General features: G+C 42.4%; 4 protein-coding genes and 1 pseudogene across 4 annotated transcripts in view; 2 read left to right on the top strand and 3 right to left on the bottom strand.

Annotated features, from left to right (window-relative positions):
• Positions 1-15,951: 15,951 nt before the first annotated feature.
• On the bottom strand, positions 15,952-18,101 carry LOC114700669 (histone H2B type 1-F/J/L-like). The gene has a single exon (XM_028880343.2). The coding sequence runs from the start codon at positions 17,361-17,363 to the stop codon at positions 17,028-17,030; it is 336 nt and encodes a 111-aa protein (XP_028736176.1). The 5' UTR covers positions 17,364-18,101; the 3' UTR covers positions 15,952-17,027.
• Positions 18,097-18,896, bottom strand: H1-4 (H1.4 linker histone, cluster member). The gene has a single exon (XM_028880064.2). It carries the CDS (start codon positions 18,819-18,821, stop codon positions 18,162-18,164), a length of 660 nt encoding a protein of 219 aa, XP_028735897.1. The 5' UTR covers positions 18,822-18,896; the 3' UTR covers positions 18,097-18,161.
• A 28,720-nt stretch (positions 18,897-47,616) lies between these two features.
• LOC114702250 lies at positions 47,617-47,712 on the top strand (annotated as a pseudogene).
• Positions 47,713-66,902: 19,190 nt separating this feature from the next.
• Positions 66,903-67,389, bottom strand: LOC114700556 (histone H2A type 1-B). The gene has a single exon (XM_028880231.2). The coding sequence runs from the start codon at positions 67,356-67,358 to the stop codon at positions 66,966-66,968; it is 393 nt and encodes a 130-aa protein (XP_028736064.1). The 5' UTR covers positions 67,359-67,389; the 3' UTR covers positions 66,903-66,965.
• Positions 67,390-67,609: 220 nt separating this feature from the next.
• LOC114700585 (histone H2B type 1-C/E/F/G/I) overlaps positions 67,610-71,394 on the top strand; it is an 11,127-nt gene continuing 7,342 nt past the window's right edge. Inside the window, exon 1 of the mRNA XM_028880258.2 lies at positions 67,610-68,054. Within this exon, the coding sequence (XP_028736091.1) occupies positions 67,660-68,040 (381 nt within the window). The 5' untranslated portion in view covers positions 67,610-67,659 and the 3' untranslated portion in view covers positions 68,041-68,054. The remainder of the gene's footprint in view (positions 68,055-71,394) is intronic.

Genomic DNA, 71,394 nt, shown 5'->3' with positions numbered 1-71,394 from the left:
ATGCCTGGGCCCACCCATTTCTTCACCTCCTTCCAAAATGTTAGTGCAGGAGCCCAGGAGGAAGGCCTTTGCAGAAGCCCACACCTGGTTTTTCTTTCTGCCTGCTAAGGTGCCTTTCCTCTGACGGCCACATGCGCGGTCACACACATACATAAAACAAAACAAAAGAAATGTTAAAAAGCGATTTCATACTTTCAACTATGGGGTGACCTTTCAACATACACCTCTTAGAAATTCATATACCAAGCAAAGCACTCTGTCTATAATTAGAGAAGATGGAACACAATAGACAAGCTATGATTCAAGAGAATAATTGTTTTTGAAGCACACATTGCATAACTTGAATAATTCAATCTTGATTTCAGAAAAATATCATGGAAGATAGTAAAGAATTACCTTCACACACACTGTACTGTTCTTACAATCTAATTAAAGAGCAGCGTCAGCAGAGACAAACAAGCTAAAAGAGAAATATGAAACAAAGTAGAAAGAAATCTTATTTATGTAATTATTTTTTTGATGCTGGGGTTTGAACCCAGGGCCTCAGACATTCTAGACAAATGGACTCCCACTGAGCTGTTTTCTTAGCCTTATTTCCCTTTTTAATTTTGGAACAAGAACTCACTAAATCACCCAAGCTGGCCTTGAACTCACTCTGTTGGCTGGCCAGTCTTGACCTTATGATCTTCCTAGCTCAGTCTCTAGGTAGCTAGGATTACTGGTCTGTACCACTAGGCCTAGCCCAGCGAGAAATAAATTTTAAAAGGACATGAATTAATTAAATAAATAAATAGAGATGACTCACAAGTCAAAACCTTATCTTTTGAGAAAGATTGAAAGGTGTGTGTGTGTGTGTGTGTGTGTGTGTGTGTGTGTGTGTGTGTGTGTGTAAAACATTAAGAGGGAAAATAACTACCAGAAAGGAGCTTTAGGGAGTCAAAAGACACAAAGTGTCATCTTAGCACTTGGGAGGTTGAATTAGAGAGATGGGTTTTTCAAGTCCAGCCTGGGCTACATATTGACAATCCTGTTCCAAGTAACAATAACAACCCCTCCCCCAAGCCCAAACAAAGTACAAAAACACGAGAGAATGCTATGGGTACCTGTGGGGGAAAAAAAATAGAACATGATGATTTTTAAGAAAAGAAGAAAATCATTAAACGACATGAATAAAAAATATTTGAAATTAGGATGTATAGTTAGGGTACCCCACCAACCATGGCAATGCAAAACCTCACTGGATCTGACAAATTCTGGTAAATTTCAAAGTCTTGATTCTCATTTTGTAGAATTTGCTTCCATAGAATATAGTGCTCATTTCTTTTTTAAATTGTGTAATATTATTGCCCAAACTAAAGAAACGTGTGTGTGTGTGTGTGTGTGTGTGTGTGTGTGTGTGACACTAAAATAAAAACCAGGAAAAAAAAGAGACAGGAAAGAGAATACACATTATTTCATGGCTGATGTGTTAAAGCAGATCTACTTAAAATAAGAGAAAACAGAAATGAACAGATCACACCATTGAAAAATATCATGCAGGATTTGTTCTAAGGAAAACAAAAACAAAACAAAATCCCTCACATCATAAAGCTGCCAATGTGAGGAGCTGATGGAGAAGAACTGCGGCCGTTTCTGGGAAGACAGAGGAGGAGGAGGGCTCCCAGGACATGGTAAGGAACAGCAGTGCAGCGTGGGGAGAGTTCCCAGAGTGACACATCGGACAAGAGGCCCTTGACACCGTTCCTACTGCACACGGCCCAGCCGAGTCTGGCTAGCACCACGAGACCGGAGAGGATGGGAGGGGTTATCTGAATGGAGAAAGCCGATCTTTTAGTTGTTCCGGGATTGTACTCAGGACTGCACACATGTTAGGCAGGTGCTCTACCACTAAGCTATATTGCGCCCATATTTGAAAACAATACACTTGTTAATGTTAGCAAATAAAAATATGTAAACAACTAAGTCTCACGAAACATCAACTGAGTTCATGGGTACAAGGATGGCCATTAGAATGGAAGGCAGGCAGCATGAAGATTCCAGTCCCCAGAATAAGCTTCCAGATGCACATGAGGCACACTGAAAACGTGTTAGTGCAATGACTTAAGGGCCACTGACATACATAGGTGTACTCTGCTGTGTTTATAGTTTGTGATGACTATGTTATGTCTACACCTTCCAAAATAACCTAAGGGTCAATATTGTGCTAATCTATAATGGGTTTTTTTTCTTTTCTTTTTTCTATAATGGGTCTTTAGTAGAGCATCTAAACAGTAAAATTTCTACTGATGAACCAAAATGGTTAAGATGATCATAAAAAAGAAAAGCCTTAAAGAAAGAGAAAAGTAGAGGAAAAGGAAGAAGGGGCCTGAAGAGAGGGCTTAGCAGTTAAGAGCATTGTTCTTGCAGAGGTACTGTGTTCAGTTCCCAGGACCCACACGGAGGCTCACAGCCCTCCAAAATTCTAGTTCCGGGAGATCCAATACCCTTTTATGGCCTGCAGAACTCTGCATGCAAGTGCCAGGCAAGTACAGATACACGTAAAATTAAGAAAGAAAAAGCAAGAAGGTGGGGTGTGTCTTGGCTTGGTTTATGTGACTCTATCTCTGTTCATAAGTGAGGTGGGCACTTGCAACTACATACGTTTGTGGTAACCCACCTCCAGTGCCCTAACTTTTATTTTCAGCTAAAACTTTATGGTACAAAAAAGCATGCCAAGAAGAAACATTCTTGTCCATCGCTTCAACTGCTCTGTCCTTAAATCAAGCATCCCCAAGGTGGATGGTTGACTCAAAAATAGCTGCACCACGGAGAAATCCCACACCACCATGGTGAATGACCTCACTGGGAGCTGTACCATAGAGTCCCTTCCATCTCCTATGGACTCTGGGAAGCAGGTGGGAGGGGCCGCTGGATTCTCAGATGAGGGCCTCATCATCCCCACGAGCCCCTCCTCCTAGGGAGTTCACACACTCTCATTGCTGTAGACGCAGTTATGACTGTGGTGTTTACATTGGCACCGTGACTTCCGGGTCAAGGTGGCCTGTGCTCCTCAATGGATGGGGTGGTCATCGAGATGCTCGGAGGGAAAAGCTGAACTACAACATCCCTGATGAGGGTGGCGCAGTTGAGTGGGTGTGGACCTGCCCTACAGGGTGAGGAACACATGCACATCCTGCTAGTGGGTGCCTGCAGGGACAAAAGTGGAAAAGAAGTGGGAGTTTCACCATCTTCGGAGAAGCAAGTCTTTTTTTTTTTTTCTTTTTAAACTAACTAGTTTATTATGTTTGGAGGATAACTTTCAGCTGTTCGTTCTCTCTTTCCACGGTGTGGGTCCCAGAGTCTGAACTTCAGTCATCAGGCTTGGTGGGAAACCATTTTTATCTGTTGAGTCATCTTTCCAGCTCAAGAGTTTTTGGTTTGTTTGTTTTAACCTGTTATTTGGATTAATCCCTCAGGCCCTAAGGTTCTCAACCTGTGAATTGGGACCTCTTTGGGGGTCACGTATCAGATATCCTGCATATCAGAGATTTCCATTATGATTTATAACAGTAGCAGAATTACAGTTATGAAGTAGCAACAAAATTAACTTTATGGTTGGGCTCACCACAACACGAGGAGCTGCGTTAAAGGGTCGCAGCCTTAGGAAGGCTGAGAAGCAGTGCCTTAGGGTTACCAAGTGATGATGTATGTCTTCAGTGTAATGATTACAATAAGGCCTCTAGAGCTAATCAGGGTGGATCAGCACGACCCTTGTTTAGGTCAGGCAGGGCCTGGCTCTGCATTTTGTGTAGAACCATGACTTTCAGGATGTGCCTTGCACTGACTGACTCCATTCTGAGTGCAGATACAGAGACCGGATGACGGCACCTTGCTGGGCACACAAGGAAATGAACGACACAGCCTGTTCAGCAGCACCCAGGAGGCACAGCCTGATGGCCAGCTTATTCCTGAGAGGGAACAGCTTCTACCTGTAAACCTAGCACATGAGCCCATGGGACTATTAAACTATATCAGAAAAGTCAGATCCCAAGACTCATTTAACACAACATACCTAAGATAGGTGCAGTGCCCTCCCCTGGACCCTGCAGGAGGGGAACACCTAACTCTGTGATGGTGACAGCTTCCACCAATCTGTCACCTTGATGTGGGCACTGCACATTCTATAAGAACATATCTGTACTTTGTTCTCCAGGCAAGGGACTACATGAACACATGGCAGGTGGCTTGTTTGTCCCAGGTTCTAATTCTATCTGGATGTCATCCAAAGGATGTACTCAAGAGGAATGGAGGACTCAGAGCCTCGGTTGTGTGACTGCCCCCCTTGCTACCGGAGAGGAGAAAAGCACCCACACATGACACTCAGAGTCAGCAACGACCACCTGAGCAGAGGGCCAAGACTAGAGCTGGAAATGATTGACTGGCGTTTTTCTCCTCCCTAAACGGTCTTCCGGGTCACCATAAGACATAACGCACGCACTGTCTTCTCAATTCGCTAGTTCCCCGAACACAACACACTGGAGAGATTCAGTCCTGGTTTTGCCCAGATTGTAGGCCACACAGCACAGACCCAGTGAGGGGTAGTATGTGTGCTTTGAGAGTTAATATTGATAAGTAAGACTGGAATTAAGGAACCAGTGTTTGCAAATGGCCAGCCATCAAAGGAAATGGGGAATTCTGGGCAAATTGTAGTGGATGAAACCAACATAGCGTATGAATTTGTTTTTTAATAAATTTTGAAAGTATGGAAATACATAAGGAAGGCATTATTTCTCAGACACCGTCCAGCCGTGCACTTTCGTTTTTCAGACAGGGTCTCTCATTTGGCCTAGAATTCACCAAGTAGGCCAGGTGGTCTGCTGGGGAGTCCTGGGATCTGCCTGTTTTGGACTACTGCATGGGCCACCACACCCAGGGTTTTGCAGAGTTCTGGGGATCTAACAGCTTACACTGTTAGCCTACCTGCTGGGCTGTATCCTGAGGCCTTTGCCCTCTTTTTAGGTGTAAATGACTTCAGTGGAGTGTTTAGACTTCTGAAGTTTATGTTCCTGACCCAGTTTGTCCCCAGTCAGTGGAAACATGAGGAGCAGCTGCTGGGACCATAAGCACAGGCTGTCTAAAGGGGTCCTGAGTGAGTGCTGAATTGTGGTGAGAATGGAAAGCAAAATCCTCAAATCAGGTCTTCACTGACCGTGGTGTGGACACAGGCCTGTGAGAGAGACCCACCTGAGAGGAAACAGAGGTTTTCTGCCGCCCTTGCAGAGCGGCTCCAGCAGGGCAGCCTATGGGGATTAAATCACTTGCAATCCATGGAACCTGGGTAATGAGTAGAGGAATTTTTTTGGGTTAACTCACAAGACAGAATGAAGGAATTTGTCACAGGATCCTGGAAGGATGAGGCATGGTCCGATGCAGTTCTCTGCGGAGCTCTGTCCTGGAGGTAGCGAAGAGGGACCTTGTAGTGCTTCCCAGGTCTTAAGGGTCCCTCAGTAGCCATGCCCCAGGGGCATGTACCTCAAGGTCACAGGCAGGTATAACAGCTACCTGCTACCTCACTAGGGGCGGTGCTTCAGGGCATGGCTCAAACAACCACCCACTACATCTCTCCCTTTTGTCTAAATAAAAAAGTTCTAACCTAACACAAATCTATATACAATAGGAATGATTATTAAGTATTGTCCAGGAGAAATAATGGATAATGACCTAAGCAAAATGGAATCACAACCAACAAGAACAACATCAATCAAGAGACACATAGTAGTAAAACACAGAGCTGTCCAGAACATAGGTAAATGGCATGTTACAGAGATTATTCCAAAAGCTGTCCTATCCTGAAGAATCTGAATTTAGTACTTAGTATGTTCTAGCTAAGATATAAAAAGATTGTAATTGGAATTATTAGTTTTCAACCCCATCAAAGAACTGATAAGGAATATAATAATACCTGAGAAAATGGGAAAGGCACACAAGTAGCTTTCAGAAATCTTTCAAGAATAGACAGAGAAAGCTGGCAGCCTGGACAGTCACCTAAAGTTTCTCAGCACCGTTGGGGCATCCAATTTGGCTGCAGGCCTAAAATATCTGACAAACCATTTTTAGAAGCAGGAATTTTGAAAGACCATCTTACCCTGTCTTGGCAGAGTTCAGTAGTCTCTTTTCCTTGTGTCCTGATCGTCCAGAAAGGACAGCATTTGTACTGTCAGCAGTTGAGGCAAGGGCAGTTCTTTGCTCAGCAGGCCGTTATGCCAGGAAGAAGACAAACTTTCAAATGGAGTGTCTTAGAAGCCCAACATTCTCTCGGGATCAGATCAGTGCTGCCAGGAACAATCGTGTCTCATGTCAACAGCATTCCAAGTTATTTAAATGCCATATTTTCTAGGTTTATAAAGTGTTTGAAGATTACCTGTCCATCTGACATATGTTTCTGTAAATCTGGACAACCTAACATAACTATAGAGATGACAAGCGTGAGTGACTATAAATCTGTAAGTCTTATCTACCCAAATAACCTAAGGACTAAGGCTTCACATTAACAAGGTGAACAGTCTGTAAGCAAATGTACAGTAAAAGGAAAATGACCTCAAAATTGTGACAATACACAAAATATCTTAAACAGAGGCAGAAATGTATAGTGCAATATGCAATATGACAACAATATGTATCAATATACTAAATATCTTAAACAGAGGTAGAATATACATATAGTATGGCAAATATAATTTTACATTTGTATCAATATACAAGATATTTCAAACAGAAGTAAAATATATGTACAATACAAGAAATACAGTTTTATATTTATATCGATATACAAATTATCTTAAATAGGAATATAATTAGTTTACATTTGTATCAATATACAAGAATGCATAACCGTGCACATTATCTAAGGCTGATATTTTACTAAATTAGTTTACTAGTATATACAATAATCTACCGTAGTATCTTATACCTATCCATTCCTCTTTTTCTTTTATTAAGGAGAATACTGAGTCTAATTTTTTGTTTCACCCCCAACCCAATAACCATCATCCACAACCCTGAGAAACAAACCTTTGGGAGAGGTGTCGTCGTCCACTACAACAGCCTCTGTCATTTTTGGAACCTCCCACATCTAGCTTAAAACTGGATTTGTTATTTGGTAATAGTGTTTCAGGGCAATTAAAACAAAGTAATCAAGCAGTGTGGTCCCCAAACTGAGAGCACCACCATTATACTTCAGGAGTAGAAACCCCGTCAGGTCCAGATGGTATTCACTAGCAATTTGTTTTAAAAATACGTTAGATGCCTTAGGGGGCACAAACAAGTCTGAGGATGCTTCAACTGCTTTGGATAAGAATGCCACATCTCAAAAGACTCTCAGACTAAAGCAGTCTTACCTTCAGAGTTGTTCCCCACAGACAAGACAGTACTTAATGACTTAGTCCACTCGCTCATGAAAATGTGAAGGTAGGTAGGTAGGTGGATGAATGGACAGATGTGCACATGATAGATGGTCTAGAAAGGGGGTGGGTGGATGGGTAAGTGGGCAAGTGCGTGTGGAGCCCTGAAGTTCAGGTGTCTTCTTTGTTTTATATATTGGCACAGGGGCTCTCACTGAACCCAGAGCGTGATGATGCCTAGTCTAGTTATTCAACTGGTCTTGGGGATCCCTTGGGTCTGCTGGAATTACAGGAGGGTTATCATGCCTGCTGAACTTTTATATGGGTTCTGGGTGTCTGAACTCCAGTGCTCAGGCTTGGACCATTAGCTTTGTATCCATTGAGCTATTGCCTGAGCTTCTAGTATGTTCTTAGTCTCCTACATGAAAGAATTAAAAAAGGCATGGAGAAGGGAACTCCAGGGTGATTTTGTTAGAGAAAACTGTTGTGCCCAGATCATAACCCCAGAGAGACCACCAAGGACTAGCATACCAGAATGCAAAAGCAAGGTTTACTTCTGTTGCAAGTCATGACAGGGAACTCATCTCAAGCCATCTCAAGTGAGGCAAGGAAGAGTTCCTCTTTCTTGGGGAAGTTAGTTTTTATAGGCAAAACCCATAAAATTTCTTCGAGGGGAGGGGGTTAGTACGGTTCCATTCTTGATTGGTCCAGTTTTTCCCAGGCCTGGAATTTATCTTATTCTAGCTTATCTGTTTGCCCTGTCAGGAGTTTTACAACTCATCTCCGGGGTCTGGTCATGTTATCTCCGGAGAGGGGCATCTCGTGGTTAATCAGTTACCATCAGACATCCTGACTTTGTTCTTTTGAGTTCCTGGGGCTGGTGCCATCATTTCTGGGGACTTGAAACTGGCCTGGGTCTATCTATATTGAGATATCTTTGTCTAAGACCCCTTTTTTGAGACAATAGAGTGAGAGTCTTGTTGTGCCTAGATTGCTTCCCCAAAGCCTCCACTGGAGACTTTAGGTACAGAATGCAAAAGTAAGGTGTATTCTAAGTTTGCAAGCCTCCAGGGAGGCTCTTCCAAATCTCTCACTCACAGCAGGGAGGTTGGAAGGAGCGCTCCCCTTTCTTTGTGAGGCTAGTTCTTAAAGGCACAGACCATATAATTTATTTTCACCCGCCTCCCTTTTTTAGTCTTTTGGTCGAATATCCTCTGTGTTTTCCAAAGTCCCTGTAGCAGATACAGCCACCTGGGGAAAAGGGGTCCAAGTTCTTATCTACACTTACGAATCCTGGTTTAAGCTTCTCTTTGTCTGTAGGGGATAGAGTGGGGGGTTTTACTGAGGTATCACACAAACAATAGGTCAGGCAAGCTGGAGAACTAGCAGCTGCCCAGAGGAGTGAGATGGAGAGGAGAAAGTTGTGTTTTCTGAGCTAGGAAGCCGGCAGGCTCAGTGTGCTAAAGTGGGGCATCCCCTGCCTCCTGAGTGCTAGGATTACAGGCGGTCACCATGCCTGACTCTAAGCACGTATCTCGGTGAGGGGACGGTTATTCCTCACATCTTGTCTTCACGTGTATTATTTTTCTCATCTTTCTAGTTCAGTCTGCTCTTCCTTGGCTTGTAAAACAGGAGAGCATGTGCTATCTTATCTTACATCATAAGGTACCACTGTCCACTGAGCAGACTTTGTAAAGATGGGTCACCGAGTTGTCAACGGTGCTGTTGTGTCAGAGGTTGTAAACATGCTATGGCTCATGTGCCCCAAAGGGACTGTTTGTTGTGGCAGATCTGCTGTCTGTAGCATAAAAGTTGTCATGTCCTTTGTGTCAGAGGAAGCTGATGCAGACACTCCCATGTCCCAGCGGTGCCCAGACAGCCTTCACATTGCCTTCTTCCTGTCCCCACATCTTCCGTTGGAAGAACGATGTCGGCCACCAGTGAATGTCGAATTTCATTTCTCCACAGATGTTATTATTCCTAACATTCCATTTACAGACTTTCTCCATCACTTATTCTGAGTTCTCTTTCAAAGGCTCCCTGGCGTAAACTGACTTCCTAGCAGGTAAGCCCTGTAACAGAAGCAAATTCTAGTTTGACAAATCAAACAAACAACAACAGCAAATCAAACAGAAAAGCTCTAACAACTTGCTTACTGTCTTTTCCTCAGGCTGCGGTCTCCTTTTGAAGGATCAGCTTGTGCCTAAGCAGAACGCACTGGGTTACGGTGGGATCTGCCAGGCAGCTCTGACACTTTACACTTCAGAATGTCCAGGACAGATTTGTGTTTTCAGTTACTTTATGCATGTTCTTCTTCTCTGCATTCACCGCTCTCCTCACTAAAGAAAGCAAAAGGGTGCATTTGTTAGGTGTCACCTTTGTCACCAGATTATTAGTTCTTCTAAGGAACGAGGGTTATTTTGATGTGTGCTTGTGCAATGATCCATCAGGGATCCCGGCTTCAGTGTCCCTCCAACACCTGCAGACAGCGGCTCCAGTCACCAGACATTACCAAACAGGCATGAATGATGTGACTTGATGACAGCTCCCTCAGTTGACCTGCTTGGGTTGGATTCAAATAGCTTAAAACCTCTTTCTTTTTCTCTCCCTCTCCCCTCTCCTTTCTTCTCCTCCCTCTCTCCCTTCCTTCCTTCCTTTCTTTCTTTTTTTTTTTTTTTTTTTTTTTTTTTGGTTTTTCGAGACAGGGTTTCTCTGTGTAGCTTTGTGCCTTTCCTGGAACTCACTTGGTAGCCCAGGCTGGCCTCGAACTCACAGAGATCTGCCTGCCTCTGCCTCCCGAGTGCTGGGATTAAAGGCGTGTGCCACCACTGCCTGGCCCTTCCTTTCTTTTTACAGGCAGTTTCACGTAGCCCAGGTAGCCTTGAATTCACTACACAGCTGAAGCTAACTTTGAACTCTTGATCTTCCTGTTTCTCTGTTTAACATGCTAGGGACACAGATATGCACCATCACCTCCCGCCCCTTTTTGTTATTGTTGTTCTTGAGACAAGATATTGCTTTGTAGCCCAGGATGACATGGAATTCACTATGCTGATCAATTGGCCTTGAACTTGCAGCCTTCTTCCTTGCTCTGACTCACAAATGTTACAGAGGTGATTCTCCTTGCCTAATCTAATTATTTGTGATCTGAAAGGATTTCTCCATCTTCATTTTAACTCAGTGGGATGAAAAATATAAAGATTGCTAATTTTCTCTGACTAGTAGATAAGTAGCCATCACTAATTTCAGAGATTTATATGAGTTATCTCAATTTTTAAAATAACTGTAGCTGAATAGTTTGGACTTCTCTTACAATGAAACCATTTTAACAGCTTATCTTGACCAGTGGCCACAAGCATGTGTGCACTTTAAATGAATTAATTAATGAAGTCATCCTACAAATATTTGATTCTATATAGATAGAAGAGCCTTAGCTATTAAAAGGACAGGATGAGCTGGGCAGTGGTAGCACATACCTTTAATCTCAGCACTCGGGAGGCAGAGGCAGGTGGATCTCTATGAGTTCGAGGCCAGCCTGGTCTACAGAGTGAGTTCCAGAACAGCTGAGGCTACTAAGTGAAACCCTGTCTCTAAAAACAAAACAGAAAGGATGAAAAAATGTTCTTTCCCCTGTGGCTTCTTTTGTCCTATGTAGTCTTGGTGATGGGAAATGGGGACAACCAGTCACCATGCATTGGTACCAACTGTAATGAATGAGTAGAGGGAGAGGAAAACAGGGACACAAGAGGACATGTTAGTGTGGAGACATTTTAACTAGTCAACTTAACTCAAAACTCCACAGGGTTACAGAGTCCATGATGGTGGAGTAAAGGCATGGTGGCAGGAATAGCTGAGAGCTCCCATATTGGCCACCAGCAAGAGGCAGAGAGAGGGAACTAGGCACGGCTGGAGTGTTTTGAAACCTCAAATTCTACCTCCAGTGACATGCTTCTTCCAAAGAGGCCACACTTCCCAATCCTTCCCAAACAGTTCTACCAGCTAGGGACCAAATGAGACTATGGAGGGCATTCTCCTTCAAACCATCATATCTTTAAAGAATATTTTGTTTCCCAGTGACCCTGAGCTTTTCCGGACAGTCTACTGGAGTCATTTGTAGTGGAAACATTGACAAAGCCACATCTGTGTCAGGACAGAAAGAAACTCAAAGTTCATCAGTATAAGCAGTCACTCGTGTGCATGGGATTGAACTCTAGAAACAAATCTCACTGTCAAGGTTCTGGGGGTTTTCCTGGGTTGTCAATATGTATCTTTGTAGTGGGAATCTAGTAGAGTCATTGTATCTAGGATAAACGTTAGGATGTAACAGTTGTTTCTCACTATATCGAGGGTAACAGTTGAATGTATTAGTGTTTGGTGAAGGTACCTAGACCTTGAAGAAATCATAGTAGAGAACAGTGATTGTTTTCTGTGATTTGTAGTTGTTTTTCTGAAGGAGTTTTCCATCTGTTGTATGACTTTGGCCACAAGACTATCCAGGCACAACTGGAGGTCTTGCATTATTGGGCACTACAAACAGTATACAATAAGTACTAAAGGTTGCATTTCCTTTAGAGAATATATAGACTAGATCAAAGGGGCTTTGGTATGAGGAACTTATTGTGCCCCAAATGCAGTCTTTGTGTACAATCAATAAATATGAACGGAAGTTCAGGATTCAGTTAAGAGAAACTGTTTTTCCCTGCTGCCAGAGAGCCTAAAATTAGATTCTGGGGTGACTCTCCTAATTTGAGCACATGACATATCTTTATTTATTTATAATGCATTTCACATTCAGTAGCTTATTTAATTAATCGCTGCTTTGCCTTGTATGGTTCAGCCACAAAGATTTGAGTCTGAACTGAGGGTGTGAACTGTCTCTCCAGCTGAATGAGGGCGCTGCTGTGTATCTCAGTGCATAGGAGATAAATGTCTCTATGGCAAACACGTGCTGCTCTTCCATGGAGAACAGTAGTGGGACATCAAAGTTCTCAGGCTAAGTATACCATGGAGTCTCATTGACAGCATTCACTTCTATCTCAAGCATGCCTACTTTTCTCAGAACAGCATATCATGTTGTCTTATATCATTACTCAGAGAAGACAGTGCTTGAATCATCTGCCATTCTGGACTTTGTCTTGGATGATTTTAATACATGTTATTTTGTTATAATGGTCTATAACTTTGTGTACAATGGCTTATTTATTTATTTATTTGAGATAGGATCTTGCTATGTACTCACTATGTAGTCCAAGCTCTCCATGAATCCTAACTTTTGATGTATTTCAGTGTGACCCTGAGTTCCTGATTCTCCTGCCTCCACCTCCCAAATGTGGAGATCATAGGTTCACTGCTTTGTAATTCTTCAAGACTTCTATTTGGTTTCTTCTTTTATATATTTTTCTAATTCTTAATATAGTATTTTATGCTTTCAATATTATACTTAAAAATCTGTCAATCAGTAGTCTTAGACTTTACATATTAATTAGTTTTAACTTTGTGTCTAGCTTTGTTTTGTTTTCCTTGGCTGTCCTGGAACTCCCTATGCAGACCACGGCCGGCCTCAAACTCACATTTGTCTGCCTGCCTCTATAAATGCTGAGAGTGAAGGCATGCACCACCATGTCAGAAATTTGTGCCTAACTTTAAGACCCTTTAGTTTGTTAATCCAGAATACTTTCATATTTCATCATCTCTTACTCTATAGTACTGAGATTTAATTGTCTTATAAGCATGTATTTTCATGCTTTAATTCCTCTTTCTTTCTTTCTTTCTTTTTTTTTTTTTTTGAGACAGGGTTTCTCTGTGTAACTTTGCGCCCTGCCTGGAACTCACTTGGTAACCCAGGCTGGCCTCGAACTCACAGAGATCCACCTGGCTCTGCCTCCCCCGAGTGCTGGGATTAAAGGCGTGTGCCACCATGCCCGGCTACCATTTCTTTTTCTGAGACCAGGAATTATTATGTAGATCAGGCTGTCCTGGGATTACCAGCAATTTTCTTGTTTCAGTCTTCTATGCTGGGATTCTTTGTTTTGAAGATGGTCACTGAGGTTTCATAAGAGCTCTGTATAGTAAATGCTGAAGCTGGTTAGAACATTCAAGAATTTCAAAGCTCATGTATGATCACAGCCATGATTTCATCTTAATTTAACCTCAGGAAAGATCCCTGAGTTTTAATCCCCCACTTAATTTTTGACCCAGAGAGATAATAAATGTTAGATACTCAGTGATTTAAGTACTGTGTTTTTTTTTTTTTGGGGGGGGTTGTTTTTGTTTTTGTTTTTGTTTTTTTGAGACAGGGTTTCTCTGTGTAGCTTTGTGCCTTTCCTGGATCTTGCTCTGTAGCCCAGGCTGGCCTCGAACTCACAGAGATCCTCCTGGCTCTGCCTCCCGAGTGCTGGGATTAAAGGTGTGCGTCACCACCATCCGGCAAGTACTGTTTTTTTATTTCTTTTTCTTTTCTTTTTTAAAACACAGCAACAGATAAACCCAATTATGAAGCCACCATAATCTTAATGGCAAAAACCTAGGGAAGGTAAGCCTCAAAGAGAAAGTAACACAATGAGTCATATGTGAAAATAAGTTGGAAAAAATCATGTAAAATATCACTAAAATGTATCTGACATATTTTTATTTAATAGTACATCATGAATGAGAAAATATCTGTCTTATGAATGCGAGCATGAACCACCAATAGGAACTCTACCTATCCTTCTTTAAACAGGTTAAAAGAGGGAAGGGTGCGATTTCACAAGATGCCCAAACAGAATGGATGAGATCTATAAATAATTACTAACTGAAAATTAAGAGTTGGAAAGAAACTACAACTCAGTAGATAGTACACACACACACAAATGTTATACTTCATAAGCTCCCAAGTGATCATTTTGGAAAGGAACTTCAAAGACAATGATGACTATTTGCCTTTCTTTTCTTTCCTTCTTATCTTTTCTTTTTTTGAGGCGTGGTCTCATGTGTAGTCATTGCCTGGAACTAGATATGTAGACCAGGCTGACCACAAGCTCACAGATATCTGCTTCCTTCTGCCTCATGAAGGTGCATGCCACTACACTCATTTCTTTCTTTCTTTCTTTCTTTCTTTCTTTCTTTCTTTCTTTCTTTCTTTCTTTCTTTCTTTCTTTCTTTCTTCCTTCCTTCCTTCCTTCCTTCCTTCCTTTCTTTCTTTCTTTCTTTCTTTCTTTCTTTCTTTCTTTCTTTCTTTCTTTCTAAGACATCTATTTGTCTTTATTTTATGTGTATGAATGTTTTGCCTGCATTTATATATGTGCATTGTATGTGTGCCTGGTACCCAAGGAGGCCAGAAGAAGTCCTCTGGACCATGAGAATTGTATTGTTAAGAGCTTATAGTTTGACTCAACATTACATGATGACCATTTTGTAATATTTTTTCATTTATTTATTTCTAGTATTGAAAAATCCATCAACCCTAGAAAATTCTCAGCCACGATTTCTGCAACATTCTAAGACTGCACAGTAATAATTATTACCAGATCTACCTGGTGCTCCACGACACAAACCACTTTAACAAAACCTTAATTGGATGCTCAGTTTAGCAGCTTGCATCTCTTAGTCTGAATGCTGGGGATAAATAAACTAAGTTCAGAGCTTGGACTTGTCTGTGTAGTCATCTGGGGGTAGGCCACCTGTGCCCGACAGTGTGGATTTCCAGATCATCCCCCGTAAGGAAAGAGCTTTGGTCTGGTATCTCAGCATCACCTGCTCAAGATTCTGGTTAAGGTTCCATTTGATGGTTCAGCTGCATGTAACGCGTTAAGTACCCATGTTTAGGCTGGGCAAAAGTCAACTGTAGTTCTTTGGGTTTCACACAGGTCAAATCCCTTGAGTCGAGCAGCGTCCTATTTTGTGAAAGGAAAACATCTCAGGATTTTTATTTATCCATACAGGTATCAAACTTACCATATTATACAAAAATCTAACCCCACAATATAAATCTGTTCATGAGAGTGTGAGAAGTTTCTAAATTCACTACTTTCTCTGTAGATGTAATTCTGAACAGTCTTATTAAATAAGAAACAGAGCCAAATGCAGAGTTAAAAGCCCAGAGACCGAGCAGCAGCCGAGAGCTAAGACCACCTTCTTACTCCTCAATGTCTCTGTAGTCCTTCCCCTTCCCCTTTATTTTCATTGGTTGTAAACCCAAGCATATGACCTCCTGCTCACTGCCGGTCTATACAGACCTCCAGGTTTCTATGGTTGGTATTGAGATTAAGGGCGTGTTGCTGGGTGGTGGTGGCTCAAGCCTTTAATCCCAGCACTGGGGAGGCAGAGGCAGGCGAATCTCTGTGAGTTCCAGGCCAGCCTGGTCTACAAATCGAGCTCCAGGAAAGGCACAAAGCTACACAAATTAACCCTGTCGTGCCCCCCCCCCCAACAAAAACAAAAACAAAACAAAGAGATTAAAGGCAAGGCGCGTGTTTCCATGCTGGCTGTGTCCTTGAACACACAGATTCTGTCTGTCATGTGATCAGGATTAAGGGCGTGTGCTACCACTGCCAGACTTCTGCTAAATGGCTTGCTATTAGCTGACCCCCAGGCAACTTTATTTATTAACATACAAATAAAATCACATTTCAGCACAAGTAAAATATCACCATACTTCCTCCATCACACCCAATTTGCTTCAAATTCAGCCTGACCCATACCTTGATTTTGACATGTATTTGCTTTCCTCCTAGCCACGCCCCTCCCCAGCCTATCATCTCTTCCCCAATCGGAAGATGCCAGTCTATCTTGTAAACAAACAGCTACACCTGGCAGACCTGGGTTTTCCTCCTTCAGAATTCAACCTTCTTCTTCCTTCTCGGGTATCACAGGTGCGCCACCTCGCGGGGTACCCAGAGAACATACTTACTGAAAGCTGACCGTGAACTAAGAAACTGTCTAAGATACAGTAACAGAGAACCTGAACATCCCAGATTGCTTTCCCTTCTGCCAGAGCCTAATCTCTGTCAGTGGCAAACCCAGTCACATCGAAACTGGCTGGCTTGCAAAGCAAGCATCCCCAAACACCTACATTTCTGTGGGAACTCCTGTCTTACATCCCTTTTCAGTAGCACATACCTTACAGAAGGAAAAAGTTTGGGGAGAAAAAGGAAAAGCTCCAAGCGAAAGGAGATTGTCTGCGCATGCTCATTTGTGCTCAGGGAGAACAATCTTGGGAGTCTAAGACCAATTCAGTCACTAGAAGGGGAACTTGGACACTTTAGCACTGGAACAGAGAGCCGCACTCTTAAAACGACACCTTTAGTTACTTTTAGTATCTGTAAGTGACAGCGCATTAACTATACGGACCTTGTATGTGCCAGTGAATCTGTGGCTCCTGGAAGCTATTGCCATTTCCCGCATTTCCAGGGCACCACGGATTTCTCACAAACACAAGTAGCACGAGAAGGCGGGCATGGTGGAGGACGTGAGGAATTTTCACTTAGAACTGGGAAATACAGGCTAACGTGGGCTAGACATCTTGACCACATGCCCAACAGACTGGGGGTGGGGGGGAACATAGTTTTAAGATTGAGGATACTTGAAACCACAACTCATTTGTTGAAAAGATACACGGCTCTGAAAAGCCTTTGAAAAATCAAGAGTGAAAATGCCTACTTGGCTGGTTTACTTGGTGACCGCCTTGGTGCTTGTCCAGCTCCGAGCCACGCAGGCGAATGGCCGTCTGGATCTACTGAGATGTGATGGTCGGTCGCTTTTTGTAATGCAGCCCGACTCCTCTAATGCTATGAGCTCGAAGATGCTATTGACGAACAAGTTCATGATGCCCATGGCCTTGGACGAGATGCCCGTGTCGGGGTGCACCTGCTTCAGCACCTTGTACACGTACACCGAGTAGCTCTCCTTGCGGCTGAGCAGGCGCTCCTTGCTGTCCTTCTGCGCCCTGGTGACAGGGAAAGAGTCCTTCTGTAGGGCGGGCGCCGACTCTGCCGGCTCAGGCATTCATTGTACAAAATTCTAACTCCCTCCAACAGGAACCCTAAACAAACATTTGGAAAAATAAGCATCCCGCCACCAGTTACACCACAACCATTTACATTACGCAGTATTCAAATGAGGTTAATCAGATTTCCTTCAGGATTGGATTAGTTTTAGTGTTTCGTCACGAGTAGGAACGTAAACGGCACTTGAAGGTCTACTCTTTCATTGGCTGTCTTGTCACTTCGCATTCACCAATCAGGAAGTACAAACTAAACTGCACAAATTTGCTATAGCTAACCTACTCAAGTATGATCGCTGTTGAATGTGGGAAATACGTAAGTTTCTAAGGGCACGCTGTTTCTGTGGGTGACTCACCAGTGAGAACTGCGAGAAAATTTAGGCGGCGGTTGCTAGGCTGTGTAGCTTTACTGAGCGTTAGAGCTTTTTAATGCTAACGACTCAACCATCCTAAATTGTTACCTCCTTAAAAGTTTACTGCCTATCAGCGTGGCACCTAGGATTAAAACACTTCACTTACTGCCTCATGCTCTCTTGTCTAAATTCTCTTACTTACGTAGCCGTTCATGAAATGAACTAAATAGACTTAGTGTCACCATGTCAGCTAACTCCCAAACCCACTTATAAAACACCCGGATACCCATTGCTCTGTACGTCTCCCGAAGCCCAGCCCACTCGCCAGCGTCCCCACCCTAGCCACGCCCCCACCAAATGCGCAACAGCTCTTTTACTGAGATTTGTGGGTGGCTCTGAAAAGAGCCTTTGGGTTGTTGGGCTTCTAAGCAGTCTGCCAAAGAAAATTTATTTCTTCTTGGCTGCGGTTTTCTTTGGCTTAGCTGCCTTAGGCTTAGCGGGTTTTGGCTTGGCCGCCTTAGGCTTCACCGCTTTCGCCTTGGCAGGGCTCTTGGGCGCCTTCTTGGTCTTAGCTGCTTTCGCCTTCTTCGGGCTCTTAGCTTTCTTGGTTCCTGCAGCTGCAGCTGGCTTCTTCGCCTTCTTTGGGGTCTTCTTGGTGCTCTTCTTGGGAGTGGCTGTTCCCGCAGCCTTCTTGGGCTTCTTGGCTGCGCCCGCGGGCTTCTTAGCCTTGGCCGCGCCTGCCTTCTTGGCTTTGGGCTTGGCCTCGCCGGAAGCCGCCTTCTTGTTGAGCTTGAAGGAGCCGGAGGCGCCGGTGCCCTTGGTCTGCACCAGGGTGCCCTTGCTCACCAGGCTCTTGAGCCCCAGCTTGATGCGGCTGTTGTTCTTCTCCACATCGTAGCCGGCGGCCGCCAGCGCCTTCTTGAGCGCGGCCAGGGACACGCCGCTGCGCTCCTTGGAGGCGGCCACAGCCTTGGTGATGAGCTCGGACACCGGGGGTCCGGACGCCTTGCGCTTCGCGCCACCTGCGGCCTTCCGTGCCTTCTTCTTTACGGGTGTCTTCTCGGCGGGGGCCGGTGCGGCGGGCGCGGCAGGCGCGGTCTCGGACATGGCGAAGCGTATGTGAGAGAAGAGAGAACTCGAGCCGGAAGCAGAGGCACTGGCCGGGACTCGGGCCGCGGCGCTGCGCCCGCCCGTTTATATAGGGCGGAGCTGCGTCGTGATTGGTGCGCTGTCCAGCCCGCCTCGCTGGCAGCCGCGGAGTGTCCTCTTGGATGCCGAGTTGTGTTTGTTACACCTCAAAAAAAGCCAAAAATGTCAAAATTCCCTACATCGAATTGCTCGATTTTTCTCAAATAATGTTCCCTGAAGCCTCGGGCTTCATGCACATCTCAAATTGTAAGCAAAGCACCAAGCCTTCTGCCAAAAACTTGCAATATTTCCCGCGGTGCTCAGCAAATTTCAACTCGGAGAAACAAAACTTTCTATTTTCTTCGTAAATTATAAACTGATCTTCGACTGTACAGTTTTCTGACCCATCAAAGACGATTCTCCAAGTGGTTAGCTTCTTATGTGGCCCAAAACCATGCCACTGGCATTAGGATTTTTATTACAAATCTGCACTTAAGTGAGGGAAGTAACACAGGCTCCTCCGAGAGTCCTGCCTATTGAGCCGAGGGCATTTGAGTTCATCAAACTGGTTTAGTTCAATGTTTAGCAGATTATTTACCATTTTGAGTTAAATTCTGCTCTCCTAGGCCATGAGCCTATGTACCTATGGTTTTATTTCTGCCCGTACTACCTAAGTTTTTGAATAATTTCTTAAGATAATTCTTTTCTTTCTGCTCCCAAGGGTTGGGGGCGGGGCTGTTGCTTTTCTCTCTCTGGACAACTACTCCTTTGGGTTAAGGTACCTTAAATTCAGAGTATAAGGGTGTGGGGAGAGTCCAAGACCTACCTATGGTGCAGACATGAAAATGACTCAGTTCCAAGTAGTATATAGATGATGTTCTCGATGTCTTTGGAAGTGAAGGAGAGCTTTACTTTGAGGAATATCTTTTGAGTCTTGCATAGTTCTTCTGGCAAATGTTTTAGGACTAAATTGTACTATGTTATATTAAAACTAGATAAAACTGAAATTGAATCATTGATCAAGAGAAAAATACATGAGAAGTGTAGCTCAGAACATCCCTATTCCCATCTTAAAGAAACCCAGACCTGTTACTGAACAACTGTTCTCCATATATGGCTAGCCCTCATGAAGACATTGGACTCATATTTCCCAGATCTCCTTGAATGTAAGTGACATGCAGGGTGAATGAGGAGTTAAGATTTTAATCTTAGAATTAGCTTTGAGAAGGCATTAAGCAGAATCATTGTTTTCTGAAGACATGCCTTGCAAGACGTTCAAAGAGTGGGTTCAGCTGTTCAACCAAGGAAAAGTCTAAGAGGACAATGCAAGCCAACGACAATGATTATTTCTGGGAAGTTTGGTTGAAATTGTCTTCAGAGATAACAAGGCCTCCCACTACGGAGATAAGATGCAATGCTGGCTGATAGTGTAACATGATAGCTGTTGGTTTGTGATAGGATTAGCTCTAACATCACATTCTCAGTTTCACTGCTCCAAACCACTCCACACACAGACAATGCTAATAAAGAGACCACGGAAGTTCAACACCCTGTCAATGAGGTGTTTGTAAAATCCTGTAGTATTATCTTTCATGCTAAATTGGATATAAAAGTGATTTATATTATCAGCATTTCTCTGATATAATGTAAGTTTTCAATTTCATGTATTAACAAATGCAGTCTTTGGTATTCATTCAAGCTCTTAACTAGAGTGGGAGACTGTAGGGTGTTTCCTATTGAAGAATGGGGATTTAACCCCTTTGCTGTGTCAACAAAAATACTCCTGCAAACGGTAGGATTTTGCAGGATACATTGATGTTGTTTTCCAACATCTTTGGTTTCTTTGTATCTCATTGTCTTCAAGATGGGGGAGGCACTTAAACTCCCCGAATTTTGAGACAAATCAAGTCCTCTGTTTCTTCCCCTTATGATACATTTTCTGAGACTAAAACTGTTTACTTAACAAAAAAGGCAATGAGCATTGCCCAACGTTAAATCAAGTGATTTTGATACTTCTCTATAATGAGATGCAACAGTATCAAAGGTTTCACTCTTTTACATTAGTCTGCCAGCCAAGCTAACAATAGCAGAGTCACACATGTTTGGGTGAATCTTCATTCCTGTATTTCAAATATAAATCCCCAAATTTTCTCCAGAGGATTCTGACTAATGACTCTCCTTATGTCTCAAAATATGAATGTTTTAGTTTTTTTATAACATGCTCTTACCCAGCCAAGTCTGAGAGCCGCTGCAACTCTGACTGGAATGAACTGAGGCAAACTTGTTTCTTGTCATGTGAGTATTTCCGTGGAAATCTGGGCTTGCCTGTTCTGGTTTGCTTTCTGTTGTAATAAACTCTATGACCAAGAGTAGCTCGGGGAGGAAGGGTTTATTTCAGGTTACAGGTTATAGTCCGTCCTCCAGGGAAGCCAAGAAGGAAATCAAGGCTGGAGCCTTGGCATAAACCAATTGAAGAGAGCTACTTCCTGGCTCACGTCCCGCTACTCTTCTTATATAGCTCGGTCCCTAGAGATGGCACTACCTGCAGCAGAATGGACCCTCCTGCATCAACTAGAAGTCGAGAAAATGGCCCACAGACATCCCCCTGGGCCTATCTGGTGGGAGCAATTCCCTTTTTCCAGGTGTGCCAAGTTGCCAACCAAGATGATCTGTAACACCTGCAAAAACCTGGGACCAGACAAACCTGCAGGATGTGAGCATGTGCTAGGAAGATGGGGTAGGCGTGCAGTCGAAAAGTTGTAAACGACTGGTCAAGGAAAAATTAGTTACTCTTACAGGAACAGTCTCTGTAGGGGATCAGTCTTCAGGCTATAACATCTGGGGTGGGGGTCATGGGGGAGAAAGCAATGGTGGATGTTTTCTGTATACACTGTTAATACTTGGACCAGATGAAAGCTTTGCCATCCTTCTGAGCCTTACCAGAGGAAGGCTTTGCCACCTCCTTGGAGCTAATGCATTGTTTTTTCCAGTTTTCCTTCCCTTCCCTTCCCTTCCCTTCCCTTCCCTTCCCTTCCCTTCCCTTCCCTTCCCTTCCCTTCCCTTCCCTTCCCTTCCCTTCCCTTCCCTTCCCTTTCCTTTCCTTTCCTTTCCTTTCCTTTCCTTTCCTTCTTTCCTTTCCTTTCCTTTCCTTTCCTTTCCTTTCCTTTCCTTTCCTTTCCTCCTTCCTTTCTTTCCATAACCATGTCTATGTCAAACAACACACATTTACTCAGGATTCACTCACAGTCAACGCTCCTGTCTCAGCCTCCTATGTACTAGAGTGATAGGCATAACCCACTATTCCTGTCTGACTTTTAAAATCATCTCTAGGGAGTGTTAGAGATGTAGGACACTCTGATCATTCCCATTTTGGACAGGTTAGCAAATGTGGTAAGAGGAACAATGTGATTTGTAGAAAAGGTGAAAGAAATTGGAGGCATGTTCTTGGTTCCCTTTGCTCTGCAATTCTGAATTATATGCCATTTTAATATGATGCTATATATGATCTACCATAGCTAATGTATTAAAGGCAGACTTTGTGGATGAGATGTTTTACAATAAACAGAGCACTTATTTATTATCTTAGGCATCACTTTTCATTTAAGTAAAAAAAAATGAAACTTTGGGTTGTATACTGAGAGCTATACCTTGTAGCAGTGTTTGGAACTGTAGCAGTGTTTGGAACTGTAAAAATCATAAGCAACCTTTGTGCCCAGATGAATGAGGGTATGTTATATGATGGAATAATACACAGCTGCAAAACTGAGGAAGCTAAGAACTAATTTGGACAGAATTACTGGAAATACATTTAAGTAATAAGATAAATCCAAAAGAATATTCATGCTGCAAAACTCTAATAAAGAAGGCAAAGTAAGAAATTTACTTTTTGTTCATCTGTATAGAATAAATACAGGGAAGATGAAGTAAAAATTGAGTCATTGCTTACTTATATGAGGTAGAAGAGAAATAAATAGAAAGACAGGGTTATAGGAAGAGAGGATAGATACATTGTTTCATACCACACTAGATTGCAACTGTAACAATGTTTGCTGTGGGGACAAAACAAGTTCTTAAACAAGAGATTAAGGTCAGCAGGAATCCAATAGAATACAACACTGACAAACGAGTGAAGTTGCACTAAATGGAGACCATGAGAGCTCGCCCAAGGCCTCTTGGCCATGGTGGGTGGAAGACACCCACAGGCCCACCTGGTGCCATCGTGGTGAGCAACTAGATGGTGGGGAAATGGTAGAGAAAGAGAAGCAATGCGCTGTGGAGAGAGGGGGAACTGAGGAAGTGAAGGAGGTGAGGAGCACGCTGATGTGGACAGCCTGATTGCCATCTGGGGCCATGGTGATGTCTAGGCCCAGGCTGCTGCCCAGGACCACGTCTGGGTCCGTAGTCTACCATAGCCAGGGTCTGTGTTGATGTCTATGGTCCGTGTTGCCAACAAAAGCCACAGGGCTGCCCAGGGTCTGGGATGCCACCTGTGGCCATGTGGGTGTCCAAGAGCCATTCTGCCTCTGTGGCCATGCAAATCTGGGTGGCTTCTTAAGGCCACACAGCAACTGGGGGTCTGTGTTGACATGTGTGACCCATGTTACCACTGTGGGCCTTGCGAACCATGCGTGTTGAAATGCGAGGGCCGTTGCAGAGCTGGCCCCATCCTTCATTGATCCTGGGAGATCTGGTCCTGCCCCACAGTGGCTGGTGAAGCTGGAGAGCTTGTCCCTCACGTGGGAGAGTTGGCTCGGAATAATCCTGGCCCAGGAAGAGCTGGCTCCGCCCCTCAGGGGAGAGCTGACTCCCTCACAATAGGAGTGGGTAAACTGACCACAGGTGAGATTAACCCAATATGGCGTAGGTGCAGGAGAGCAGGCTATGGCCCTTGTCTGAGCAGGTGGTCCCAGCGGAGGCCTGGACTAACTCAGGTACCACCCAGGCCCGCATCCAGTGTTTTGAGTTGGCCCACCCCGACATGTACCTGCCATCTATGACCTGCTGAAGTGTGGCGCATGAAGGTACTGGTCCTGTGGAACCAGGGCTGCAGAATCTCCATGACGTGGGGCAACCCCAGGATGCCCAAGAGGCCTTTTGGTAAGGGTCTAGTACTGATGGTGTACCAGAAGCCCGAGAGACCTTGAAGCAGACCCACAAGTCATCACAAAGAACATTTGCAAGTCAAGCTGTTTGGACAAGAGGGTCTACAGCTCTATACAGCACCACAGTTCAGTGCTACTAAGGTGAATGAAGAGATGATGGAGAGGTGATAGAGAGGTGATGGAGAGGTGGGAAAGATGGAGGAGCAAAGTGAGTTTTTTTTTGTTTGATTCTTGTTTTTTTTTTTTTCCTTCTATTTAATATTTTTATTTAAAATTTTTTCTTGGGGGGGGGTTGCTGTAAGAGTGAAGGGAGGGTCCGGAGGGACTGGGAAGTGAGTAGGATTTGTCTGCATGATGTGAAATTCCTAAAGAATTAATGAAAAGTTACCTTTAAAAAAATGAAGACCTTGATAACATAGGGGGATTAGAAAGATAAAGAGAAACTTAAATGATGGAGGAAGACCAGTGATTGAACATTGTAAGCCCAAAGCCACAAAGATACAGCTCCTCATGCAGTGGGCTAGTGGAAGCACTTTTTCAGGAATATGGATTATTGTTTTTTAAAAAAATGTCTCTACATTATACTTGGACAAACATGTAAAATATTCTATGTTGTAGACAATGAGACTAGAGTTTTCTCTTGTGGACATCAGTGAAATTAATAAAATTAATTTTTTTTTTTTTTTTTTTTTTTTTTGCTTTTTCGAGACAGGGTTTCTCTGTGTAGCTTTGCGCCTTTCCTGGAACTCACTTGGTAGTCCAGGCTGGCCTCGAACTCACAGAGATCCGCCTGGCTCTGCCTCCCGAGTGCTGGGATTAAAGGCGTGCGCCACCACCACCCGGCTTAATAAAATTAATTTTATATTACAGTATTACTAGAACTCACTTTAAAGTGTAACCACATTTATAGAAATAGAACACAGGTTTGCCTGTGAATGTGGGCAGGTCAGTATATACACAGGTCTATATATACCTGTCTTCTCTGTGAGCTGATAGCACATAGAAATAATTCACTCCTTATGGCAATCACAACACTGATATGGATTTTATACACCATTTACCAACAAAAGGTTCCTTCCTGAGGTTTGCTGAATTCCATGGCTAGGGCTGTGGTGGAGTATAGAATGGATCTCGAGTATGGTGCAAGGTGAGAAAATGAGATTGAGGGAAAAAAGAAAAGAAAAGAAAAATGGAAGCTTCTTAAAGAAAGAAGACCAGGGGGTTTCAGGAACTCCTAATGGCCAGAGCTAACACTATTTGACAAAAGAATAAGAATACAAATAAAAAGAATAAGATTTGATTTTGATTTTAACCCACAGAATTATATATATGTATATATACATGTATATAATTATGTGTATTTACAAATAAATAGAGGTGGCGAAAACTTTCATACAGCTTAAGTCTAAGTAATAGATATAGAGGGTAGGAAGGAGACTATCATATCATCACTCTATGTTCCTATAGTTGCAGTCTATGATGTATGTGAAAGAACAGGATTCCCAGAGTTTTGCATATCTTCCCAGAAACATCTATTTACTATGAAGAAAAAGATAATGTATCCATAGTGAAGAATTCCAATAGAAACCACACTGACCTAGTAAGGTAAATTCACAAAGTAATAAGATGTATCTGTGCCATTCTCTCCTCATATCAAGAAGTGTGCTTCACCATTTGGGCAGTTTTTCCTGGAAAAAAAATATATCTTCAAGTTTGCTTTCTGTTGCTGTGATAAACACTATTCTGTTGTTGTGAACAGACACCATGACCAAGGCAACTCTTACAAAAGAAAGCATTTAATTGGGGGCTTGTTTATGGTTTCAGAAGTTCAGTGAATTATCATCACAGCAGAAGGCATGGCCAGTATGGTGCTAGAGAGGGGGAGGAGATAGATAGATAGATAGATAGATAGATAGATAGATAGATAGATAGATAGATAGATAGAGTGAGGAGCCTGACAAGGGCTTGAGAGAGAAAGGCTGGGCTTGGCATGGACTTTTAAAACCTTAAAACCCACCCCAAGAGAGACACACTTTCTCCAACAAGGCCACACTTCCTAATCCTCCTAATCCTATCAAAGAGTTCCACGCCCTGGTCACTAAGCATTCAAATATGTGAGCCATGGGGACTATTCTTACTCACATCACCACAGGAAGGAAAAGGTTTTTTAAATCCTACTTGTTCTAGTCCATCATTGAGGGAAGTCACGCCTTGAATTCAAGGCAGGAACCTGAAGGTACCATGTAGGAAAGCTGCTCACTGGCTTGTTCCCACTAGCTCACATTCAGCCAGCTTTCTTATAGAACCCAGAACCATTTCCCTGGAGGTGGCATTCCCACAGTGGACTGGACCTCTCACATCAATCAACCATCAAGAAGATCTCTCACAGACATGGTCACAGGCCAACATGATCTGGGTCATACTTCAATCGAGACCCTATGTCTCATCGTATGACTCTGTGTTAAGTCAATTGGACAATAAAAACCAGCCAGGATGATACATAAAATCACTCCAGTGAAAACATCAGGCAAATGCAAATCAAAGGACAGTCTTCAATGAGTGATCAAGATTAGGGATGTGAGCCAATGGTGAAGTGTTTAGTTAGCACACCCAGAGAACCGTGTTCAGTCCCCAACTGATCTCAGTCTTCAAAAGATGAGGCCCACTGCCAAACTTTTACATGCTGGAAGAGACAAAGGAAAAATAAAGATGAAATTCCATGATATTCTGAACTATGTCCAAGAGCCAACAAAGGATGCTAGTGGGAAAATCTGTGGAACCTGGAAAAATATCTGAAGTTTAGTTAACAGTGTATCAATGTCCATTTCCTATTTTTCATAAATATATACAGTTATGTAAAATACCAACACGACTGAAAACCAGTTGAGGGAAATAAGAACATTCTTGAATGCTTTTTGCAACTTTTCTACAAATTTAAAAATAATTCAGAATAACACTTATTTCACCAGGTGAGGAAAATAACAAAAATACGATATAGGTTCCTAAGAGTGGTAGAATTTTCATTCTTATGTCTAAATCTGCATGTGTTTTCTAAGTTTCTATTGTAAGGGTGTACATTTTATGAGCAAAGATCGTGTGTACATCAAAATGTGATTAAGGTTTTGTTTTGTTTCCGTGCTAATTTCCTCAAATATTCAAATACTCTTTCTCTTTCTCATAACCTGGACTTTGGAAAACCATTTCGATAATTCATTTATTTTTTCTCTCTTAATTTATTATGTATCTGTATCCTTGAGCAATATGATTCTACTGTCTTTTTAAAAATTATTTGAAATAATAGCACAGGTGGTATTTTGTGCCTTGATTTTTTCCCCCCATTTCTTTTCCTCTCAACAAGCGTTTTCCTTTAGTGTTTTGTTTATATTTGGGCTGTTGCTGTTTTTTTTTTTTTTTTTTTTTTTTTTTTTCCTGAGCCAGAGGGTTGTTCTATCAGCAGAGAGTTCATGGTCTTCCTGGCCTAGCATCTGAAGAGCAAGGATTACAGGTGAGTCACACCACGCCCACAGACCGGCTCGTCTCTTTCCTAACTATGCAGAAGCTGCTTCATATAATAAAAGTAGACCAGCATGTGTACTCATAGAGTCTCATGCATGTGCTCATGGTTCTACGATGTGGATAATTTGTTTGTAGCCTTGGATTCCTGAGCTATTATCGGCAGTGCTGCTGATACCAGTGAAAACGATAAAGACAACCGCACGTGGAGGCCACTTAGAAACTCTGCTGAGTCCGTCTCGCTTCCGAATGCCCCAAGTACCAGGACCAGAAGTATGAAAGGAGTCTTGAAGGTTTCCAGCTCCCTGCATCCTAGCTGTAGCCCTGAACGCCAGGGCACAAGGATGAACTAACTCCTCTGCCCTCTATCTGAATTTCTGACGCTCCAGCTCTGTAGGAGCAGACTCTTCTCCACTCACAGAAACCGGGAGAGACACAACTCAAGGGAGGAGAGATCGGTCTGTGCTCAGGGTTTTAGAACTTTCAGTTCTGCCTCCATGAGTGTGAGTTTCTGCTCGTACAGAATATCCCAGTGGCAGGAGTGTGTGGTGGAGTACGCTTCTTGCCATTGGTAGCTGGGAAATAGGGAAAGGGGGAGAAGGTACAAGAGCCATCTTTCCGGGGCATACTCCTACCTACCAGTTTCCTCTAGGTGAGTCCCACCTTCAAGTTTCGCCACTTTGCCGTCGTCATTCCATCATATTACCAACCCAGCAGGGTACTAACTCATTACTGAGGTCAGAGGCCTCGGGGTCCAGTCACTTTCCAGAAGACCATCAGCATGCAAGCCCCCAGTACATGTGTGTGTGGCCTGACCTTTCAAATTTAAACTCTGAGAGGCAGAGTAAAGTGGTTTCTTTAAGCTGATACATTTTGGGCATCATTATTATACAGCTGAGTCGCCTGAACAGTAATGGTTTACATTTACTGTCGTTCAGTAGCTGACTAGTTAATCTTTTTAGGAAACTATTTTGTAAATAACCTTCGAAAAGAAACACATTTTGTATTAAATACGTTCACACATACATGAACTATTTAAGACAAAAAATTGAAGTAGTAATAGATACCCTTTTAAAATTTATTATACGGTGCCTTTTCTTCTCCACTCTTCCTTCTTTTTTTAAAAAAAGGTTTGTGTATGATTGTTTTGCCTGCATGTACATCTGTGTGCCACATGCCTGCAGTGCCTTTAGAAGCCAGAAGAGGGCATTGGATCCCCTTGAACTTGATTTACAGGCAGTTGTGAGCCATGCAGTGTTGGTGCTGGGAATTCATCCTGCATTCTCGAGCAGCAAGTACTGTTTGTTAATCAAGGGGCCATCTCTCCAGCCCGAGGATTACATTTCAAATTAAAGAAAAAAGCTTGATAGAGGTTATTGAGTTAGTATGGGATACCAGGAGGTAATTCTTTGGAATCTGCAGGGAAGTTAGCATTTTTGAAAAAAGTGTAGATGGGCAATGCTCTGTATATGGGAATAAGGATTTTAGTATGTGCTTTCTTGGGATAGGAGATCTTAAGACTATAAAACATAAGTGCTCATGGACATTCTGTTCTTAAAAGTAGTACACATATTTCTTAATTCTGGAAGCAAACAAGGGTGTTCTCTGTATGAAAAGATGGTCTGAATGAAACTGCTTTCATAGCTGCTAACTGCTTTTCATTAATTTTAATATTGGCTCTATAGCCATTTTCCTAATTAATGCCATTTCTCTATTCAAAGGTCTTGCTGGTGCCTTTAGTAAAGGGATTTCAATGAGAAAGAAGAGAACACTTGTGGATTTCTTGTTCTTCAGCTTCTCTATCTTCTAGTTAGCTTTTTAACACTATAACCAAGTATCTGAGGAAATGATATGGAAATATAGGATATTATAGATATGATAGGATGAAAGAGGAGATTATTGATCCTACTTTTAAAGAGCAACAACTTGTTTAAAATGTTTTACATTGGTATAGATTTTAGTTTATTGATACAAATCTAAAGTTAATTTTGTTATATTGTACGTCTATTTCTACTCTTGTTTAAGGTATTATGTTTATGTAACTCATTTAAATTGTATAATTAATTGGATAATTAAGAAATACATATTAATAATTAGTCTTCTATGATAGTCAAACTTATAGTCATGTTAAGTTTTCTAGGTATACATAGATATAATTCAACTAGGTAGATAATCTTCAAACACTTTAAAGACCTACAGAATATGGCATTTAAAATGTTTTAAAAACTTAGACTTTGCTGGACAATGAAACACGTCTGTTCCTGGCAGCACCAATTTACTTCAGAGAGAAAGATGGGCATCGAAGACACTCCATATGGAGTTTATTTTCTTCTTGGCAAAAATAGCCATTTGGGCAAGAAACTGTTCTTGCCTGGACTGCTTGGCAAAATGTTGTATTGACTGGACATACAGGACCCATAGGAAGGTGACCACTGAACTTTGCAAGGCAAAATGATCCTTTAGGTTCCTGCTTCACAGAAGAAACTGCCAGACATTCTACAGGACACAGAGAGAAGTGACTGAGAGACTCTAGGTCTGTGGACTGAAGATGGGTGCCCCAACATTGCAGGTGAACTTTGGGTGACTGTCCAGGTAGTCAGCTGTCTCTGTCATTCTAGATTTTTGGAAGTTGCTTATAATGTTCTTCCTGTTTAGTCAGGTAATATTGATTGTATCCTTCTGAGGCCTTTGATGTAATTGAAGACTAGATAGTTATAATTTTCCTTGGTTATAATAAAAGATAAATTAGATATAAAACTTCTGACTCAAAAATATAGGATAGAATATTTTCTTTAATTTTGCCAAATACAAATAGATTAGATATTATAACTATAATTCTTGCTTGATTACTGTTTTGTTATATGTAATTTTACCATGTTAAAGTTAAACCCTCCCTTTTTGATTAGACAGAAAAGGGGAGGTGCTGTGGGATGTTCTGTATGCTGTGAATTTGTTGTTCTGATTGGTTGATAAATAAAAAGCTGCTTGGCCAGTAGCCAGGCAGGAAGTATAGGTGGGATAAGCAGACAAGGAGAATTCTGGGAAGAGAAAGGCTGAGTTAGGAGAGGCCAGCCTGCTGTCCAGGGAGCAGCATGTAATGACACACAGGTAAAGCCATGGAACACCTGGCAACATATAGATGAACAGAAATGGGCTGAGTTTAGGTGCAAGAGCTAGTCAGTATAAGCCTGAGCTAATGGCCAAGCAGTTTTAATCAATATAAGTGACTGTGTGTTTACTTGCTTCTCAGCGGCTGAGGACCGGGTGGGACACAGGAAAACTTCAGCTACAAGGATATCAACTCATAAGGAAGAGATATTTGCTTTGACTGTTCTGGTGTGGACTTGGTTGGCTGCAGTCATTGTTTTAGGGGCTCTGGTGAAGTGGAACATAATGGTGGAAGGTTGCTTATCTCATGGCTGCTGAGACGCCAAGAGAGAATGAGAGAGCCAGTGGCTGGGGTCCTGGTGTATTCTCCAGCAATTTAGGTCCTTTCACCAGGCCCTGCGTCCTACAGGCTCTACCTTTTCCCATTGGCGTTACAGGATGAGGACTAAGTCTTCAACCCACTGGCTTTGGAAGACTTTCAAAATACATATTCTAGCAATATCATACTTCTGATTATTACTTGCTCTATTTTTCTACACTCTGTATTATATGACTCTGCTGGGTTGTAAATCTAAGCATTATCTATTAAGCAAGATCACTAATTGATAAAGGCCACTGGTTTAGCATAAATGGTTAAGCAGATAAACTCTTACATAGTTATCTATTACACATAACAACCTTCCCAACAAACAAAGTGAGTGTCTAAGTTACTTGTCCTGTGGCTATGACAAAAGCAACTTAAGAGGATTCATTTTGGCTCACAGACCCCAGGTGGAGTCCATCAGAGGAGGAGGAAGAATGGCTGCAGGAACTTGAGGTTGCTGGTCATGCTGTGTCCACAGTCAAGTTGCAGAGAGAGGTGAATGGTGCTAAACTCTGGTTCAGGGCAGGACTCCAGCCTATGCAACGGTATCATCCACACTGAGGGTGGGTCTTGTTTCAATTAACCTCATCTGGGAAACCTCTCACAGACATGCTAAGATGGTGATTCTAAATTCCACCAAGCTGACAAGCAAGAGTAATCATCATAGCAGGTTAAAACTCCAATACAATTTTATTATCATGTGTAGCTTCCATATGGTAGGAACTAGGGGGTGATGAGTGCATGGTTTTGTGGTGTGATTTCTCATGAGGTATGAGCTGGACCTTCAGAAACCCCAATGGGCTGGAGAATGGGCTCTGATGAATCACGAAGCTGGCAAGTGTGTGGTGACTGTTAGCAGAAGGCTCTGTGACCAGCACAGGGCTGCATAGCAACTCATGTCATAGCAGATGGTTTCCCCAGAATGTGTGACCCAGGAGAGCAAAAAGCATAGGTCCACCGGTCAGTGCTCCTGACAGGTCAGTCATGTACTTACAGTTGTTTATGCTGTGGAACATTTGTTTAATGATGCAAAGATGTGTTGCATTCTTTTATGTTGCATTTGTTTAACTGTTTAGCTGTGTTACTTTGCCTGTCTAAAACATCTAATTGGAGTAAAGAAGAGCTGAATGGTCAATAGTTAGGCAGGAGAAAGGATAGGTGGAGCTGCCAGGCAGAGAGAATAAATAGAAGGAGAAAAAGGGAAGAGGGAAGGAGTGGGAAGAGGAGGAGAGAGGATGCCAGGGGCCAGCCACCCAGCCAGCTACGGAGTAAGAAGTAAAGAAAGGTATGTAGAGCAGAGAAAGACAAAAGCCCAGAGGCAAAAGGTAGGCAGAATAATTTAAGAAAAGTTGACTAGAAATAAGCCAAGCTAAGGTCGGGCATTCATAAGAAAGACTGAGTCTCTGCGTCTTTATTTGGGAGCTAGTGGAGGGCCCCCAAAGAACAAAGAGTGGAAAAAAATGACTACACACTAGTGAATCACATTCTTCCTTGTTCAAAAGTTACAGGGAGCCAGTCAGCACTTGTGATCTCTCTTCTTTCTAGATGAGGCCAGGAAGTGAGGTTGGAAAAGTTATGGGAACGTGGGTGGGGAGATGGGCTCCTCACTCCGAGTCTGGCTGAAGCCTTTCGCCAGCTGAAAATCAAGAATTGCTACACAATTACCACCTGAGAAGTTTGCTAATGTGGAGACAATGTTCCTTTTGCACACAGACATTTTCAAGGCCCCAAGCACATATGGCCTGTATTTCTTGTTTCTTAGCTGTAAGCCTTCATTTTTCTAGGAATCTTACCAGAAACCCCACTTACAGTAAAAACAATCTTGCAACCCCGTGTCCAACCTTTATGATATATGGCTCTATAGTATCAGGCTATAATTCTATCCAAGACATACCCCCCCCCCCCCCGCCCCGCCCCGACCTACCCTGTAATCATATTTATTGAAAAGGGGGAAAGAGGCAGAGGAGAGGGAGTACCGTAGAAACTGGCTAAACAATTAAACCCCCAAAGCTCCTAAGGCTTGAAAACAGTTGCCAGTGGACAATGAAGTGGGACTCTCCTTGTGAAGCCCGCATCTAGGATCCTGGGTCTACTTCGTTCTTTTCTTCAACTCTTCTATATTTGTGTGTGTGTGTGTGTGTGTGTGTGTGTGTGTGTGTGTGTGTGTGTGTGTGTTCACAATTGTATGCACATGTGTGTCCAGGCCGGAGGAATTTGTTTTTCTGTAGAAGGTACCTTGTTTTTGAGATAGGGTCTCTAGTTGGCCTCCAGCTTGCCAAAAAGGTGAGCTCCAGGGATCCGCCTCTCTCTACCTGCCCAGCTCTGTATTAGAAGCCCCTGGTTCCATGTTTCTTTTACATGGATTCCGGGGATTGAGTTCAGGCCTGCAGTGCTGCAAAGCAAGCCGCTTTCCGACCGAGCTTGCTTCCCAGTCCCCCTTCTCTTCTTAATAAAATGCAACTCTGCTTCAAACTTGCATGTCCTGAAGTTCTTTTTGCATGGAAGGAGCCAGTGTGAGTCAGAGGTCCTGAAAAGGAAGTTCCCAGGTGACTGAGGTAGTTCGGGGCTGTGTCTCCCACAGCACTCAGCAACACTTTGCATTTTTCCCCTATGGTTTCTCCTGCTTGAACTTCATGGGCTCTATTTTAGAGGATTCTCTAGAGGAACAGAATGGAATATATAATTGGATTTATCAGAGTGGCTTACAGGCTGTGGTCAGCTAGTCCAGCAACAGCTGTCTCCCAACAGAAAGTCCAAGAATCCAATAGCTGTCAGTCCCCAAGACTGGATATCTCAGCTGGTCTTCAGTATAAGTCTGAATCCCAAAGAAGTAGGCTCTAATACTAGTGAATGGAATGAGTCAGTAGCAGGATATTATAGCCAGTGAGTGCGAGGGCAAGTAGATTAAAAAAAAAAAAAAAAAAAAAAAAAGAGCAAACCCCACCACCACCATGTCCTTTATCTAGGCTGCCATGAGAAAATGTGGCCTCATTTAGGGTGGGTTTCCCAATCAAGAAAATTCCCAACTAGGTATGCCTGGTTTCTTAGGCTTTTAGTTACTTCCAGATGTAGTCATATTGAGAACCAAGAACACCCACCACAGGATTGTAACAATCACCCCAGCTCTCTGTAATTTACATCAGCAACGACATAAAGGTGAAGTTAGACAGTGTGACGCACTTGTAGCTTACTGGCGAGTAGATGCCACGTGCCAGAAACTGTTCTAAGAACAGGACAAAAGCTCTCTTGGACTTTCCCGGGAGCTCATGACCGATTCCCACCATTTCCACAGAAGACAAACCTGCATCTAAGATGTAATGTACCTTGCGGGTCTGTACAGCTAAGAGTCCTACGTTTGCTCTCTGCCCTTTTGGGAAAATTCCTCCAGTGGACCAATTCTACTGCCTTTGGAAAAGACTGTTCTCCCAAGTGTGAGAGAATGCCATTTTAATCTTTATTTTATTTTTATACACTCCTCTTTGTTTTGGGAGTAGGGTAGAAATACAGAGGCAAAATAAGAGATAGCAAGCGATTTGTAGGAGTGTAAACAAACAGCAGTCTCGTGGTATTCTAAGGGGGTTGGGTCCAAGCCTGCCACAGATGCTGCAGTCCATGGATGCTCAAATCCCTTATATAAAATACAATAAAAAAATACTGTATACATGTGACCTATGTGCACCATCCACATACTTTAAATTACCTCTAGACACTTAGACTCTATGTCCATGTCAAACCATGTGAACAACTTTACACTGCATCTTAAAGACACAGTGACAGGATTTGTGGTTACTTTAACCTGTGGGGTAAGGAAGGATGAGTGAACTGATTTTATAAAGTTGAGACATGATTAACTGTTAGAATCTCTACGGTCTCCATCAGGGTACCCTCTTTCTATGGCAGGGAATTCAATGTTTGGGCTCACCCCCATTTCCCCTTTATCTCTCTTCTTGTTCTCTGTACCCTCACCCCTTTGCCTCACAGGCAGTGCTCCCGATCCTTTGTCCTCAGGTGTAGTGCTCCCACCCCTTTGTCTATCTTCATATGTAGTGCTCCCACCTGTTTGTATGTCTTCATATGCAGTGCTCCCACCTGTTTGTATGTCCTCACATGCAGTGCTCCCACCCTTTTGTCTGTCTTCATATAAGGTGCTCTCACCTCTTTGGCTTCAACTACAGGTCTCCCATCCCTTTGCCCTCATGCTCCCAACTAGAACATACTTCCTCAGTTTTCTTTGTGGAGAAATTTTCTAGTCTTCAACTCTCTCAGTTTGGGTTACTATTGCTATGATGAAGCACCATGACCAAAAGCAAGTAGGGAGGACAGAGTTTATTTGGCTTACATTTGCACATCCATCCATTGTAGCCCATCATTGAAGGAAGCCAAGGTAGGAACTCAAGCAGGGCAGGACCCTGGAGGCAGGAGCTGGTACAGAGGCCATGGAGGGGTGCTGCTTACTGGCTTGCTCCTCATAGCTTGCTCAGCCTGCTTTCTTACAGAACCCAGAACCACCAGCCCCAGAGATGGCACCACCCACAGTGGGCAGGGCTCTCCCCTATTAATTGTCAATTAAGAAAATGCCAAACAGCTGTATCTTTTGGAGGCCTTTTCTCAGTTGAGGTTCCCTCCTTTGAGGCGACTCTAAATTGTGTCAAGTTGGTATAAAACTAGCCAGCAAATCAACATGCTTGAATTACAGGACCACAGACTGTCTAAAGGTTCTCTGTCCGCAAAGCAGGAGACTGCCAGGGCAGTCCTGATGAAGGAGCCAGCTGCTGTGGCTTCAGCAGCACAGGAGACAGTGTGGTCTGCAGGACCAGGCAAGACCTCAGCACCATCTTCTTCCGGTTCCGTTGGAAAGGAGTTCATCACTGTACCCAGTCCCACCATTAGTGAGTGTATTCATACAGTGGCTCAGGGAATAGTTCAGAAAAATTATGTAGAGGGAACTAGGTGGAGGTAATTAGGCCATCAGATGATGAAGGAATGGAGAGGCCCCCCAAGGAGAATGGGGGCAACCAGAGTGCAGCAGAAATGTCCTACCTCTCCTCTGCTAAAGAAACAAGGTCGGGAGAGCTGATACCATCGTGCAGAAGCAGAACTGAACCTTGTGAGGTAGGTGACATGCCTGCTCACAGGACCAGCAGCTTGGCTTTTAGTGGGGCCAGAGGGGGAGCACCAGAGAAGACAGAGAAGGCACAAGAAAGAAAAAAGGAAGATGAGAACTATTCTGGTCAGTCTGCCACCTTTTATCATTGCTTCCCGTTGGCCATACATGGTAGTGGTGGCACATACATTTAATCCTATCATCCGGGAGGCTAAGGCAGGTAGAGCTCTGTGAGGTTAAGGCCAACCTGATCTACATAGTGAGTTCGGGATAGCCAGGGCTACATAGTGAGACTCCGTCTCAAACAAAGCAAAACAAAAACTAAGATAATTACCAAGGGGGGGGGGAAGAGGTGACCAAGACAGTGGGAAAAGAATAGATAAAAGACAGGGGGCATTCCAAAAGATAGAAAGTTCCAGATAAGACTTTTGGCTTGTTGTTTTCATTATGAACTATTTGAGAAGATGAAATCTAAGGTGATTAGAAAAATGATTAGAAATGATATGGGAATACTGAGGTTTCTTTACCTGTGGTTGTTTGAATGTAATTGGCTCTCTTAATCTCACAGGGAGTGGCACTATTAGGAGGTGTGGCTTTGTTGGTGTGGGTATGGCTGGTTGGAGGAAGTATGTCACTGTGGGGGCAGGCTTGGAGGTTTCCTATGCTCAGGATACTGCCCAGTGCCAGAGTCCACTTCCTGTTGACTGTGAGATATAGGACTTTCAGCTCCAGCACCCTATCTGCCTTCATGCTGCCATGCTCCCCATCATGATGATAATGGACTGAACCTTTGAAACTCTAAGCAAGCCACCCTAATTAAATGTTGTCTTTATGAGAGTTGCTGTGGTCATGGTGTCTTTTCACAGTAATAAAAACCCTAACTAAGACACTCTACAAAGGATGAAGCCTTTCTCGGGCAGCTGGTGGAGTGACCCCAGAAACACAACAACCCTGAAGTTCTAATCTCAAGAATTTGAAGAATGAAATTCAAGGACCCTCAGGGGTGAGTTTTAGAGAGGCTTTTATTATAGACCCATAGCAGGAAGTGTAAAAGAGAAGGCACTGAGCTTCTGGGTAGCAGGAGGGGTCTCAGGAAGTGGGGTGCCATCAAGGTATTAGCCTGTGGCTTTTAGGAGAATCATTGCAGAAACTGGGGTGAGGTCTAGTAAGGAAGATGAACTGGTCAGTCCAGTGGGCACACCCAGGTGTCCAGGTGCCTCATCTCACTTTCAGTCACCCAAGGCAGCCTTCAGGCCGAGGCACTCGTTTTGGAGATGACAAAGATATAGGAACCTGGCATCCTGGCCTCCATTAAGGACATTCTGGGAACTACTGCTTTGGAGTCCCTGCCCTGCTTGACCTCTCTTTATCTCCTGATCTCATGAAAAGTTAGATCCTAGCCTCTTAAGGAAGCGTGCATCTATTCATTTCCACCGACTACCACCTCAGGAGCAGTGTACGGCCCTCTAACAGGTCTTTCCACTCTTGGCTTCTGTCTCTTCTGTCAGAAGGCACCAGAGTCATTTATGCTAGCTGCAACTCATGGGAAATGCACACAGCCTGTTCTCTTGCATCAGGCAGAGCTGGGTATCCAGGAGGGGGCAGCCTCACGCAGAGGGGCCTGGGCTCCACAGCCCATGCTTCCCCCATTTCCTTGAGAAAGAGCAGAACAGATTTGAATACAGAGAACAGATATTTTCTATGTGGGTGTCAGCTGCGAAAGGCAGCTTCCTAGCACCTGGGCACTGGCTAATTCTCCCACAGGGAAAGAAGCAACCATCTTTCTTAGTTCATTGCCAGGCAACCCCGAGGGAGTCCCTGGGGCTGCAGTTAACGATCTCTGCTATGTATACAATGTATCTACTCACAGCTTTTCAGGCCCTGCTACTCAGAAAGTTCATGTTGCTAATGTGGCCATCCACATCCACCCCACCACCCCTGGGGAAGATATCTTTCCCTTTTGGGAGTAGGGTAATCAGGAAGGGCTTTACTGAGTGGTGATATTTAAGCAAACAACAGGGAAAGGAGAGGTTGTGATAGGTAGGAGACAACACTAAACTGTTCAGTATGTGAAAAAAGATCATGAAGTGTGGCGATTAAGTCATCACTGAAACATCTGGGTTTAGGAGTGAGGGGACTCTTCTAGGTGGGAAGGAGGCACAAGGCAAGGTGTGTGTGTGTGTGTGTGTGTGTGTGTGTGTAAGTGTGTCTGTGTCTGTGTCTGTGTGTCTGTGTGTGTCAGAGAGAGAGAGAGACTTACTGCTGGGAAGAAACAAGCTGTTCAAGGCTGGGGTGTGCTGGGAGATGTCTTAGTTAACTTTCTGGTAACAAAACAAAAAGCTTGAAGTATTTGTTGGTTCTGTTGTATAGATATTACATTTATGGATAATTTCACTCTTCTACTGGTACATAAAGAATTTGAATATAAAATAGAAATGAAGAAAGGCTGCAAAATGCATGTTTTTCAGTGTGAGATCTGAGAAAATGACAAAAGGGGCTGAAATGCAGCTGAGTGTGTGGATGTATAGAAACTGTGGGTCATACACTGTGGATGATATATTGTGCACCCCAATAAACTTATCTGGGGTCAGAGAACAGAACAGCCACTATATTAAACACAGAGGTTAGGCAGTGGTAGCACACACCTTTAATCCCAGCATCCCACAGGCAGAGATCTATCTGGATCTCTGTGAGTTCAAGGCCACACTGGGAACAGAACCGGGCATGATGATACATACCTTTAATCCCAGCACTTGAGATCTCATGTCTTGCTTGGGAAAGACACATGCCTTTAATTCCAGGAAGTGATGGCAAGAAGCAGAAAGGTATATAAGGCATGAGGACCAGGAACTAGAGGCTTTTAAGCTTTTAGGCTTTTAGCAGCAGTTCAGCTGAGATCCATTCGGATGAGGACTCAGAGGCTTCCAGTTTGAGGAAACAGGATTGGCTGAGAAGTTGGCAAGGTGAGGTTAGCTGTGGCTTATTCTGTCTCTCTGAACTTTCAGAATTTACCCCAATAGCTGGCACTGAGTTTTTTTTTTTTTTTTTATTAATAAAACCATTTAAGATTCATGTTACAATACACAAGTTAGCTTAGTCAATACACAAGTTAGCTTAGTCTAACTGTAACCATGACCTTGGAGATGTTCTACCAGAGATACTCTGCTCATCTGTCAGACTCTCAGACTCCTGAAACAATTGTTACAGTTACCTCCATTAGGTTTTGAGGAGGCCCAGCAAAGAAAGCTATTTCTCTGCTTTGGGTAGAGACCTAACATTTTAAGCTACTCAAAACATAGGAAGTAATCCAGTTAGGCCTGTCAATCACTTGGCAAAAGGACCAGCCTTCCAGAAAGTGGGTTCATATTAAACCATCCTAAAGAAATAGCTGGAGGTGGGGGCTGGCTGTGGAGAGAAGGTTCAGGGGCTAAGAGTGTGTACTGCTTTGGCAAAGGACCTGAGTTGGGTTCCCAGCACCCATAGTAGGTGGCTCACAGCTGCCTGTAACTCCAGGAGCAGGGAGATCTGATGCCCTCTTCTGGCCTCCAAGGGTACCTGCACTCATATGCAAATGCACACATACACATATACATAATTATAAAATAAAAAATAGATTAAATATAATAAATGATATGAAGAATAATTATCCCTTTAGGAAGATAATGGTACTTTTTGTGTCCAGAATTACCCTTAGTGCCGTTACTACAGAGCTGTCACGAGGTTCTGTTGGGTCTGCCTGCCTAACTGAGGCCTGACCTAGGCAGCAAGGGCTTTTCTCTTGCTCTTTCTCATCTTCCTCCTCCAGGCAGCTTTCCTGTCCTGGGGTTTTTCTTTTAAACTCTAATAAAATTGTTCTCAAGTTTCCTTTTGAGTTTGTTCTTGAGTTCTTTTAGTGATGAGACTAACAAGAAGAGACCCTGGTTTCCCTAGTAACATGTGACAATTCTTTAGAGACTTCTTCAAGTTTCCAATAAAATAATGGACCTCAAAGAATTATACTTCCCCAGGAATCCTGCAATGGGGGAAGGAAAGGTTGAAATTCTCGTGGTTGAGGATGAACTTGACCCATAGGAAGATATTTTGTACAATTCTGACACCTTACCTCATGGCTAAGGAATGCACATTTCCCAACTTGTGTTCCATCTTTTCTATGAACTTATAGCACTATTGCAAAAAAGGGGAGAGAAACTGAGGATCTTTGTCTACCCACTTTGGCTAAAATGCACATAAATCCTTCTCCCCCTTACGCATTTCTGCTTCCTAATTTTCTTTAAGATACAGGAAAACTATGCAGCAGATTTATAAATCCAGGTGGGTGGAGACTGATCCAGAACTTCAAGGGACTTACTTTCCTAGGAAAAGTGAGAGTTTCCCTTTATTCTCTGCCCTTCACTTACTCTTTCTTCTCAATGGGCTAAAAAACTAAGGGTTCTTCTCCCACCTCAGTTTCTCTAGGAGCCCCGGAAGGACATCTGCTTCCCATCCTCACTGAGGTCTGGTGTCAAGGTAAAGTAGAGCCAGAATGGGCCAAAGGTGGCACCACTCTGCCGTGGAGGCCTCTGCTCCGGGAAGGAGGCCCTGCGGTGTCTGGCATGTCCACTGCTCCACGGTCTCTGCTGTGTCTGATCTTACATAGGTGCACACACATCCCCACACAGACGTGTGTCCTCACTCTCCTAGTTAGCTTCTGCTGTCAACCTGACACAGCCCTGAGCCGTCTCAAGGAGTCTCAAGTGGGGTCGGCCTCAACAGATTGGTCTGTGAACATTGTCTTGATTGCTAATTGGCATTTTCTTGATTGCTAATTGATGCCAGAGGGCCCAGCCCTCTATGGGTGGCATCCTTTCTAAGCATGAGGTCCTGGGTTGTACAAATAGGCCCCTCAGCACATGCCGGGCGGAGGAAATCAGTAAGCAGAGTTTGTGGTTTCTGCTTCAGCTCTTGCCTTGAACTCCTGCCTTGGTTTCCCTCAATGATGGGTTGTAACCTGAAAGATGAAATAAAGTTTTCCCCCAAGGTGCACTTGGTCACGGTTATTTTTTCACAGCAAGAGAAGTAATGAAGACACACACACAAACAAAAAACAGAGAGAGATGTCAGCATAGACTTAAGCTCATGAACGAAGGGGTGAGAGAGAAAGGTGTTTATTGATAAGTATTTTGAATACTCGGTAGTGGGTTTCTCTGCTGACACAATAAGCCAGATCCAACTGAATTAAAAGTAAAGGATCAGGTTTAATCTGAGCAAGGCATTCCCAGGTGATCTTGGGAGAAGAGGAGAAATCACGTAACAGGTCTGTAGACTGGAGCTTAAATACCCTGTAGGTAGGACCTTGAGCTCGGGGGAGGGGCCACCCCTTGGTGGGCTTTCTGAGGGGCAGGATTTGGAGGGGTGGTGGTGGTGAGGCACAGCTTCCAACTGAACATTTGTTAAAAAGTGAGAACATAGGCAAGATGGTGCAGGCTTCTCCCGAGTCTCTTTTGAGAGCCTCCATAGCTGTCTGTGTGATTTGGAGCTTCTGAAGTTCATGATCCCAAGGGTTTCTAAGGTGCCTTAACTTTTTAAATGAGATCGTAATTGGTTTCTGAGGTGTACTGGACATGATTACAAGCTGTAAGACAAACCCATAGGTCACATAGCTTGGAGGGACCCCAACTACACTAGGTCACAAAGGAGTCAAGGTGGATTTTGACAGCAAATAAAGTGATCCTGTTTTCAGTGGGTTACAGCCACATAGCTGTGGAAGCAGAGGTTGAAAACCCAGAGGTCTCACACACGTGGGTCTCAAGCATGGTCTGTTGTTATTTTAACATTCGTATTTGAAATGTCTCTACAGCAAAGGAGACTGCCTCCTTGTAGGTGTGTTCTGTTGGCTGTGCTGGAATGCTCAGACTCTCAGCTAGAGAAAAGTGTAGTCAGGGTTCCTTCCCTTCTCACGTCTCTTTAATTTCCCCTTTCTCTCCTGCTTCGGATTGTAGATGCACTCTTTAGAATAAGCATGGTGTCCTTCCAACTCAACCTCGGAGATGGTGTTTCTGTCTCTTCGCCCCTTGGATTTTCAGCATAGGTCTTAGGAAATCAGCTGTTTCTTGAGGAACTCACTGCTACATGCCAGACATCATCAGGTACCGTGTGGGAACAGAGAACAGAACAACCGCACTGAACAGATCACAGAGCAGCAGAGACCACCTCCCCAGAGACACCTCCCCAGAGACACCTCTCCAGAGACCAACTCTCCAGAGACCATCTTTCCAGAGACACCTCCCCAGAGACACCTCTCTAGAGACCACCTCTCCAGAGACCATCTTTTCAGAGACACCTCTCCAGAGACAACCTCTCCAGGTGTGGGATGCAACCCAGGGCAAGTGCTCTACCACTGAACTACCTATCCAGGCTGGAAGAGATATTCTTCGAGGGGGATAAAGCATGGTAGGTGGGAGCAGGCAGTTTAGGGGTGTGTGGGTCCTAACGCAGGCGGAGCAGGCCATGACGATTTAGCAGTAGGTGTCCCAAAGAGGTCACCTGAGACACGGCCTTCCTCCCGCTGTCACTGCTCTGTGTTCTTCTGCAGTCTGTGGACTCGACTCCTATCAGAGCATGCTGCTTTTAGCTCTCACAAAAGACACGATATTGGATATTAATACATTTTTATTTTTGTTACTTCTACTTTATCCTTTTGATCATTTTTCATTTTCATAGTCATTTAGAGATGAAGAAATTAAGGTTCAAAATATTGCGTTAATGCAGTTTTTAAGGAAAAGACTCTTGAATTTCAGACCGACTTGAATTTCCGCTGGTTCACCAATTCCAGCAGCACATGACTGCAGTCACAGTTTAGTTGTGAACTGGGGTTAAATTGTTTGGAAATTGTTTTAGTAAGTGAAACTGGGAACGACCCAAACACCTAGCTCCATGGGTTGTACTGCGGTTTGCACGTGACCTCCGGTCCGTGTGCTGGGAGCTGAGTTATCCCAGCCGGTTTTGCTCACTGTTTGTTGAACAGCTTCAGGCCTGGCGGGAAGGACAGGAAAAGGAGTCTGCTCTCTCCCCTGGACCAAGCACACACGCCTCTTTTTCTCTAGGACATTTGTGCTCCCACTCTTCAGTAAGCCCAGGATCTAAACAAGGTCCCCCTGTTGTCAGGCCGTGGACTAAAGGTTACGTCATCAGCTTCCCTTCTTCTGAGACCTTTGGCCTTGGAATCAGCCCTGTTATCTGTGTCCTAGGGTTCCCGTTAGCAAACAGCCAGTCTTGGAACTTCTCAGCATCTGTGAGTTGTGTATCTATCTAAACAGGTGTCCGCTCTGAGAGAGATCTATTTGTCTCCCCAGTTCTGTATTACCCTGTTTTTGTCTCTTTGGAGAACCTTGCTAGTATAGGATTAATTACATAAATTAAGATGCTCATTCATATTATAACGGCATCCAATATCATATGGTAAGAACATGTGTTCTCTTCTGGAAGGATTTCTAAGATAGATTGTGACTAAAAGGACACAAGTACAAGCTGCTTTCCTCTAAGAATGGAAAGGAAAGAGTGAGATGAAATGCATTCACTGGGACTGTCATCAATGTAAATTAACACTGGGAAATCACACAAGGGATAAAAAAGAGCTAGGGAGATGTAGCCAAAGGTGGATTTGTTTTGCTTTTTGAGTCAGGGTTTCTCTGTGTAACAGCCCTGGGTGTCCTGGAACTTGCTCTGTAGACCAGGCTCATCTTGAACTCAGAGATCTGCCTGCCTCTGCCTCCCAAGTGCTGGGATTAAAGGTGTGTGTCACCACACCCAGCTAAAAGGTAGGTTAATGATATATATAATAATGATATATATACCTTATAAAAATTATGCATATGTGTGCATGCCTGCTTGTCTGCATATGAACCACATATGTGTGATACCTATGGAGGACAGATCTCCTAGAACTGGGCCCTGATGGGTATAAGTGCTAAGACACAAACCAGTGTCCTCATCCAGAGCTGCAAGTGCTTTTAACTGCAGACCTCTCTGGCCCCAGTATATATTCTATTATGTCAGGTCATTCAAACATTCTGGATGTATTACTTATTTAAGAAATAGACATATTTCTCTCTAAAAGAGTGCCTGTGGATTTCTTCTTCTCCTCTCCTGGTCTTCCTTATTCACATGAAGAATAAACCTAGACTGTCTATGTACTTTGACAATTTTGAACATGTATACAGTGTATCTTGGTCATGTTTACTGTTACCCTCTCTCTTTTCCCTCCCATTTCTGCCGAACCCCTTCCTTCCTTTCTTCTCCCTAATAAGACTCCCCCAGCATTTTCATGTCTTTTCATGACCGACTGAGTATAGGCTCATCTGCGTGAGCAGGATTGGGAGGTTATTTCTGGAGCATGGAAGGCTACATTTGTGTGTGTTTTTAAAAGCACATTTCTTTGGCAATAATGATATATTTTAGAATCATAACACAGGGACTAAAAAGCAAGTTTTTCAGTGTTTCAAATTCTGGCATAATATGTTGCTAACAGTTGATCTCAGTCCTCGGGGGAGGCTTTGCCCTGGAGGAGGTGGGAATGGGGGGTGGGCTGGGGGGAAGGGGAGGGGGGCAGGAGGGGGGAGGACAAGGGAATATGTGGCTGATATGTGGAACTGAATGGTATTGTAAAATAAAATAAAAGGAAAAAAAAAAACCTAGGTGAAACAGTACACTCCCGTAACCTTAGCACTGGGTAGGCAGAGATAAAAGGGGCCACAAGGTTTTCAAGTCAGCCTGTCTAACCAAATTAGTGAGTTCAAGGTTCATTTAAAAAAAATTAAAAAAAAAAAACCCCAAAACAAACAAACAAAAAAACAGAAACACATATAAAGTCTTTCTGAGTATAAGCATCTTCTGACCCTTGGCTCATTAAGGACAGAAGGAAGTAGTCTGTAAAGAGACATTCCAGCTCTGGAACCTGGAATGTGCTGTTTCATAAGATGTACAGGTTTGTCATATGCCCATAGGTTTTTCTATCTACACTTCCTCGTCTGTTTTCCCTGGTGGTCTGTTAAGCAGAACCCTCGTTCTTTGTCAACTCAGTCATTGACTGTACAATATCTTTGTGTGTAGTTTCTCCTGAGGAAAGTCCAGCACAGGAAGCACTTTACATCCTTAGAGCTTCTTGCATGCACTTTGGGTCCCCATCTTTTCTGGTTGAAAACTCACATCCCAGACTCTAGTTTCGTGGACCCAGCTCTGCTATCCACTGCAACATTAGTTTCTGAGATTCAGAGACTACTAATCACAAATCTCAAAATTCTGACTGTTTTCAACATATTTCTAACAATCTGCACATCCTATGATTTGTATAGCTAAAATCCATGTTGAAAGAATAAAATTCTAAGTTTAGTAATACTTACAAAAAGTCTGTAGCTACAGTAATATACTATATTCACATACACATTTGTTACCCGTGTGAGCACGGGTAACTAGTTTATTTACTAGAGCATGGAAGACTAGGTTTTCGGTAGGAGTAATAATTTTTAGGTCTGTGATGTAGGATCAAAGGCACCACTTATCTGTGTCTGAGAACTGATGGGTTTGGCAAGCACTGGACCTCCTAGCATTTCTTCATTATGGAAACCTAAAGGCGAGAAGGAATTACAGTAAACGAGTTTGGAGCCTTCCCAGCCTTCATCCACGCACAGACCTTTTCCCTTGTTCTGAGTTAGGTTCTCTCTAGCTGGTGGCCCTTCTCAATGCCCCTTCTCAGTGCCCCACACATGAAACTCTCATAGCCAAAGGGCCCAGACTCCCGGGAAGGATACTCTTAACTTTGCCCTTCAGATAGAGTTGACAGTTGGCAAACAAAAGTACAAATTGTCTAGTTGTAACGGGAAGAACAGAGACAGGAGTCGAATCTTTAAAACTCAACTGTATTCAGGGAGCCCGCAGTTGGAGAGGACAGTGTGTTAAAATCCTGAAAATCAGTCTCCTATTGCCTCTCCAGATGGAGAAGATGGGCTGGGGACAAAGGCTGTCGGTCATTCCAGAGCTCAGTCCTGCCCCTCTAGTCAGGTGATCAACCACATTTCTGAGACTGTGGTGTCCATGCCTCGCTAGTTATCTCCTTCCACTCTCCTCTCATTCTGTGGATGTTTGTGTTCAGGCTCTTCTTGAAAGAGAGTCTAACTAGTTTCTGCTGGTTTTAGTTTTGTATTCCTTCAGGAGCACCTGAGCTGGCAATAGCTTAACTCAGAACAAATAAACCATTAACAGTGTGTATGCTAAGCTAGCAATGACTCATGTGAGCCAATTCCTTTCTACAACATGGAGTAAAAGTGTGTCTTCTTAATAATACAGAATATGAAAGAGTTCCTATATATTCCCCCTTTTCCTTGTCACAGTTAGATTCAAATTTCTGGGCTTTTCAGTTTGTTTTGTTTTTCTTTCTATTTAATTTTTGAGTATAGTGTGTATCATGAAATATTGGGTCAAGAGATACCAAAACAATTACTTAATGCTTATCTGAAACTCAGATTAGTCTGGTAGCCACATTGTATCACGTGACTGATTCTCACATTTGTTGTTGAATGTATTAGCTCGTTAGCCCAGAGGAACAAGAAGTCCCTAGCCCACAGCAACCCTAGAGAACTTTTGTGAAAGACATGTGCATAACTTGTCTGTCCAGTGCATCCAGGCAGCCCTTGGAAACTTGAAATGTGGTGAATGAGACTGTGAGCCTGAAGTTTTCATCACCGAATATAAGTTTAATAGGTCACAGGTGGCTCTGCAGCATCGGAAAGCACAGATCTATATTGTGTTTCTTGTTCTCTTCCCAAACCTAGCTAATGCAATTTAAGACCAAGAGGTGACTAAAATGGCCCATACCTGGAGACACGCTCATGGCTCTCTAAAACTTAGGTTGTGAATATCCATTCTGTGCCCATGCAGTGTGTCATCAATTACATATGACTTCTTGTGTGGGGAGGATGCTGGGTGCCAGTATTCAGACCCAGGTAAGATGTCGTTCTTCAATAAACTCATCCAGTAGATGAGATAGCTAACTCTAGAATTTCAGCATTTAGGATGGAAACATTTGCCACAGAGTGGACATCTAAAAGATGAAACAGCCTTTTTTGTTTCTGCTTTTGAGCTGTGTGACCCTTGTCCCCCATGATTTTAAGCAAACATCTGTTAGATACAGATCCACAACATTTAAAGAAGATTCCTGCAGTGCAATTCAGCCAGCAGAGAATAAGCCTTAAAAGAATTCATTGTTACTGTGAGACAGAAATCTAGTGGACAAACTGGGAAACCAGAGAAAACAAAGGTAGCAGTGGCTTTCAGTGATCCCGTGTTTCCGGTAGGTGGGTAGGAGGAACAGGAATTTCCTACTCTGACAGCAGACATTTCCACGTAGAAGTCAGACACACATGCTTTGGACAATCAAAGGCTGTCTGGGCCAAGCCATCCTTCTCGGGTTCACTGGCCAGACATGGGAATACTCCCTCAATGCCAGACTCCCTAGTGGGTGCTGGGGCATGACACTTGGTAGACCAGTTCTCACTTAATGGAGCAATGTCTCACTGGAGAGGGAATGGCAGGATCTGATCATCTCAGACTCTGTTAAACACGTACACTAAAACTGGCACAATACAGAGAAGCTTAGCATGGCCCCTGCACAGGGACACACAAATTTGTTCAGCAAGATGTATTTCTGCTATCTTCTGAATGTGACATGTCTGATGCAATCGTGAACTCACAGAAGGAATGGTTACCTGTACATGGCCTGCACAAGATAAAGACAACCCAGACTCTGACATAGAAGTGATATATATATGGCATACATGTGTGTATACATATATAAATATAAACATATATATGAAATGTGTGTGTTTCTTTTTTATTTAATGACATACTTGCTCAAAGTACGTACATAAACATGAAACATGCATTAACACTTTGGTATATGAAAGATCTTTAAAATGTCATTGATATTTGTATTTCATAATTTAAAATGGAAACTCCTTGTAGCTAGGTCTGTTTTACCCGAAACCCAAAGGCTGAAAATGATGCGGCAGGAAAGTTAGTGGAACATTTTCAGAAAGACAACAGCAATGCACAAACCTCAGTGCACCAGAACCCGAGGGTATGGGGAGGGGATGAGACCAGAAGGACTTGAGGAGCAGAGGAGATGACTTCAGAGAGGTGGTGGGCTGAGAGAGGGCAGAGACAGTTATGAGAGGAGCCTCAGACGAGAGCAGGAAATATGGAGGATTAATTTACACAGGTCTTGGCGTTTGTGGTGACTCGAAGTTTGGATTGGTAATACAGGAAAGCATTAAGTCTCACTGTTGACTTAAATAAGTGGACTTATAGTAATGTCTTTTAGTGGCCTGGGGAAAACAGAGGTGACAGCCTTAAGGCACAGTGGGAAATTGAGTGTCTTGAAAGTGTCTACATTTGAGGAGCTGGTTAAAGTTTAGATGCATTTTTCATTCTGTGGAAGAGGACAGGGCTGGAAATGTGTGACTGGAGGTTTATTACCTTTACATTGTTTTCAACACTTCAAGATTCATGAACTCATGAAGGGAAGTGTGCAAAATCTGCAACCAGATTCAAGCTTTCTAAGGTCCTCAAAACTCAAGCATCTGAGATTCTGATCACTGTGAGGTGGACATTCCATGAAAGGCCAGTTCTTTTGTGGAATTTAGTCAAAGACCTACATTTTCAACCCAAGCTATATCAACAAATACAGCAAAGAACCGGTCATGCTCCGAGTTCAGTTCCCAGTATCCACATGGCAGCTAACTACAAGATCTGACACCCTCACACAGACATGCATACAGGCAGAACACCAATGCACATAGAATAAAAATAAGTTATTTTAAAAAAAAAGAACGGTTATGTTCATCTACACAATGCCCAGTAAGCTATAAGCCAGGGATGGAGCCACCAGAAATGGCCTGTGCCTGTACCTTGATATTAAACTCCCCCTCCAAAACCATGAGAAAATAAATGTGCCACATCGTTGAAGACACCCAGTTTGCCACACTTTGTTATGGGAGTGAGGGCAGGCTGGCAGATCAGAGTACCAAGAAAAGGGCACTTCAGTAACAGACATCCAACACTGTGAAAGTGATTTTAGAACCGAGTAATTCGGAAAGGAAGGGTGACATAATTCTGAGGATCATGTTGGAGAAACTCACTGCAAAGAGCTTGTCAGTGGAAATGGAGTTGTCAAAGGTAATTTCTGGAGAGTGCTTAGAAGGCAAAATGAAGAGCGATATAGGATGCTTCCATTTTCTTGGAGAATAATTGTTAATAAGCACAATGTGGTTGCAATTATGATGGCTACCCAGACGTTTCATAGGGACGTGAAAGATAGGCTTTTGCCAACAGGAGGAAAGGTGATCCTCATTCTAAAGCGGCGCAAAACTTGGCTGATTTAATTCAAGCGTTGAAGCAACAAAATTAGGTATTTAGTGGAGTAGCTGTATTTAATGGAGTAGCTGTATAAGCAAAATTGAAAAGAGACAGATTTAATCCCTTTGTGTAAGTAAATGTCAAAGGAAAGAGGTGATTAGATAAAGGGATTGTTAAGTCAAACAGTACTAGCCCTTGGATATTGGAAATATGTCTCTCTCTCTCTCTCTCCTCTATACACCTATCTTCTTTTTTCATATTACTTTTGTCATATTTTGTTTGTACATGTGTATGGGACTGTGTTAGTGGGTGTCCTGGGGATCAACCTCAGGTTGTAAGTCTCAGTGGGTAAAGGTACTTACTTCTGAGACATTTAGACTCCTCTCTGTTTTTCGGAGACAAGGTATCATGTAGCCCAGGCTAGCCTGGAACTCACAACTCACTATGTATCTGAAGGTAACTCCCAGGTGTCCCGCCTCCACCTCTCCAGCGCTGGGATTACAGATGTGCACCACTCCTGTATTAAAGACAATGGATGAGCAGCCTTTTCACAAAAACATCACGGGTGCAAGCTGTGAGCATGCTCACCCAGCCATCTGAGCAGAAAGCCATAGAGAGAGGTCAGAATCACTCCAGCAGAGATGCTGTCCATTTAATGTAAAATTAGAAAGTGGAACAGAAGCCGGGCGGTGGTGGCGAACGCCTTTAATCCCAGCACTCAGGAGGCAGAGGCAGGCAGATCTCTGTGAGTTCGAGGCCAGCCTGGGCTACAGAGTGAGTTCCAGGAAAAGGCGCAAAGCTACACAGAGAAACCCTGTCTCAAAAAAACCAAAAAAAAAAAAAAAAAAAAAAAAAAAAAAAAAAAAAAAAAAAAAAAAAAAAGAAAGAAAGTGGAACAGAATGAAGGAAAAGTGTCATGCTTTTTGAATTCTATATGATGAGTCTATAAACTATTCTATTGTGAACAAGCCCTGTCTTTCAAGAACAGAAGAGTACCCCAAAAGTAGGTTTAAGATCATTGTGGCTGACACTTCCCCTTAGTATATGTATTCAGATTCAGCTGAGGGTGGGAGAGGGTAGGCAAAGTCTGGTTTGGATAGCTGTGCATGGGCCAGTCTCTTATTGAGAGCTGCTTGAATAGAAATCTACCAAACTACAGGATCAGGACTCTGTGCAGAGGAGTCAGCCTCATACAGACTCAAGAAGGTAACATTGCCACAGCAGTTGGCCCGAAAGCCGGACAGAGTTCATGAGTGTATTCTCAAGACTTAAGATCTAATGGATTTGGCCTTCTTAGGTTATAGACCTGCTTAGGATGCCTTCTTCTTTCTTCTTTCATAGATCTCCCTTTGGGCATGCAAATGTCTGTCTAATGCCTGTCACAGCTGTATTTTAATTTACATTTATTTATTTGTTACTTTTTATATGTATGGGTGTTTTGTTTTGGTTTTGTCTTAGCACCATGTGCCTGCAGTGCTTGCAGAGGCTGGAAGAGGGCGTCAGATTCATTGGAACTGGAGTCACAGACGATTGTGAACAACCAGCGGGGTGATGGGCATGGAAGCCAGGTCCTCAGCAAGAGCAGCTGGTACTCTTAACGGCTGAGCCATCTTTCCAGCCAGACAGCTGTATTTTAGAAGCATATGACTTGTCTGGTTTCACAGGTTCACAGCTGGATAGAAATTTTGACTCGGGATAAATGTATCTTGTGTCTCATCCTGGTTCAGTTAAGCCTTTGAGGGCTTTGGAGCTGTGATAAGAGTATTTTGCTTGGGAAAAGTGTAGTGGGTAGCCATTCCAGCTTGGTTCTGGAAGTTCCAACCCCCATTGAGACTCTGGCAACTGTCACGCCTACGAGGCGGGGCGAGGGGAGGCGCCGGGGGACCGAAAGCTGGATGGGCCAGCGCTCTATCTGGGTGCTCTCTCGGTGCCGGAACGCTGACCGGTGGAGATGGACTGTGCAGAGTTCAGGAGAACACCGCTGGACTGCATTACACCTTCCCCAGACCCTGCGACCTACCCATTACTTAATTTGTGAGTTACGCCATTAAATAAATATCCTTTTAACTACGTGGAGTGGCCAAAATAATTTCTCCAATAGAAAAGGACATTGGTTTTGTCAGGCCAAGAGTAAACTCATAGAAGAGATTGTGACTCAATATTCACACATTGAAACTCTAAACCCAAGCGTGACCTTTAGGGGCGATAGGGACACAGGGCTCGGGCCTTGGAGGACACCAAGACTCTTTTTGCTCCCTTGCTGAGAAAAGGGCAACAAACACAGTGAGATGACAGCCAAGAGGAAGCACAGTCTGGCAGCAGACAGGGGAGTGCCTTAGTCTTAGGCTTCCGGGCTCTGGAAGAGGGAGAGATCACAGGACTATCCCCATCAGAGGAGACCGGGATAGTGGAGCGTGTGATCAGGGGTTTAAGACTTGATAGCCAAATAGTGTTGGGGAATATTATTTTAAGGTGTGTTATTTTTGTTTATGTTGCATTTGTGAAGCTGTGTTACTGTGCCTGTCTAAAACACCTGATGGTCTAATGAAGATCTGAAAGGCCAATAGCAAGGCAGGAGAAAGGATAGGTGGGGCTGGCAGACAGAGAGAATAAATGGAAGGAGAAAACTGGGGAGAGAAAAACATCAAGGAACGAGAGAGAGAGAGAGAGAGAGAGAGAGAGAGAGAGAGAGAGAGAGAGAAAGGAGGAGGAGGAGGAGGAGGAGGAGGAGGAGGAGGACTCCAGGGGCCTGCCACCCGGCTACACAACCAGCAGTGGAGTGAGAAAGAAAAGTATACAGAAATAGAAAAGGAAAAAAGCCCAGAGGCAGAAGAAAGATGGCATAATTAAAGAAAAGAAAAGCTGGCAAGAAACTAAGCCAAGCTAAGGGTGGGCATTGATAAGTAAGAATAAGCTTCCATGTGTGATTTATTAGGGAGCTGGGTGGCAGGTCCCCCCAAAGAGCCAAAATACCACCAACAACAAAATAGCATTTATGGGAGAATTTGGAATTCAGCACTCTTCTTGAAGAAAGAGCTCAACTAATAGCAATGTGCATAAGTTCTAAAGCCTACAAGATATGCATTCCCTCATCATGGCCAGACTAGTACTATCAATGCGAATTCCTGGGAAGAGGCTGCGTCTGCAGACTGACTAATTGGAACTGCGGTGATGTGGAGAGGTCCAGATGTTTTCACTCCAGAGGCTAATCACCTCATCTTGGGCTAACCTTAGCCTCCTGCACAGCCACTCCTTGCCCACTTCTGAGTCTGAGCTAACATCTTGTGACTAATAGACAAAAAACATTTTGAAATCTATTAACTTAGCAGATCACCAGCTTTCATCATCCCAAATGTTAAGAATGTCATCAAATAGCACCTGAGACCTAGAGAAAAGCTTCTCCCATCTTGCTTTATCCATCCCTCTGATGTACCCACCAGTCTATTTTAAGCTTGACTTGATTTATGACTTTCTTTATTCTGTAAAACTATAGAACACCAAGAAAATGTTTACATGTTGGAAGATGGAATTTAGGGTAACCTAAATCTGAGTTCTCAGGCCATGGTCACTAAAACTTAAAAACAAACCAGTTTTTTTTGTTATTGTTTGAGTGTGTGTGTGTGTGTGTGTGTGTGAGAGAGAGAGAGAGAGAGAGAGAGAGAGAGAGAGAGAGAGAGAGAGAGAATGAGAGAGAGAGAGAGAGAGAGAGAGAGAGAGAGAGAGAGAGAGAGAGAAAGAGAGAAGAGAGAGCATAAATAGTTATTATGACCAGGAAGGAACTCTGAGAATGATCTTGTTGTTCAGCAGATGTTGGGGTCCAGTGTTGGGTTTCAGCCCCAACCTATCAAAGGGTTCCTTGAAGATGGGAGTGAGGAATTGAGAAATGCTAGATAGAAATATAGATGAAGAAAAAGACAGAGACATAGGATAGCTTCAGGAGGGCCCTGGGTCAATATCCAGCAGCCTCAAGTTTATTTCTAATGTTTATTTTATACACTAGTAAGGGGAAAGACAAAAGACTTCCCCCTTTCAAGATCAAAGCACAACATACAACCAAGTGTAGACCCTTCAAAACACCTGGTAACCATGCCCCATTAAAGTGAGAAGTCCATGGAGTCTGCTTAAATAGCAGAGGAATTTATTAGGGGAGAAAAACTCACTGTACAGAACAGAATCGTCACAGGTTCTGGAATACTGGGGCAAAGTCTCCTGGTGTTCTGGCTGTCTGAGTCAGTCCTGCATCTAAGTCCCAGGAGGGAGCAAAGAGGAGACTGCCTACATGCCTGTCAGGTCTTAAGGGTCCCCTAGAGGCCATGCCCCAGGGGCATGTACTTCAAGGTCATAGGCAGAGGGTTACCTGCCGCATCTCTAGGGGCAGTGCTTCAAGGTTATAGACAGAACAGCTATCCACTACATCTTCTTTTGTCTAAGTAAGAAAGTTCTAATCTAATATAAACCTATAAACAATAGGTACAATTATCAAGTATTGTCCAGGAGAGGGGAAAGGGAATAACCTAAACAAAAATAGAAATACAACCAGCAAGAACAACATCAAACAAGAGATATATACTAAAATCTAGAGATGTCCAGAACACAGGTAAATGGCATGTTACAGAGATTATTCCAATAGCTGTCCTATTCTAAAAAAATCTAACTTTAGTATCTGAAATGTTCTTAGCTAAGATATGAGAGCATCATAACTATTACTGTCTAGTCTTTAGCCCCATCAAAGACCTGAGAAGGAACATAATAATAACTGAGAAAACCGAAAATGCAAGCAAGCAATTTCCAAAAATTTTGTGAGAATAGACAGAGACAGCTGACAACCTGGACAGTCACCTAAAGTTTCTCAGCACCATTGGGGCATCCTATTTGGCTATAGGCCTAGAATATTTGACAGATCATTTTCAGAAGCAGGAATTTTCAAAGACCATCTTATCCTGTCTTGGCAAGTTTCAGTTGTCGCTTTTCCTTGTGTCCTGCTCATCCAAAAAGGACAGCATTCATACCATCAGCAGTCTAGGCAAGGGCAGTTTTTTGCCCAGCAGGCCATTATGTGCCAGGAAAAAGACAAACTTCTCAACGGAGTGTCTTAGAAGCTTAACATTCTCTCTGGAGTAGATCAGTGCTGCCAGGTGCAATTGTGTGTCATGTCAACAGAATTCTAAGTTATCAAAAATTTTAAATGCCATATTCTCTAGGTCTATGAAGTGTTTGAAGATTACCTGTCCATCTGACATATGTTTCTGTAAATTTGGAGAACCTAACTAACATAACTATAGAAATGACAAGCATGGGTGACTATTGATCTGTAAGTCTTATCTACCCAAATAACCTAAGGACTAAGGCTTCACATTAACAAAGTAAACAGTCTGTAAACAGATGTACTGTATAAGGACAATGACCTCAAAATTGTGACAATACACAAAATATCTTAAACAGAGGTAGAAATGTATAGTGCAATATGATAACAATATCCTTAATATGTATCAATATACAAAATATCCTAAACAGAGGTAGAATATACATACAGTATGACAAATATAATCTCATGTTTGTATCAATATTCAAAATATTTCACATATGAGTAGGAACATGTGTTCAATATGATGATTATAGTTTTGAATTATGTCAATATACAAATTATCTTAAATATGAATATAAAAATAGTTTACATCTGTACCAATATACAGGAATCCATATCAGTGCAAATTATCTAAGGCTGATAGTTTGCTGAATTAGTTTACTAGTGATACAATAATCTACCTCAATACACTATACCTAACCATTCCCCTTTTTCTTTTCCAAAAAAGGAATCCCAAGTTTAAGTTTTTATTGTTCCACCCCCAACCCTATAACAACTTATCCATAACCCTGAGAGAATGAAATCTTTTGGGAAAGGGGGCTTCATTTTCTTAAAATTGCTTCCTGCTGTTAGGGGATGACAGTATCTCTGGGGGATCCTGTAAGAAAGCTGTAATGTTTGTAGCTAGTCTCAGAGTAAGTTGTGTCAAGTTATCTGAGGTTCTGGTTACAAGTGTAATATAATGAATCATCTCATCTTAAAACTGTCCTGAAGAGTTTACAGTCCAAAGCTGATCATTGAGTAATGTTCTTAGGTACAATGGCATCATTCTGGACTGAGTAGGGTTGTTATGGGGCCCCATCTTCCTTCTGGGAACTTCAGGGACTGCAATTGGAAAGACTTGTCTTTCATTGTGGAAAACTTGAACATTATTAATATCAAAATGGAAAGTTTGGATTTGAGATGATTCGAGGAAGGAGTTCCAGAAGCCAAGGACAAGCATAGAAAGAAATAGAATCTTGACCACGATGGTCCCTAGATTATTGGTTTTCTTCTGTCCCACACCAGTTGGCTCTTCTGATATGAGACAGAATCTCCTAAATTTTTCTTTTAGCAACATGCTTGGATTTAGAGAAGGAGAGAGCCAGATTCCAACTCCAAAGCCAGCTTGATATATGATTGAATCGGGACCACAACTATTCTAGTGTTAGATATTGATATTAGGTAGTGAGATGTTACCCTGTAGAGTGTATTGGTACCAATAGGTCCTTTCTGTCTGCTTAGATGTCTAGGTGTCCAAGGCCTTATGATTTCTTGAAGATGGGTATTTCTATTATCTTGTAAAGACAAAAAACCAGAACCCTGCCCTGACCCTGGTTTGTTGAAATAGCTATCCACTGCTCTCCATGGCAAAACATCTTGTGATGAGGCCTTGAAGTATAAGACACCTGGTAACCACGCTTTTGCACCCTATCATGCAGCCTTGGAGAGCAACGTAAACACAGACTCTCTGACCTTGAGTCAAAGCACAAGTTGGAATCTTTGTGGGCTCCCACAAGCAGAGGAACCCCTGAATGGAAGTGATGCATTCATTGAGTCCAGGTCCATTGGTGTTTTTTTCTTTAGGTGAATTGTTGGTGAATTCTGTCCAGGGTTCTCTTTGGCTCACAGTCCATTTGTTTAAGGACCCTAATACATGATAGATACCATTTTCTGGTCAGTTTTCAAAGTGTTTGGTTTAAGGCATCTAGTTTGTTGGTTTTGAAAGAATTTTGGTGTAGAAATTTGATTTGTTTTGTTTCTTTGTTTCTTTTCACATCTCTAAAGGCATTTTGGATTTTATTTGCTTTTGGAACTTAGAAGGAATTTTGGTTTCTGTTTTTGTTTGCCATTGGTTTTGCCTTTGGCATGTTTTTTTACTACTTGGCCTTTTTCTCCTGATACGTGCCCTCAAATACCTAATTCTGTGGTTTTCTGTTGCATTTTCTGTGACCTTGCCAGATCTTTAGCTTAGGATATTTATAGGTACTTTGTCAGAGTGCCCCGAGTAGCTCAGGTCGGTTGAAGAAAGAAGACACTCCAAGATGAAATTTGAAGGCCCATTGTGGCAGGGGAAGGTCCAGCCTCTCTAATGGCTGAACCCTGAACAGCAGTACAAAGGCATTTTTATTGATTTCCTTATACCAAGGTCCCTGATCTAATTTTCATGTCTTCCTGAAGGAGAGCAGCCCAGGCCCCCATGACTCTAGTCCTTCATTATGTATCCTTTGTAATACACAGTAATACAAGAGCCTCAGGTGTGCCTGCGGTGTCTTGTGACCAAAGTCATGGGATGACTGCAATGCCCATTCAGCAAAACAATTCTACAAATCAGGGAAAACAATCACTGTTTTCCACAAGGATTCTTCAAGGTTAAAGTACTTCTAAAAAACAGCTGTTCATTCTAATGTCTACCCCAGATACAGTGACTCTGCTAAATTCTTACAACAGCACTTTTTCAGGAAAAGGGACAACAAATAAACAAAGTGTTGTTTTAATAGGGTGTGGGGTAAGGTTTCCAAGATGAAAAAAGTGTTTAGAGTTAAACCACCATCTGGTTCTCCAGATAGCCTTATGCGTGATAATTACTGACTTTCTACTCACAAGTATTTGCAAAAATGGAGAGATCTAACCAAAGAAAACTTGGTTTTATGGTTTCCCCAGTTGGGAGTGGGATGTATTAGTCAGGGTTCTCTAGAAACACAATAGAATGAATTTGTATATATAAAACCAGGATGTGTGAGAGTGGCCTTGACTGTCCAACACTGGCTGTCTCCCTGTGGAAAGTCCAAGAACCCGATAGTTGCTCAGTCCACAAGGCTGGATGTCTCAGCCGGTCTTAGCATACCCCAGGATCTGGAAGACGCAGGCTCCAATGAACATGGCCTTGGAAGGAACTTGACAAGGAGAGCGAGTGCAAGCGCTCCTCTCTTTCGTGCCCTTTATTTAGGCTGCCACCAGAAAGTGTGGTCCAGATTTCAGGTATGGATCTTCCCACCTCACAAGATCTGGATTTAGGATGAGTCTTTACACTTTAAATAACACATTCAAGACAATCCTTCACAGGTGGACCCGGATGCTTAGGTTTCAGTTAATTCCAGATGTAGTCAAATTGACAACTAAGAATATGCATCACAGGGGAGCATTTCTGTGTGCTTAATTAAGTTCTAGGCAATAAAATGAAAAAATCACAACAAATGTAAAATTTTTGTAAAAACCAGTCAAGTTGGTAATTCATAACAATAAGAGCTCTAGGAGAAGGCTGCAGGTGAGTTAGAATGAGACACTAATAAGGAATTTATTCAAGACTCTGGTCAGGGAAGCAGAGCAGTGCCTTGTTCAGCCATCATCAGAGAGGCTTCCCCCTGCAGCAGATGGGGACAGATAGAAAGAAAGACCCACAACGAGACCTTCAGCAGAGTGAGAGACCTTAGAACACTCAACCTTAAACGGGATATCTCCATCAAATCCCTGCCCTCAGAGCTCAGGGAATCATGGAACAGCAGGCAGAAATAATGTGAGTCACAGTGAATGGATGGCACCAAGAAAACAAGGCCCTCTAAATCAACAGGAGCAAAGCTCCGGTGAACTCACAGGGACTGAGGCAGCAGGCACAGGGCATGCACAGGGCCTGCATGGCTCTGTCCTAGGTCCTCTCTGCCCTTACATTATGGCCTCCAGTTTAGTATTTTTATGGGATTCCTGAGGATGTGAAAGAGTGGGTCTCTGATTCTTGTGCCTTCTCTTACTTAGGTTCTTTTCTTTTCCCTTTCTTTCTTTCTTTCTTTCTTTCTTTCTTTCTTTCTTTCTTTCTTTCTTTCTTTCTCTCTCTCTCTCTCTCTCTCTCTCTCTCTCTCTCTCTCTCTCTCCCTCCCTCCCTCCCTCCCTCCCTCCCTCCCTCCCTCCCTCCCTCCCTCCCCCCCCCTCCCTCCCTCCCTCCTCTCTCTCTTTCTTTCTTTCTTTTGTTTTTTGAGACAGGGTTTCTCTGTGTAGCTTTGCGCCTTTCCTGGAACTCGCTTTGTAGACCAGGCTGGCCTTGAACTCACAGAAATCTGCCTGGCTCTGACTCTGGAGTGCTGGGATTAAAGGCATGGGCCATCACCGTCCGGCTTAGGTTCTTTTCTTTCTGTTGGTTTTGCTTGCCTAACTTCTATGTGATAATTTTTGTTTTGTCTTATTTTATTTTGTTATTTTTTTAAAAATGAATGAATGAAACCTGTCATTTATACTTGGCAGGAAGAAGGAAAATCAGTTTTCCCCAGTAGAGTGACACTGGGTATATCAACTTCTTCAGACAGGCCTCATGTTCAGGAGTAAGTGACCTACAGAGAATGGATTCCACAGTTTTTTGTGTTTGCTTTTATTTGGTTACAGTTTGGTGGGTATTTTTGTTTTTGTTTTTTTTTTTCTCCTTTCTTTTGGGTGTGGCTTTATTTTGTTTTCTTGGTTTGGGGAGTGGTTGTCCTTGTATTGTTTTTGAAAAAGAACTTAAAGTTGGGTGTATAGGGAGGGAGAGAGGATCTGGAAGGCCTTGGAGGAGGGAGAATATAATTAATTATACTTAAATTAAAAATTGTTTTAAATATAATAAAAAGTCACTGTTTAGTATATAAAGGTAATATGCATTTGACAAAAGTAATTTATTTAAAATTTTTGAGTTTATGTCAAGCTCAGCTCTCCACTCTCATATCTTTATCTGATCTTGCCTCATCATTCACTATCTTCTACTGTTTCATATTATTTCCTTGAGTGGTTTCTGTTCTTTTAAACTCTTATTACATTCAGATGTCTTTATTATACCAACTAATCCTAAAATTATTTTCAGCCTTAAAGCCAAAAATCCAAGTTTGGAGCGGAGGTTCTAAAAACTTAGGGACATTCCCCTGGCTCTTAAAGATGCCTGAATGAAGCTGTGTCTCTCTTCCCTGAGCATCTTCTCCGGTGGGTACCCATAACACATGTGTTTCATGTATGTTTATGATAACTGTGTGCCATGTGTGCCAATGATCCCTGCTTTTGTATATTTTTGGTTGTTTTCACATGTTTGTGTCACTGTGTTTTTAAAATGTGGCCACTTCAGTTCGCTCTTTTAAATAATTTTTTTTTAATGTACAAAAATTATTTTGGGACATGTTCAGTTAAAATGTATATGTATATTCACATTTTAAAATTGTGATCATATATGAAAAGATATATTAAATACATACTATTGTATAAATTGAGTATTCTAAACATCTAAAACCATTAAGATGGTATCTTTGAGTCTATTAAATGTTTAAAAAAACTTAAAATACTAATTGTTTATATAAAACATAAGAGTCATAAGATAAAGGTCTAATAAGTTATAAAATTAAAATGCTTATTCATCTTTTTGGTTTAAAAAATTAATAAAGTCATAAATGCTACATTTTACCCTGCCATATAGATGCCTTACCTATTCCAGATGCCTTATCCTGTTCCAGATGCCTCATAAACCACCTCCCCCAAAAAGTAGTCTTTTTCTAATAAAACCAATTTCAAGATGCCTGTTCTAATAATTTAAATTTTTAACAAATAGTTAATTTAAATTTGATTAAGAACACACACAGGAACATTAGTATGATTTACCTGTATTTGAATATAATTGGTAGTTTCCTAGAGATACAGTATTTATGTTTTCTGAACTTTAAACACAGCTTCCAAACTTTCATTTAAAATTACCTCATTAAAGTTGTTTTCTAATAATTTATAATAATGTTAAGATTAACTCATGCTGTGCAAAGATTATAAAAATGGACGTGGTCATAACTAAGATGAATATGTTATAAAACTTTTTATGATCAATATTCAATTTCCTTAAGTATTGATTTATTCTTAGTAATGTTCACCAAAAAAAAAAAACCTCTTAAAACAATAAAAACTTTGTTTCATTATTTCACCTAAAGGACATTTAAAATCTGTGATTAAATTTTAATTTTATGTGCTTTCTCATTAGACCTTTTGCTTATTTTTGATAGTTATTACTTTAATAATAGGATAAATTCTGTTTGGTGAGTTATGCCTATTTGGGACATTCCCACTAAACTGTATAGTGATTATTGAACTCGCTTTAGTAGACAAATATTTAAATATTTCATAAAATTTACTCTTTTAGATAAACAGCAAATAGTATTATAAAATACTTTTAAATACAATAATTAAAATTCTAATTGTTACAGAGTCTTCCTCAAAGGATAAATACAACATTGTTTGATCAACTAAAAGAAAGAAGACATAATGTAAAAGACTCTGTTCTGATTAAGTGATCAGGACTGTGTCCAGGTACTTTCATTTACTCCTGGACTGTGAAAATTTGCTGAGGTGAACTTTCTCACATAGTCTGAGAACACTTTAATGGAGACTTGGGGAAATGCTGAATAATAGATACCTATTTTCAATGCCATTGACAGCTGATCTCCTCAACTAAGTAAACATTTCTCTCACTTTTAATGTTTCTTAAATACCATATAACTAAACAATTTTAAATTGTTTATATTTAATATTCTACATGATATATTTCTTAAGTGATAAAATAATACCATTTTGTTTTTAATGAAGTTACAAATAAAGATATTATTTCTTTTCATTAATCAGTTTTTTTCTTATTATGATCATTTGCTTACCTCAAACATACACATTATTCAAAACTAATTTTCATGTTCAAAAGATTCAAATGTTTTCACTGCCTTATATATATGTGTGTGTGTGTGTGTGTATGTGTGTGTATGTACATATTTAGATTCACTTGTTGTTCAGTATAATTTGATAAAACAAAAAAATCTAGGTTTTAAATTAATTAAACTTTAAATCCTTTTACTCTAGCTAGAGTTGGGCTAACTCTTCTTGTTCATATTATTCAAAAGTCATCAATCTCTAATAACAACATTCATAAATCTTCATACCTTAAGTATTGATGTTTCTTGATTAAATTAATATCTAAGACATACTAAACCATAATTAGTCAGGACTGAAAACAATGGAACACTATTTGTATTTTACTAATTAAAAAAAAAGGACTCCTTCCAGAGTCCCATTTCTACCCATTTAAATGTAAGTAGGGTAGCTCACAGAGTCCAGATAACTGAAGGGGAGAAAACACAGAGTTAATCTAGTTTAAAAACCATGTACATTTTTGTTGTTTTAAATACATGTTTCCTTCATCACTTGATTAGGTAAAACCAAGTTCTTGATTATTTTAACTTTAGGTAATGTAATCCTATTATATGTCACACATAACTACTGTGTCAAATATATATGGCCTACCATAGGAAAAGAAAAAAGAAATGAAGACCAAGATCACAATGGCTAATAGTTTCATTATGATCTAGGAGTTTCTTTCTTATGACTTTTACAAGCTATTCTGTCTTCAAGATTGTTGTCCTGCCCACTACTTAGCCTTATCTACATCAGATCCTAGGAATAAACTTCTTGCTACGAGGGACCTTATAATATTTAGTAAATAATATGTGGCCCCCAGCATGCACAAATGTGATGCTTGGACAAACTGTCAATGAGAATTCCTGGGAGGAAGCTGCGTCTGCGAAGACTGACTAATTGGAACTGCGGTGATGTGGAGAGGTCCAGATGTTTTCACTCCAGAGGCTAATCACCTCATCTTGGGCTAGTCTTAGCCTTCTGCATAGCCACTTGCCCACTTCTGAGTCTGAGCTAACATCTTGTAACCAATAGACAAAAAAAAAAAAAAAAAAAAAAATTTGAAATCTATTAACTTAGCAGACCACTAGCTTTCACCATCCCAAATGTTAAGAATGTCATCAAATAGCATGTGAGACCTAGAGACAAGCTCCTCCAATCTTGTAACCACAACTCAGATGTACCAACAATCTATGAATCAAGACTTTCTTTGTTCTGTAAAGCTATAAAACATCAAGAAAGTGCTTGCACATTGGAATGTGGAATTTGGGGTAACCTAAATTTGTGTTCTCAGACCATGGTCACTCATATTTGGCTGTAGAATAAACTATTATTCCATTTAAGGTAAGAGCTGTTGCTTTGTATAGCTCCCAACCACCTCCAACAACAACAACAACAACAACAACAACCTAGCCAATCAGTGTTTTTAAGGTAGCCAGGAGAGAAAGGACAGTGGTGGGTGTGGTAAGGGTTGAGTCTTGACAAGCCTGATAGTATACACTGAAGAGTCTGGAACTCTTGCTTCTTGCAGAAAGAGCCTCAACTATCAGCAATGAGTATACGTTCTAAAAGCTACAAAATATATATTCCCTCACCATTGCCACACTACTATTAAAGTCCTCACATGTAACAGGGAACAAGGAAAATCTGATTTTACTGTTTGACAACTCAGCTTATTCTGAAGTATTCATGACATATTCTAATTCCTCTGAATGGCACAATAGTTCTATGTACTTGTTATTTAAAAACAGATTGATTTGTTAATAATAGTTCCCAAGTGTCAATACAGGTGATGAATGTCTTTAGCAGGTGCCATCCTGATAGGAACTTTTCCTGCTATGATGCAAAGCAGGGACAAAAAAAAGGTGAGAGTCTTTTGCTGCACATGAACTCTCATCAGCTCCAGTGTGAGTGGACAACACACAACTAACTTCCTGATAATCTTTTCATACATATGTGTTATATTTAATATTTAAAAGGAATAAACATAAAGATGAATAACTACAATTTAGGGTCAACAGATGATAAGCTTCTAGGGAAATCACCTATGCATACTTAAAATACACACACACACATACACACACACACACACACACACACACACACACACACACACACATATATTTGGTTTTTCGAGACAGAGTTTCTCTGTGTAGCTTTGGAGCCTGTCCAGGCTGGCCTCAAACTCACAGAGATCTGCCAGCCTCTGCCTCCTGAGCGCTAGGATTAAAGGCATGTGCCACCACCACCTGGCATATTTATAATTTTAATCTACAGTACTTCAAATGGGTACAAGGGGGAAAAAAAACCCACAAGAATGAGTGGCAATGGCAGGGAGCAAGGGACAGAATATTATTTATCGTCCACGAATTATTTGGAAATATAAAGGGATAGAGCAAATGTAAAGGTAATACTGTATTGAAGTTTGTTTTTATTTTTGCTTTACCTTTGTTCTGGATATGTAAAAAACCAAATGATGACTCCCTCTCAGTCTTATGTCTCAGTAGAACCCTAAGATAAATGTTGTCTCTGGTGCCTGAGTATCTTCCCTGACTAGGAAGCCAGGGAGAATAGCTTTTATCAGTGTGCTCCAGTATAAAGACCAGGACCCATGAGACAAAATTGGTATAGATCTGCTCAAGACCTGAAAGCCAGCTGAAGTTGCCAGGTTTTTAGTGCCCTAGAGAATTCTGTCCTGCAGTAAGCAGGATTCTGAGATATAAATAGTGACAATGCAAAGCAGAAGTCAAAGAACCCTGTTAGAGATGAGCTGGGACAGAGCTGTATGGGATGCTCTGTGCTCGGTAGCCAGTTCTTAGCTGCTCCTCCACAGTCAGTGATGTACAACTGGTACTCTTGTATTTCTCCCAGCACCATCAGACCATTAGAAAGCATGATCTACTGGAAAAGATGGTGCTGTTAGAAGTTTTAGTTTGGTGTGTTCTCATTGTCTTCCCTGGTAGTAAACTGACCCTCTAGCTCAAAACGCTTTCTGGCTCGCTTAGTCTGATGCATTCAATTTAATAGTCACTCAGTGCCCTTTTTTTATTTTTATTTATTTTTATTTTTTATCAAGTGTCTATTTGTATTCCCAAGCTGAATATTTACAATTTAACAAGTTGAGGCCTTGACCTCATGGTCTTACTGAAGACAGAAACAAAAAGGTTAATAATGTTCATGATGTATCCATTCACTACCAAAGGTTCAAATGCAAACCTTGTTTTGGGAACCTGGAACAAAGAACTCAAATCTCAGATCTTCTCTATCTTCTCTCCTAACTCATCACATGGAAACAGTTCCTATAGCTCCTGAAAACCATCCTCCCACAATGTATATCAAGTCTTGGTTTTGCTTTTTCTACCCCGAATAAAAAAAAGCTGGACTGGCCCCACTGAAGGTTCAGCATGCTAACACACTGTCAGACGTTAACCCCTGTCCCCTTTTTGCAGATTCCGGGAAACTTCTTTTTTCTTCAGGTTCTTCACAGTTTAGAATGCCAGTAAGTAACTTTTTTTGTTATATAATCCTCTATATAACAAACTCTAGTCATTATTTTGTACTATTTCAATTTTTCTCATAATAAACTCTTAGGCAAGGATGGTTATAGAATAACTAAGCATTTGGAGTGCTGGCTTTCTAAGCCTGGGGACTTATTTTACTTCTTTCAACTCTATTCCTCTGTTCTTCATTAAAGCATCTATAACAGCAATAGAACCTCTTTTTGATTGTTGGCTTACAGGGATTAATATGGGTAGAGCGCACACGTGACTGGATCCAGTGGTGCTTAACCAGCCATCTGGATCAACCTTGCTGTTTTAATCTCAGGGCACACCCTACAGAGTTTGGGTTTTTTTCATAGCAAAGTGAGCAATGATACAGAAATATTGAGGCAGAGAGAGCTTAAACACATACTGAAGGTCTCAGCCCTGGGACATTAGGGTTCAAAGGGAATTTGGCAAGAAAATGAGAATGATTCCAAGGCTCATGTGAAGTGAGATCTAAGGATCCAGGTTGAAGGAATGCTGAACTGGGTTCTTCACCTCACAGGATGCTATGCACAGCGAGACCAGACTTTCCCAAGCACAGTTGCTGTAAGAACTCTCTTACCACCTTGGCAGAAGGCATGTGACTGATTCACAACTGCCCTTACAGCAAGAGGATCAGAAGTTCAAGGTCATTCTCAGCTACCCAGCAAGTTTGAGGCTAGCCTTGGGCACACAAGATCCTGCATAATCAAACAAAAACACCTATATTCCTAACATTTGAGAAATGGTAGCAGTAAACTCAAGACCAGTGTTAATTTTGTAGCAAGCACTCAGACAGCTTGGGTTGCATGAGATCGGTTTTACTTTAAACCAAACATCTCAGAAAATTATTTTTCTTTTTTCTTTTCTTTTCTTTTTCTAAAATAAAGCCTAGAGCACTGGTATCTCCAGGTAGTCTCCCATCCAAGTACTGACCAGGCAAGACCCTACTTAGCTTCCACAGTTAGGGTAGTATGGCCTCAGACAGAATAATCTTATGGCATTCAAGATGGTTGTTTTTCTTCTGTCTTAATTATTTTCCTTTTAGAATGCCTGCTAGGGAACCAGTAAGAGGCTGCCTGGGTCCTCAGACATCAGTCAGTGTCACAAGCCTGGAAGGACCAACTTCTGTTTGGATTAAGAAACACAACACGAAACTGGGTGTGGGGGCCGCACCTTTAATCCCAGCACTGGGAAGGCAGAGGCCGGCAGATCTCTTCCTGGTTTACAAAGTGAATTCCAGACAGGGGTACACAGAAAAACCGACTCGAAAAAAGGAAAAAACCCAAACCAAAACAAATCCACAACACTTCTAGTAGTACGTATGTGGATCCGAATTGTAGGAACTTAATGGTCTCATCCTCAACGCTTCAGTGGAATGTCACGAGCTTTTTACTATGTGGCTCCAGTGCTTGGTCAGTCTGTCCAATGAAGGCACAGGACGCCCTTGTCCACTGGGCTTCCCTGACCCTCATTTACCGTTCAAGTCATGCTATCCTGAGGAAAAAGTTGGTGATGCCAAGAGCCCAGAAAAATGGAGTTGGGGGTTTCCCTAAGGTTCCATTTCCTTTGTTTCTGGAAGGCCGGAGGCCCAAACTCTCATTTGCTTTCCGTAAACTGAGAGATATATTTAAATTCATTATTTTTCATTGCAGTCCCTTGATTGCCTTGGGAGGTGTTTTTAATAGTTAAAATAGATACCCTTCAGACTTTTACACTTAGGCTACCACTCCACTTACACTGGCCAGAACTCTAAAGTTATGGCAAGACGTTTGGCTTTCAGATTCCTTATTTGTCCAGTTACATTCTAGGGGCTCCTACTGACCTTGGCCAATAAACTGTACACCACAAAATCTCAAGCCAATTATGAGTAACTAAAGCTCGCCGGGTTGGGGTAAAGACTTCCATCATTGTACTTTGTCCAACTCTTTCTTTGAAACTGTGGGGGCTCTGAAAAGAGCCTTTGGGTTTGAAGTTTCCTAAAGTTTTGACGGTTGGTTGTCAAATTACTTTCCCTTGGCCTTGTGGTGGCTCTCGGTCTTCTTGGGCAGCAGCACCGCCTGGATGTTGGGCAGGACGCCGCCCTGCGCGATGGTGACGCGGCCCAGCAGCTTGTTGAGCTCCTCGTCGTTGCGGATGGCCAGCTGCAGGTGGCGCGGGATGATGCGCGTCTTCTTGTTGTCGCGGGCCGCGTTGCCAGCCAGCTCCAGGATCTCGGCCGTCAGGTACTCCAGCACGGCCGCCAGGTAGACCGGGGCGCCGGCGCCCACCCGCTCCGAGTAGTTGCCCTTGCGGAGCAGCCGGTGCACGCGGCCCACGGGGAACTGCAGGCCGGCCCGGGACGAGCGGGTCTTGGCCTTGGCGCGAGCCTTGCCACCCTGCTTACCTCGTCCAGACATTATTGAAACAACAGCAAGACAACCTAAAGTACCAAACCTGGTAAAGCAGGCTGCTTTTATAATCGGTTCCTGGATAGTAAAAGCAACTACATGATTGGTTACAAGAGGGCTCAGCGATATAGCCAATAGGAAATCTGAGTCTCAGGACCTCATTTGCATATCCCCACCCACGAAGCCACCGATATTTCTTCTTCCAATTAGCTAAGACTCATTGGACATCCTTCATTAGCATAAACGCCCTATAAGTAGGAGAAGTCTCCTTCCAACCCACACTGAGCTTCCGGTGTTTAGAGATCTGAAGATGCCTGAGCCCGCGAAGTCCGCTCCCGCCCCGAAGAAGGGCTCCAAGAAGGCGGTGACCAAGGCCCAGAAGAAGGACGGCAAGAAGCGCAAGCGCAGCCGCAAGGAGAGCTACTCGGTGTACGTGTACAAGGTGCTGAAGCAGGTGCACCCCGACACGGGCATCTCGTCCAAGGCCATGGGCATCATGAACTCGTTCGTCAACGACATCTTCGAGCGCATCGCGGGCGAGGCGTCGCGCCTGGCGCACTACAACAAGCGCTCGACCATCACGTCCCGGGAGATCCAGACGGCCGTGCGCCTGCTGCTGCCCGGGGAGCTGGCCAAGCACGCCGTGTCCGAGGGCACCAAGGCCGTCACCAAGTACACCAGCTCCAAGTGAAGTGGCCGTGCCAAGTAAGCCTCTATCGCGATTTCCAAAGGCTCTTTTCAGAGCCACCCACCTCCTCAAAAAGAGAGTTGTGGCCAAACACTGCATTCAGCTTAATTTTTAAGGTTTAGCCAGAAGCTCTAGTTACTTTCAAGCTACAATTGCTCGGTTGGTTGTTTTGAAAGAAATGTTTCCTAGGGAAATTTTCGCTTTCCGAGCCTTGTGGTAAACGTCACTTCCGGTGAAGCTGAGTCACTCCACCAGAAGGAGCGAAGTTATAAGGGAAGGTTGACATTTTAGGAAGACAGTAAATAGACCTGGTGTTGCCCTGCGACCCCTGGAGGACGTTTGTCCTTTGAAACACTTGTTCCCGAGGGTTTATATGGGGAAGAAGCACTTTCAAGTTTAGATCTTTGCTTTCATTTTGAAAGATCTAAACAGGAGGAGTCTGTCACAAAGTACAGCCTTTTCACAATTGTAGGTTTAAAAACGTACATCATACTAGAGTTTTGCTTAACCTAAGACCCCTGAGATCTTACCAGTTTTTGAAAGCTTCATAGGGTATAATAAAATGTGGTCTGGCATTACCGAGCAAACCTCTCCAACGCTGACAATCGCCAGTCTGAGATTCTGGTGAGAAAGGAAACACAGTTGTTCAAATGCAGATGTAGACATTTGTCGCGTTAGAGCACTTTGTCCAAGCTATGTTTACTCTCATAGTCGCAGTGACAAGCGTAGAAAGGGGTGAGGGGAAGAATCGAGGCAGCCAGTGAGGTGCGGGTGAACTGGAAGGAAGCATAGGACTTGAGCAAGAAACGCCAAAATGAAAGCCATTGCTGTGAATGCTGACTTAATTCATAATAAAAGGAAAAGAAACTGAATTCAGAGTCCTTAGAGGGCTTTTCTGTCCCTCTGTTTGTCCGGATGAAGGTCTAATGTCATTTCGTCCACCCTAACTGCCCACTGAAGAATTCTGGCCCTAAATATTGGATGTACAAAGCTCAGTGCACTTCCTCGAGACCCATTTCTTTTATAAGCTGTCTTGCCTTTTCGAAGAAATCCGTAGCTTACTCTTCCGCGATACAAGTCAACACCATGCTAATCACCTCCTACACCATTTATTTCTAGAAGCTGTGCTAGATATGTTCATGTCTACATTATAGGCCACCTGGCAGCCTTCTGGCGCTTCCGTCTCCTCCATGCTACAGCTTTGTTCTTGCACAGCTCTCCTGCCTTTTCTGGTTCTCATTTGGATGATTTGGTGCCAAAGGACCACAAATCAGGCTCAAAAATGTATAAACAGGCTCCAGGGTTGGAGGAGTTTGATACTCTGCGTTTGACAACTGTTCAGAGTGGATGGTTTTCTCTCCTTCGGTGAGATTCATTCTGTTTCTTTGTGTCAGTTGCCCTTTTTATCTCCTTCAAAACTTTGTGTGCCCATGTGCATGCATGTGGTATGATGTGTAGTGTTTGTATGAGTTCAGGTGGTTGTTAGTTTGCTCAAAAATAGCATGCCTGTGTGCAAGAATATAAATATAAAATAGCTGCCTCCAGGAACTTGATTTTAATGACCCAAACAAGACAGTTCCTGACCAGAAGAAATCAGTGAAACAGCATGTTGTCTCAAAATCTCTGAAATCCATGCTTTGGTAATTCCATGCCTGATTGTCACAGGCAGGCAGGGTTATTGGCTGAAGGTTTTTATTGTTGGTTCCGGAGGAAAGTGAGAAACAACATAAACATGGGTGCTGAGACAGAAGGTTGCTTCTACTACGTATAAAACTATTACTTAAGCCTTCGTGATTTATTATAAGGGATATAACAGTAGAATGTCTACCAAATTTGGAAGAGGACCAGAGGGGTACTCCTATCCTGAATTACTCCTGTTCCTGCTCCCCCCAGGACCTCTGACCTTTGTTTCTTTAATCAGAATACTTCAGTAGATACCTACATCTGTGTTCACTGTCAGCCTTTTATTCCACTTATCTCCTCTAATTTGCACAGTTGCTGTGAATCATCCTGTTTTAGGAATATGAGTAACTTTGAGCACATTGTCTATCTCAGTAGGAAATGAGTAAATTATATTGTAATTTAAATATAAACAGGTTTTAAAGCAGTACATCAACTTTAATTAAAAACTCTTAATTATTGTAAATTATTCCACATTCTTAGGCTTTGAATTAAGGTGTGGCCTCATGTTCATAACTGCATTTGCACATTTTTTGTTGTTTATTTATAGTTTGACTTCTAGTTTAATTGTGTTTATCATAATGTAAAAGTGTTACCATAATAATCTAGTTTACAGAAGTCTAGGGTTTATTTTATAAGAAAAAAAGACTACCTTAAATTTACCAATTTTTCTACTAGGTCTATTTAGCTAAATAAAATCACTTTTTAATACAAAAATTTTAACTTGGGTATTGAACTAAATAAAATCATAAAGTAATTTTTTAAATGGAGTGAAGTTTTACGTAACAAGTGATAAGGATTCAACTTGTCAGCTTAAAGACTGACTTCACACACAGATAATTACTTTACGAACCTAGATGAATATTAAGTGGGATGAATTAGTGCTTCATCATTGGATACCATATAATTTCTAACTTAGAGGTTACAAAATATAAGACACTGAATGTGTGTTGCTGCCCAGGGGTCTATCCCTCAGCAGGCTCTGGGCAGGTCCGAGAAATTGGAGAGATGTGGACTAGGGAGCTACTGGGACAGACACACAGACGCACACAGGAGACTTTTTTCAGAGGGCCAAAGTTTAAGTCTCCATTTTGTTTTCCTCTCTGCTGGATTCTTTTTTTTTTTTTTCTTTCCCTGTTTGTTCTTCTCCCCGATGTCTCCCGTCTTCTTCCCAGCTTTCCTTCTGTCTCCTTCCCAATCTTATCCTTTTTATTTCTTCCCTGATATTTTTCCTTCAGTGTCTTTCCTTCTCCTGTTTTTTCTTATCTCTTTTATTCCACCTAACACAAAGATTTCTTTGCGAGAAGAGATTACCTCACAACCATACGTTACATATTTTTCAAAAACAAATTAAAATCTTTACATAGGAAGAAATCATATTAAGATTACAAGTTACATGTTTTCCTTAGAAGCCCACAAGGAGTTAAACATTTTTCTTTGTATTAATTTTCCCACCATAACATCTTCACCCCAAAGCAATAGTTGTTTTATTATTGATTAACGAAGTTTGAGCAAGCCGAGTACCTTTCAGCAGTTCCCTTTGCACTGGCTGGCAGCTGTCTGCCATTCCAGCGTAGCAGATCTCTGATTTCTCCTCTAGAGGAACTTGAAATGAACGGTCAGCTAAGCATCTGGTTTTCCGTACACACAACAGGGTCACTTCATTTCCTTTCACAA

The sequence above is a fragment of the Peromyscus leucopus genome, chromosome 5, assembly GCF_004664715.2.
Source record: "Peromyscus leucopus breed LL Stock chromosome 5, UCI_PerLeu_2.1, whole genome shotgun sequence".
NCBI lineage: Eukaryota > Metazoa > Chordata > Mammalia > Rodentia > Cricetidae > Peromyscus > Peromyscus leucopus.
This window is presented reverse-complemented; position numbering and strand designations above follow the sequence as displayed.

Excerpts from the sequence above, each read along its gene's own strand:
- LOC114700556 (XM_028880231.2), bottom strand. The coding sequence starts at position 67,358 with ATGTCTGGACGAGGTAAGCAGGGTGGCAAGGCTCGCGCCAAGGCCAAG.
- LOC114700669 (XM_028880343.2), bottom strand. The coding sequence starts at position 17,363 with ATGCCTGAGCCGGCAGAGTCGGCGCCCGCCCTACAGAAGGACTCTTTC.
- H1-4 (XM_028880064.2), bottom strand. The coding sequence starts at position 18,821 with ATGTCCGAGACCGCGCCTGCCGCGCCCGCCGCACCGGCCCCCGCCGAG.